At 44.8% G+C, this 53,971-nt stretch overlaps 1 protein-coding gene across 1 annotated transcript; it reads right to left on the bottom strand.

Moving 5' to 3' along the window:
* Window positions 1-2,750: 2,750 nt before the first annotated feature.
* Window positions 2,751-32,545, bottom strand: OVOL2 (ovo like zinc finger 2; the record flags this gene model as incomplete). Its single annotated transcript, XM_084247265.1, has 4 exons — window positions 2,751-3,064; window positions 19,476-19,665; window positions 31,549-31,769; window positions 32,446-32,545. The coding sequence occupies 4 exons, from the start codon at window positions 32,543-32,545 to the stop codon at window positions 2,751-2,753; spliced, it is 825 nt and encodes a 274-aa protein (XP_084103391.1).
* Window positions 32,546-53,971: the final 21,426 nt, after the last annotated feature.

Here is a 53,971-nt window from a genome sequence, read left to right on the forward strand (position 1 = left end):
GATCAAGGGAAAAAGAAAAGTAATTATAATAAAATGAAAATAAAAATCAACAAGCAACATAAACCAGAGACATTCCGTAGGGGGGGAGAAAGGAGTAGGATCAAAACAGGGGTGGGAAGAGCACAAGGGACTATGGTGATGGTTCACAGGTGAATGGGTGGTGGGAATTTCACGGGGACTGTAACTGAGAAGAGAAAGCATACATTGTACAAAAACGAAGAATGATATTAAAATATATATATATATATATATATATATATATATATATATATATATATATATAAAGAAGGACTTTGTTGGCTAGTTCACAGTTCCCTGGACAGGGCACAGTCAAAGTCATTTAGATATTCCCTTTATAGGAATGCTCTTATTTATTGTCTAAATTTCCCAGGTAACTGAGGAAAGCAAATCAACTATCATCTAGCCTCTCTCCCCTCTGTATCAAGAGCTTGGAGAGACAACCTGTCAGTAACTTGCCCACAGGAGTCAGAGCTGAGTCCCAGCACCTGGCGGCTGCACCCAGCTGCCACAGCCTCCCACCATGTCGCTGTGGGTCCCAAGTCCAGCTTGCCACTGCTGTTGCCCGTGGCACCAAGGCTTGCCATTCAGATAAGCCGAAGGACCCCCTCCTTCCTCCCCCGCCCAAAGCCTGCCTCATAGTGAAACCTAAAGTTTCTTTCCTTTTTCTATGCATGCCTTCTATTTTCCTGAAGAGGTCTTTCTTATGCCTTATTTTTGGAGTGATTTTAACATGAAAAGTACTGGATGCTGTCAAACGCTTTTTCTGTATCAATTTAAAAGATCCTGTGTTTTTGTCCCACTACATTTATTGTGGCAGTTGCCATTACTTTTTGCATATAAACCACCCTTGCATTCCTGGGATAAATACTACACATTCACACTGTATCAGGCCTTAATAGGCCACTGGATTCAGTTTGCTGGTCTTCTGTGTTCATAAGGGACATTGGTCTACAGATGTTTTTCCTCTGGTATCTTTGACTTCAGTATCAGATGAATTGAAGATGCATAATGACCCATGACTTAAAATGACCTCTTGGCTCTTAGTTTTTCCTAAAATATTTGCTCTCCTTTCCTTTTCAAAGGAAGAGGGAGCAGAGGGAAAAGGGGTTGCAGCCAGATTTAGGATTTCTGGCCCTGTTCTCTGGCCACCAGCCCCCAGTTGCTTGTCTCATCTGCTCCCTGGGGAGTACTCCGAGGAGTGCTCTGAGAAAGGTGTGCAGTGAGGTTGCCTAGCTCGGAGGCCTGCATGTCCCAGATGCTCACAATAAGGGTTTGTTCCTTCCTTTTCAGATAATAGTGCTGATTTCAAAGAGAAGTATGCACTCAAGTTATGGAATATGCTGTTTAAAATGTCCAGATCTTGGCATATTGCCTGTGTGGGAGAGAGGTAGGGAGAGAAGGTGGAAGGAAAGAAAGGGGAGGAAAGGGAAGGAAGTGGGACAGAGGAAGAAGGAAGTAAGAAAAGGCCTCAGCATCCAAGGAGTGGCTTGGTGCCAAGGCAAGATTTTCTGGAAATGAACCTGAGGAACTCAGTCCAGGCACAAGGGACAAGAGCAGCAGGACAACCTGGTCAAATTCACAGCAGGGCCTCCTCTGATGGCGCAGGTGGTTGAGCGCCGTGCTGTGAAGCTGTCCGCAGCCTCTGCGGCGCCGGTTTGATCCCAGCTGGCCGGCAAGGGTCCCACAAGGCGCAGCAGACCTCTCCTGTCTCGGCCGCTGCTCCCCTCAGCAGTATATTTCGTCAGTCTGCCTGTTCTACTCCCTGCTCTTGTCTCTGGTGAATCCTCTCACCCTCCCGCTCATCTGGCCTGTACCCCAGCAATTGTATAAATATATAAATCTTTGAAAAAAAACACCAAACAAACAAAAATGAATTCACAGCAGCAATCTCTGACAGCACCTCACAGGACCAGGGGCCTCTCTCCCCCAGCCACTGTGGTTTTGGGAGGGTTCTGGGCCCTTCTGGCTGTCCCTCCACTCACAGGAGGACTCTGGATACTGCTGCCCCACTCCCTCTCCCTTGTGTGCTCTCTTGGTCTCAGAGTAGACTTGGTTGTCAGCTCCCAGGTGAGGAGGTCCAGGTGACCAAAGGTCGCCGTGCTCAGCCATCACCTGTCCTGAACGAGCCGCTAGGACTGCTGTCCCTCCCACAGTGCAGTGCAGGCAGTGGCCATTCCTTAGCCCAGTGCTGGCCACCCATCTTCCCAACCCCAACCAGCACACCCCAGACCCTAAAGTCACCTCGGCAGTAACTCCACAGCCACAACAAACAACCTCAGGGAGCTGTGGCTCAACGTTCTCCTGCTTGACTTTTATAAGAAAAGTTACACAAGAACATTTCATTTATTAAAATAATTCCCGCAAACTCTTTCAGAATAACAAAATTCATTTTCCTCGCTAGAGTAGCACTTCAAGTAGGAGTCCTTTTTTCAAGGCACCATAAAATAATGATCCCTCTAGGAATCCCTCTGTCTCCATGTGTGGAAATTCTAAAAAGAAAAAAAATCCCTCACAGCCATCCACAAGCTTTTCAATGCAACTGTTCAGTAGGACACAGGTTCAGGGGCCTGATGCCACTATCAACAATTGACATGCTAGGAACACATCCCCTGCTGAGGCCCCAAAGGGACAGAGAGACAAAATGAACACTTGTAACTAGGAAGAGTCATTGAGGTGGTGGATCCACAAAACCAAATTCCACGTAAATGCAGCCACACTGTCCTCCCTCCTCACTTCTCCTCCTCTTCACTCAGGTTGGCGCTCCCCTGGAGTGTAGCCGTCAGCTTGCTTTGCAAAAGTGCCGCCAGTTTTTTGGATGTCTTTTTGAGAAACGCGCTGCCCGGGTGGGCACTGTTCACGTGTAGGTACAGGTCCTCCTGGGTGGGGCCTGTGTAGCCACAATCCTCACAGACATAGAGCTTATCCCGGCGCTGCTTGTAGGCGTACTGCTGCTGTACCCCGTGGATCTTCTTCAGGTGGGACTCCAAGGAGCAGCGCTGCGTGAAGGCTTTGTTGCACACATCACATTTGTAGGGGCGGATGCCTGCAATGAGGAGGGAGAGACATCACTGTTGGTCAAGGCCAAGTCAGTCTCCCACGAGGAAGCCATGACAATGGCCACGTGCATCCCAAGGGCACAAAAACCTAACAACCTGATTCAAAAATGGGTAGAGTAACTGAGTAGATGTTTTCCCAAAAAAAGATGGCCAACAGATCCACGAAAATGTGCTCAACATCACTAGTCATCAGAGAAAGGCAAATCAAAGCTACAGTGTGGTATTGTCTCATACCCATTAGGATGGGTGTCCTTGAAAGAACGAGAAATAACCAATGTCAGTGAGGAGAAAGGGAAGCCATGAATGCTGTTGATAGGATTATAAATTGGTGGGGGTATTATAGATGAAGTGTAGAGTTTCATTAAGACAACTAAAAATAGTGAACAATGATGTAAAATATATATATGTAAATTATATATATATATATATATAATTAAAAATAGCACCTCATTCAGCAATCCTACTACCAGGGCATATATCTGAAGGAAATGGAATGAGTATCTTGAAGGGATATCTGCACTCCCAATTCACTGCAGTATTTTATTTACAGTAACCAAGACATGCAGACAAGCTAAGTGTCCAGGGACTGATGAATAGATGAAAAAGATGGTATTCCAGCCACACATGTAAAAATGTTTCAATGATTCGCACAGACAATGGTGGTTCCAATGGGGTATATGTACAGCCCATGTGTGTGGTGCATTGTACCATCTAGGTTTGTTTAATTATACTCTGACATCTGCACAAGGATGAAATTGTCTAATGATGTATTTTTCAGAACATGTCACTATTATTAAGTGACATGTGACTGTACATACAAAGTAGAATATTATTTATTCATGAAAAAGAAATCCTACCTTTTGCCACAATATGGATGGACTTTGAGGGAATTATGCTAAATAAGTTACACAAAGATAAATAATGGGGCCTCCCTGGTGGCCCAGCGGTTGAGCGCTGGGTTGCGAAGCTGCCCGCGGCCTCTGCAGCAGCGGCTCGATCCCCGGCTGCTCCCCGGCCACCAGAGGTCTGGCGCGCAGACCTCTCCTGCCGCCCGCTGCTCCCCTCAGCAGTGTACTTCGGTCCTTCTGCCTGCTCTGCTCCCCGCTCTGGCTCTGGTGAATTCTCTCACCCTCCCGTGCTTCTGACTGTACCCAGTGCTTGTATAAACAAAACAAACAAACAAACAAATAAATAGATAAAACATGCCTCTATTAAAAAAAAAAGATAAATAATGTATGATCTTACATGTGAAAAAAATCAAAAGTCAAACTCATAGAAAAGAGCTAGAAAAGTGGCTTCCAGGGACTGAGGTAGTCGGAACATGGGTAGGGGTAGGGGGGAAATCTTCATAATCAAGAATTCGAGTAGAAGAAAATGATTAAGGCAGGAGACAAAATTGTCTACAAATGTTGATGATATCTACATGAGCAAGCATAACAAACGTGGATGCAAACATGTCCCCCAAACACCACCTGACTTGAGGAGTAGGACTTTTCTCCTCCCCAGATGTTTCTGCTTTGATTTTGGAGTGGGCAAAGTAAATTTCATTTTTAGTTTGTTTTCCCAGAAATCGACCTCAACACAAAGATTCCAGTACTAGGAGTTATTTGGGAGGTGACCCCAGGAAGGTCTTGTAGCGGAGTGAAGTGAGACAGGAACTAAAAGGAGCCCTTATGAGGTAGGATCATCAAGCAGGTCACCGCTGTGGGTAACCAGAATATTACTGGCCGGACAAAGGGGGTGTGAAGCATATACCCTGAGTGTCCCTGCCCTAGAAGTCAGGATCTGTATCCATGTGCTACATCAGCACAGTGGCGGGATACCCCAGGGTGGCACTGATTCTCACTCTGGCACTTCTGGCCCTGCCTCATGTAGGTAGAGTGGGCTCCGGAGAGAATTCCCTCTGTTGTAGATGTGGGCAGTTGCAACGCAGGTGTGCCCAGAAATGGCAGGGGCTGGGGAGTAGGCAGGATACCCATGGTATCCGCTACAGTTATGAAAGCATTTCCAAAGTAGACCTTGGGCTGGCTTTAGCATTAGGCTAATGTTAGTGGAGCTTTCTGGATGGAGAGTTTGCACGTACCACATACCAGGTTGTTCAGCCTTACCAAAGCATAATCATTCCTAATTCCACCATCAGTATTCACCCTGGCTATGTGAGGTCTGATGTCAGATAGCGATAAGAAGAATCTAAAGAAGGGGATAGGTCTGATGTCAGATAGAGATAAGAAGAGTCTAAAGAAGGGGATACTGGCAGTAAAAGAAAGTGCAATGTCACACCAGCAAGCAAGCTAGAAAAAGGTGGGTAACATGCTGGAGAGATAGATGTGAGCAGAGAGGGGGCAGCCACCAGCCAGACCATCTCAGCGCTCAGAGGCTAGGAAGATGCATTTTTATTTTCACGTTAAAAAATAAATTGAGGGGCCTCCCAGGTGACGCAAGGGGTTAAGCACAGCACTATGGAGCTAACAGCCACTACAGCACAAGTTCAATCCCTGGCTAGGGAGGTGACCCACATGGCATGGCAGACCTCTCCTGTCTCACCCGCTGCTCCCCTCAGGAGTATGTTTCAGTAGATCTGCCTGTACTATTCCCCACTCTGTCTCTGGTGATTCTTCTCACACACACATCCCACCCTGGCATCGCTGGCCTGCACCCCAGCTCTTGTATGCAAAAATAAATAAATCGTTAAAAAACAACAACAAAAAATTGATGGTTTACATCTAAAAGTAATACCCAAGTTTAAGGTGAGAAATAAAAATAATGAAAGATCCTCTTTCGGGGCCTCCCTGGTGGCGCAGCAGTTGATCGCTGGGTTGCGAAGCTGCCCGCGGCCTCTGTGGCGCCGGTTCAATCCCCGGCTGCTCCCCGGCCATCGGAGGAGGGTCCCGCATGGCGCGCAGACCTCTCCTGCCGCCCGCTGCTCCCCTCAGCTGTGTCCTTCGGTCCTTCTGCCTGCTCTGCTCCCCGCTCTGGCTCTGGTGAATTCTCTCACCCTCCCGCGCTTCTGACTGTACCCAGTGCATGTATAAACAAAAAACAAACAAATAAATAAATTTAAAAAAATGCCTCTATAAAAAAAAAAAAAAAAGATTCTCTTTCACTGCATGCATCTCTCACTTCCCAAATGCCACTGTCAACAGTTTCTTGTGAATTCTTTAAAATTTCCACAAATTATATACATATATATGTAAGATTAGATCTATAATACTACATCTACAGGCACATAGTTTTATTGCATTTTGCTTTACTTTTAATGAATATTATATACAGTCATACAGTTTTATTGTGTTTTACTTTATTGCACCTTGCAGATATTGTAGGGCTTTGTTTTGTTTTTTAAAGAGATTGGAGGTTTGTGGCCACCCTACTTCCAGCAAGTCTTTTGGTGCCATTTTCCCAACATGATGTACTTACTTTGTGTCTCTGCATCACTTTAATTAAGGTACGTACACTGTTCTGTTAGGTATAATGCTATTGCACACTGTTAGACTATTAGTCTACCCGACTACAGTATTATGTAAATATAACTTTTATATGCACTGGAAACCAAAAATGATGTGTAACTTGTTTTATGGCTATATTAGCTTGATTGCAGTGGTCTGGAACTGAGCTGGCACTATCTCCAATGTGTGCTTATACATAAGTTCTCTTCTTTGGGGCGAAGGTCCAGAGCGGGGAAGGCTCTTGCTCACCATTGTGCCCCTTTCTTCACTCTGTGCAATCTCAAACCACCTGCCACAATTAATAACTTTTATATTAACTATGGCTGATTAGGCAGTGGGATTACAAACCTCCCTGTCCCGCTTTTCTAAGACTGGGATTAAAGTACAGCAGGCAATAGCCTCAGGAACAAAACTAAAGGTCATGGCAAAAACACATTTATCAGGAAAATATTTAAAAAGTCAAAATAACTGTGAAAACATCCAGGATGAATAAGTGTCCAAAATTTTAAGTCAGGACAGCATCAGATAGTACCTTCTCAAGCCATATGGAGCCTGAGGTGAAAGGAAAAGGTAAGGTACAATGCAGGTGTTCTTCGGTATTTTTTAATGTTTTTTTTTTTTCCCCTCAGAGTGTTCACGTTATTGGGAAGATATTAAAAAATTGAAAAATGTAGGGGGCCTCTTTGGTGGCACAGGGGTTAAAGTCTCAGAGCTAATCAAACTATCACCAGCCACTGAGGCCTGAATTCAATCCCCATCCCCGGCCAGGGACCTACCCATATGGTGCAGCAGTAGACCTCTCCTGTCTTGCCCGCTGCTCTCCTCAGCAGTGTATTTCAGTCAATCTGCCTGTTCTGTTCCCCACTCTGTCTCTGGTGAGTCCTCACACACCCCCTCCGCCCAGCACATCTGGCCTATACCCCCATTCTTGTATGCATAATTAAATAAAAAAATGAGCTCTTAATACTTTTAAAAAATTGAAAAATGTATTAAAAGTCACATTTAGAAATGCTTAAACATTTCATTTATACAAGAATTGAATTTGCTATGATTTTACTATCCTGACTTTAATGGAAACAATCTTACCAAAAGATATTTTTAAATCTATTTTTTTTAAAGATTTATTTATTTATGCATATAAGAACTGGGGTACAGGCCAGATGTGTGGGGGTGTGAGAGGATTCACCAGAGACAGAATAGGGAGCAGAACAGGCAGACTGACTGAAATACACTGCTGCCCTAGGGGAGCAGTGGGTAACACAGGAGAGGTCTGCTGCACCATGTGGGTCACCTCCCTGGCCAGGGACTGAACTCATGCTGCAGTGGCTGCGGATAGTTTCATAGTGCTGCATCTTAACCCCTTGTGCCACCAGGGAGGCCCTTTAAATCTATTTTTTTTACTTAACAGTATTCTTGGAGATTCTTCCATCTTGGTGCTTAGAGTTCCACTTCATTCCTTTTTAATAGCACCATGGTCTTTCGTTGGACAGTTGTATCCAAATACTATATGTTAAAAACCAGAGGGTGAGGCAGCACCACACCCATCCTTCACACTCCTCCCATCATGTCATCCTGCCTTATACAACCTGTGGCCAAAGTCCATCTGTGGACCAACAGTCAAACCTCCCCACCTTGGAGCTTGTTGGAAATGAAGTCTTAGGCCCATCCCAGACCTTCTGTACTGATTAGTTCTCATCCCCAGCAGGCTAGTCAAAACACAGATTCCAGGCACCACCCCTGGCAATTCTGGTTTTGGGGTGGGGCTGGTAATTTGCATTTCTCTCACGTTCCCAGGTCGATGTGAAGCTGCTATCCTCTGAGAGTCACAGGTCTAAAGCAATGAAAACTCAGCCTAGGACAGCAGCTTCCAGGTGCCATAAGGCAGCCATGTCTCTCCCCACCCTGTTCTTTAATGGTAGTTGTGGAGGGGGGCTTAAAAAAACACTCTTTTCATGAAGTTTTTTTTTTTTTTAATATACAGATGATAAAAGAAGTGGAAATGGAAAAAAAAAAATTCTTCCCACCCACAGCCAACCATCCAAACAAATCAAATCACTTTCATTTTTCTTTCAGTCCACACCCAGAAGTGAACTTCATTTCCTGCAGCCCTCATGAAAAAACTCTTGGATCAGACTAACAGTGAGACGTTACTCCAGCCAACAAGCCATATACCGGCCTAGATTATATTTCACACATTCTAGAAAAACTGTCCAAAGTTAAATTCATTTACAATCTTCAGCACTTGGCACATAATAGGTGCTCAGTAAATAACTTTAAAATGAATGAAAGAGTGAATGCTGCTGGAGGGAGAGATCACATCTTTGGACCTAGTTTTCTACAAATGGAAGAGCTACAAGACCCCTTCAAATGACGATGCCCACTTGAGTTTCATGTTGGTGCCACAGAGGGCTGTATATTTTACTAGGCCCATCGGCTGGGTCCCACACCTCTGGCAGATCAAGCCACAAACCTGATTCAGACTCATAGTTCATCAAAACAGAAATTCTCCAGAAACCAGTTGTTCCTTTAAATAGTTACTGGAAATAACCTACCGCTACTTAAAAACATTCATGATGAAACCAGCACATTTACACCAGGCTTTAACCTGCATGCAGCAAACTCCTGGATTGTTGCAAAAAGATATTTCCAGTCCTCCTTGTGGAGGTCCCAGTGCCATAAGATGACCTAAAAAGGAGACCTGCAGAGGGCTGACTGCTCTGCCTGCCCCACCTCCTCAGAGGGGACACTTCAGGCCAAACACAGTACAACAGGCGCAGGTGCCAGGGTTGCATCTCCTTGGTCTCTTCACTCAGCAGGTCAGCCAGGCATCTAGAGGCAGAGGACCCTGTAAGGCCTGGACAGCAAAGGCTGGGGTATTTCAGAGCCCTGTTTGGTGCAGACAATGGAGAGAACGGGGATGATTGCTGCATGGGATTCCTTTCAGGGAGGGTGGGATTTGAGCATGTTAAGGAAGATGAAGGACTCTAGGACAGAGATGAAAGGGAGACAGGGGCCTAAGAGCTCCAGTTATGACTATTCTGACTTTTGCAAACCTGTCTTCCTCCCTTCCCTCTTTATTTATTTTTAAAATTTTATCTTTTTTTTTTAAAAGATTTATTTATTTATTTATTTATACAAGCACTGGGTACAGTCAGAAGCGCAGGAGGGTGAGAGAACTCACCAGAGCCAGAGCGGGGAGCAGAGCAGGCAGAAGGACCGAAGTACACTGCTGAGGGGAGCAGCGGGCGGCAGGAGAGGTCTGCATGCCATGCGGGACCCTCCTCCGGTGGCCAGGGAGCAGCTGGGGATCAAACCGGAGGCGCAGAGGCTGCGGGCAGCTTCGCAACCCAGCGCCCAACCACTGCGCCACCGGGGAGGCCCCCTTCCCTCTTTAAAGCCCACATTCATCCCTCACTCACTGATGAGGGCAGACACTGTCATGCACAGGCCCTTGGTGACCCTTTCTGGGCTTGAGAACAAGTCCCTCTCTCCTGGTCACGCCCCCCCCATGCCTTGAAGGGGATGAAGGTGGCCAGAGAGGAGTCCTGGATTTGGGGACCGATGCCAAGGCCTTCCTGGCATTGGGGCCTTACCCACCTTAGCGCTCTCCAACAAGGATAATCTTATCTGTGTCTGAAGTGGGACACCAGAAGGAAAAATCATGATCCCTGTGCCAGATTCCATCCACCTACTGACACCTACACAAGTAACAGAAGCCAAGGCCACTGCAAAATGAGGCAGCACACACCTGCCACAATCAAGTCCATGGTCAGATTCCTGAACCTCTCCAAGTTGTAGTTTCCTCACCTGTAAAATGGGGCTAATATTCATATGAAGCTGCTGAGGATCAATCTGATGTCATATACAAAGGGCCTGAGCATCCCACCTACTCTGGGATACAGCTTCAAGCGCTCACCATGCGCTCAACATAACACAAATATGTTCTATTCATAAGTGCCCTGGTGGGTATATGAGTATTTATTTATTTTTAAAGACTTGTTTATATATTGCATAGAAGAACTGGGGTATAGGTCAGATGTGCGGGGGTGAAAGGATTCACCAGAGACAGAGTGGGAAACAGAACAGACAGATTGAAATACACTGCTAAGGGGAACAGCAGGCGAGACAGGAGAGGTCTGCTGAGCTATATATGGGTTAGCTCCCTGGTCGGGGGTCGAACTCAGGCTGTAATGGTGATAGTGCTGAGATTTAACCCCTAGGCTAACAGAGAGGCCCATGAACTGGTGGGTATATGAGTACTTAGTGGGTTTTTTTTATAAATGGACCTATATGTACACTTTTTGTATTCACTTTTGGACCTATTTTTTATTTCATAACAAAAAAAATAAAAGGGGAAATTTTTTTTTAAAATGTGGTCACTGAATGGCAGAAGGGTAGTCCTCTACTGCCTAGTCCAAGAAATATTGTGTGTTGGGTTATCGAGAAGGGACTTTTCACAAGCGGCCATGATAATGGTTCACAGGCGATATGGTGGTGGGAGATTTATGGGGACTACATCTGAGGGGGGAAATCATATGTTGTAGAAAAATGAACAACGATGTAAGAAAATTTTAAAAGTTTAATAAAAAAATAAAGAAAGAAGGAAGAAAATAAATAATGGATGGATTAAAAAAAAGGGGGGGTTCTTTTAAAAAATTCTATTCCTCTTACAAAATCAAATTTCCTTTCCCATGTACCCAAAGGAAATTCAGTTATTAGAACTTCCTGCTTGCTTTCCTTGCTGAACCTAAGTGCCTCTCTACTGAATTTCAATCAAACATGAACTTCAGCAAGCTTTTTGCAGGCCTCCTATGGGAGAGGACATTAGGGAAACCTCCTCAGAAGGCAATGTGGAAACTTCCATAATGTCTACTGTTTGGCCCGCCTCAGGGAAATTATTTACACAAAGACTTATCCTGGTAGTTAAAGGATCTACCAGAATATTCAAGGTGGTACAGGAAGGAAGGGAGGGAGGGAGGGAAGGAGGGACAAAAACAGGGGAGGGAGAAAAAAAAAATCTCTGAAAATGGAATCAAGTATCATCAATTAGGCAAAGGGAAAATGATGGTAGTCCCATATTTGAAACTATGAAATAAATTTCACCTTAAGAAATTCTGACAACTGGGGCCTCCCTGGAGGTGCAGGGGTTAAAGAGAGCACTATCAAGCTATCAAGCTATTGCCAGCCACTACAGCTAGGGAGCTACCCACATGGCACAGCAGACCTCTCCTGTCTTGCCCACTGCTCCCCTCAGCAGTGTATTTCAGTAGATCTCTCTGTTCTGCTCCTCACTCTATCTCTGGTGAATCCTCTCACACCCCACACCTCTGGCCTGTACCCCAGTTCTTGTATGCATAATAAATAAATCTTTTTTTAAAAAAGAAACTGTGACTACTATTAAAAAAGAAAGAAGTAGACACTTGTGTAGATATGAAACAGTATCCAAGATATATATCACATTAAAAAAAAAAGTGTGCTAAAAACCAGGAAAAATTAAATATTGGTTTTTTTTTCAGGAACAAAATGTGCTTGGTGTGGGAGAGGTGCTTACTTTTTTTTCTTTCATTTTTTTCCCTTTCATATTGCTTTTACACTAAAACGCAAGTTAAAATTAAGTGACAGATAAAACAGAAGAGAGGCAGTTTGATGAGTGAATTAGGCAATTCCACAAGACAGCGTTAGATTTGCTAGGGGTGGGGTGACGTTATTCTCTTTCCTTCCATCTCCCCCACTCTAAACTTCTACTATCTGCATTTTTTCCCAATCCACTCAATCCTTTCCTTCAGCTCCAAACAAAGACACCATTGTTCTCTTCCTCAATCAAGATGGGATTTGTTTGCCTTCTCTTCCCTCTCAAAGTAGCCTGATGGAAGATAAGGCCAGAGGGCACCCCAGGGGGTGGGGCAGAAACTGCACCTCTACCAGAACCCCCTCCTCTCTTCCCTGACCTGGCTGAATTCCTCACTGCTCTCTCCACTGCACTCAGAAGCACCCCAGGAATGGCAGTAGCCTAGAATCCACTGGCTCCAGTCACAGTGCAGTGTAACCAACAGGGGTTATGCCCTCCTGGAGCCCCCTCGACAGGGGGTGGAGGCGGTCACGCCACAGAGGTGTGTGCTCTTTTCAACTGTCACTAGTGGCTGACACTCTTTCTTCTCTAGAGCTTTTTATATTGGCAGAAGTGTTTTACAGAAAAAGTCGTTATTTCACAAACGGGAAAAATGAAATCCCTTTCCATGAATGCTGTACTTGTCTGATGAACCTGGAATGTCTGGTCAAGCCAGTAAACAATGCCCTAACCACACCTAATGCATTTCAGGCCCATCAAGGGGAGTCTGCATTTCCAACACGCTCTCAGGTGCTGCTGGCTCATGGTCCACACTTTGAGTAGAGAGGGTGTAGACACTCGGAATCTGGTTACTTTTCACCCTAAAATACAGATCCCACGCCCCTCCCCCCCCCACTGTTAGGGGAAAAGGATGTCCTAAAGCTAATTCCATACAGGCTTCGTGGACTCCACCCCCACCCCAGGCCAAAGCCAAAGACACTGGGAACTCCAAATCCCATCACCACCAAAGGGAAGGTGGCTGGGACCTGAGGGTGGGGTTAAGCAGCCAGGTTGATATAAAAGGCAGACACGTGGGCTTTGAGGTTCCCCATTTTGGCTCTCCGCCAGCTCGCAGCTTCCGGCCAGCTCCGAGAGTGACTTTGGGTTTCCTGGTCATTGGATCGGGTAGGACGCATTAAAGACTTTATTTCCCTATTTTCTCCCTGAGTTGTACATTTTCCTTATTTCCTTTCCTCTTGTAAATAAACCTTTTATTAACCTTTTGTGTGTGCCTGTAGTGGAGTATTCGTAAGTCCCTTTTAAGCGCGCGGGTGAGGACCCACAGCCAGGAACCCGTTCAATATCGGGGTTGCTCTATAACACCATCACAAGCAAGTCACTGCTTCAATGGATGGCCATTTTCAGAATGCATCCCAACAGGTTCAACTTTAAATGTTTAAACAAATCCAAAAGATTGTTTTCTCTAAAAACAGGCCCATGATGTTATTTGTGGGCAGTCAACATGTTTCTTTAAAGCTCATGGCTCCCTCTCTCTATTCTGACCTGAAATGGGTCAAGGGCCATCATTTCCCACTTGGGCCTCAGTGGTCCTGTCAACTTCACTGAAATAGTCATTTCCTCTATTATGTGTGTAGTGGATGCTGGTGGTCTCCCATCCAGACCCGCTTTTCTGGGCCAGCGTCTCACCAGCTGTCATACGTGTTGGCTGATCACAGCTCCTGACTGTCCCCCTCTCTAAGGAGTGGGCACCAGCCAACTGACCTCCCTGCCCAGGGAGAGGCAAGCCCTGCCCAATCTCCAAATGACATGGTATAGAAATGTCCCCACTTGTTTCTAGACATAACAAACCTGTAGTGCCACTCACACTCCAAAGCCCCCATGGGATCAGGCTGGGACCAAGACTTCACCGGAGGCCACTTTCCTTGTCAGCTCCTTCCTCTACCTTTGTCCTGCTTCCCACACTTCCTTACTGGTTGCTCCTGAGCGTCCTCCTTTCCTCAGTCATTTTATAAGAATCACCATCTCAGGGCCTCGCTGGTGGTGCAAGGGGTTAAGACACAACCTATGAAGATATCCACAGCACAAGTTTGATCCCTGGCCAGCCAGGGAGCAACACACATGGCACAGCAGACTTCACCTGCTGCTCCCGTCAGCAGTGTATTTCAGTCAGTATGTCTGTTCTGTTCCCCACTCTGTCTCTGGTGAGTCCTCTAACCCCCCCGCACCTCTGGCCTGTACCCCAATTCTTGTATGCATAAATAAATGAATCTTAAAAAAATTCACCATCTCAGAATCTGCTTCTACAGATGCTGAACGATGAAAAGTTGAATTGAAAACAGTCACTTACTTGCTGATAAATTTTCAAGAGCCTCATGGAGTTTTTTTCTGCCAGTTTTTCCCCCTTTTCCAATCTTGGATAAGGTGTCATTTAATTAACATTTTCTCTCTCTGTCTCTCTCTCTCTCTCTCTCACACACACACACCCCCCTCTCATTTACTCTTTTCTTGGTGAAGTCATATCCAGAAAAGAAGTCTTAATCTTTTCTTTCATCTTCTTGGATATTAATGTGAGACATTTTCAGGTTCTAGTTTCCCTGGGTCTGTTCCAAGATGTATCCTTGTGTTTGGAGTCTTTCCTTAGATTCCTTGTTCTGTAAGTCACCCTAGGGGACAGGAGTAGTTATGGGTGAAAGAGGTGGGGTGGGGGTGGGGAGAGTTAATCCTGATTCTGATCTTACTCACTTTGCCCTCTCGTCAATATTGTAGCTACAGTTCTCAATAGAAAGTTTCTGGGATGCCAGATAAGTCTTTAAAATAGTCATGGCCTGGTCTACTCAGACACCCTTCTCTCAACTGTCTACTGTATTGTATTACAGTGTATCTTTGCTTCTGGCCTAAATATAACATTTATTTATGATCATCAAGAGCAAAAATCCAACATTCACATCTCAATCAAAGGCAAGACCAAATACCTAGAATTCCGGTGAGATCCTTTGACTCAAGTAAGGTTATTAGCATGAACTAAAAAAATGTCTTACAACGCCCAATTTTTGCTCATTTTATTGATTATCCCTTTCATACAGCCAGAGAAGGCAGGGGGCCTCCCTGGTGGAGCAGGGGTTAAAGTCTAGCATTATCAAGCTATCACTAGCCACTGCCACCTGAGAGAGATCCCCGGCTAGGGAGCTGACCCAGGTGGCACAGCAAACCTCTCCTGTCTCGCCCACTGCTCCCGTCAGCAGTGTATTTCAGTCAGTCTGCCTGTTCTGCTTCCCACTCTGTCTCTGGTGAATCCTCTCACCAAGGTACCTCTGGCCTATACCCCAGTTGTTGTATGCATAAATAAATAAAAATAAATCTTTAACAAAACATTTCAAATGGTTAGCATAGATTTCAGCAATCTTAGTGCTATCCAACAGAAATTAAAATGTAAGCCACTTTTAATTTATACATGCCAAGTATCTCATTAAAAAATAATTTTAATGATATATTTTTTGAACTAATGTGTTTAAAAATTACCATTTCAATGCAAAATTCAACACTTAAAAATTAAGATATTTTACATTCTTTTTCACATTCTTTAAAATCTAATGTCTTTATACAAATAATACATCTCAACTGGACTCACTAAATATCAGGGGCTCAGCAGCCAAGTGTGGCCAATAGCTGCTTTACAGGCCAGTGCAGCTGCAGGTTTTCGCATTCCTAGATCTCCCCTAAACATTAGCTTATCCCCTCATGGAGAAAGCATGTGAAACCCTTGGGGAAAACACAGGGGAAGATGTTTTTACTCACCAATTTCAGTGACGTTCAGCCCCCTCCTATAAGAGTCACCTCAAGTACCACCCATGAGGAAGAGGCAGACCACGCCCTTTCTTGCCTACCCTGTGGGCAGAGGACATCTTGGCATCACTGAACACACGTTCACAAGCTCCACTGCAACCCGCTAAATTCCAGGCTGGAGTGTGCAGCTTGTGCAGGTCAGAGTTCCCCTTTATCTCCTTGCAGAGCAAGCAGGCTTCTAGAAACTGAAATGGGGCAAGCTGATGAGGCCCTGCCTTAGGGACAATGGGCAGCGAAAGGGACGCTATAAAGGGCAGAAGACCATTAGCTTCAGGATCAGTGAGTTGTGGTTCTGATCCACCACTTTTAGGGTTTCATCTCCCTGAGCCTGGTATTCCCTAAATCTAGAAAATAGGGTAACAATAGCATCTGCTCCTTGGGGTTGCTAGAAATAATGATCAATTCTGAGGGCCTGGCAGGAAGGGAAGCAACCATGTGTAGCCTGCTGCCATCTGAGGAGCCTGTAGCCCGCTGCAGGGTATCCCAATCTCAGCAGAGTCACCGCCTTCATTTGCTAGCCTTTCTTCCTCCCTGGGAAAGGAGACATTGTCTCCTTGGCAAACACTGTCAACTGCTCATCCGAATGCCCTCAGCCTGCCACTAGGCCCTGTAAGTCAAGTGGCTTCCTGCATGTCCTGCCAAAGAACATACCCCAGAAACATGACAGGCCTGCAAGAGTGTAAGGAGAAGGGGACTAACCAGGAGTTGGGGGTCTCAGGATGGACCCCCAAGTAAGGAGGGATGGGTATTGATACTTAATACCCCAGTTTCCTCAGCCCTGGAGCAATCCAGAGCTATATTTATGCACAGAGTACCCAATGGGACTTAGCCCCAGTTACTCTTATTGGCTATCTTCCTCTCTCTATTTCCTCTCCACAACCTCTCATCATACCTCCCAAATAAACTTATACTCATATCCTTTCTATCAGGGTCTGTTTTAGAAGCAAGAAAAACTAAGACACTGAATCTTCAATTCCTTTGTCCTTCTGTCCAGCTGTGGAAATCTTGCTCAGTTGAAAGGCCACTTCCTCCAAGAAGCCTCCCTGATGCTCACCAATGTACCTCTCCACTAGCATGCCACTTTTTCTTCTGTCTTACATGATATTTTTCTTATGTAGCAGTCAAATGTTTGAGCTCTTTCCCCTGATGTTAGCTGAGCTCTCCACAGTCCTAGGGCCTGTCACTGCCAGTTATTTCAAATTATACCACTAATAACAGAGAATATTTACTAAATGCATATAATACAGAAAGCTCTTTACCTGCAATTTAACCCTGAAATCTCACTCATCACTTTAGGTGATAGGTGCTAAAATTGTGCCCATTTTTGAGATAAACTAAGGCAAAAATGATTTTAAAAGTTCTCACAATTAACTTAGATGTGGAATCCTTAACTATAACACCATTGACTTAACTTGTAAACTCTTCCCTGAAAAGCCATCAGTCCCTAATATTTCTGGGTCAATTCTCCATCAATGGAGAACAAACTCAGTCACAGAATGAGGCAGCTCCTCCAATGCAAAGTTAATTCCCACTGAAAGTTGCCAATAGTTAAGAGTTGCTTCCTGTGCCTCCCTCCCTCACTTTGTCTTAAAGACCAGGATTGGGGGAGTGACCACAGAGCCACGAGCAAGGAGAAGAAACAGGTCACGCTCTCAAGGACATCCTCAGATAGAGACGACAAACTCAGAAACCCTCCAGGACACCAGTGACAAATGACTGAACAGTGGTTCCCAATTTCCTCCAACCCTCTAGGTCAACTGGATATAAGGCTGGCTTTGCAGATACTTGAAGGGTCCATTGACCCAACTCTGGGAGGTTCCCCCACTTAGTGGGCCCCTACCACCACCAGAGGACCTTCCATCACCCTATAGGACCCTTCCGTACTCTATAAGACCCTCCCTCCACCTACACTACACGAGCTCCTCCACTCCACCAAGCCCTACCATTTTCCCTACCTCAATCTAGGCTCAGTGGTCAAACTTCTACTGCTTTGAGGTCAGGCAGCCAGACCCCCAAGTGCACACACTATAGGGTTCCATTTTTATCACATTCAAAACCTGGCAACAGTAGGCAGTTTCAGGACTAGTGGTGCCTCTAGAGGGAAGCAGATAGTGACTGGGGGGAAGGGAGGGAGGATGCAAGAGGGAGGGGCTGTGACTTCAAAGGCTGTTGCTTGGTCTGTGTGCTAATTATAAGGGTGTGCCCATTTTGAAAGAATCCCCAAACTCGTTGAACTATGCACATATAACTTGCCCGCTTTTCTGGATGTATGTTACAGAAGTAACAAATTCCTTCGAAAAAGTGTTTAAAAGGAAAAGAGAAAAGAAACCCATTAGTATGCCAGACCCCCTCTAAGGTGGAGGACACTCTTCTCAGGCCCAGGAAGGAGCTCATGGCCAGCATTCTTAGAACAAAAATGCATGATAAGGGCAATTAAAAAAAATGTGAACACAGGTCCTGGGTGAGGATCCATCTGGATCCGGACAGAGGAGTGGGTACTTTCCATTCCTACCAAAATGCTAAGGGAAATGCTGACCACTCTGAAAGGGCTTGAGGGACCAGGGGAACTACATCTAATAAATTCTATGAGGCTGTAGGGATATTAGGTAGCCAGCAGGATGAGGCTGAAGAATTACCATGGGATGGGTTTAAATGAGATGAAATGGGGTAGACTGGGAAAGGAAGGGGATTTGAAAATGGGACCCATATTGTGGGGGAATTTACATGGAGCCTGTCAAGATGAGGAGTCTGCATTCCATCCTACCCGACTTAGAGATTTTTATAGGAGGGAAGTGGCATCCTTACAATTCTCCTCAAGGGATCACTCTGGCAGACCTGTGGATGGTGACCTCAAGGAGTCTGGAGACCAGATATTCCTAAGATAAAGCTATAGGCTGCAACCAAATCAAAGGCTGGGGGAGAGGCCACTGAGCATCCCAGGATACTCTGTGAACTAGAGCCAGTGAGGACCCATATACACACTTCATAGGTAGGGAAACTGAGGAAAACCAAGGGGAGGAAGATGCTTGGCTGGCAGGCTCAAGTGGAAGGCTTAGTCAGCTCTCAGTGAGTCAAGCGTTTTCCTCTTTTTGTGAACTCTCAGGTGGAACATGATGCTATTTTGATACAGGCTTACTTCCCAAGAAAGAAGCATAAAATACCACCAGCAGGACCCCAAGAACCACATTCTAGCAGTCAGTCCAGCTGAAAGCTAAACTATGATCACTGCCAGCACCATCTCAGACACCACAATCCAGCCCATGAATAGCTTGGTGCCTTTCCAGCCCATGAATAGCTTGGTGCCTTGTTAGAACTTATATAATAATATCCATTTTACAAAGGCAAAATCAGACTTGGTGGGGGGAGGGGAGGCATGCCAGGTGATAAACCCAGATGGGTTTGCCCAAGTGCCCTGTCCTGTGATCTTTCCAGAAACACCACACTGGCCTCTGCTCCCAACTTGGTTCTTTGTTGGGAAAGGAACACGAACTCTTGGCTAGAACAACAAAACTGAAAGTGAAGCACATGCCCCATCCTTACCTGTGTGTGTGCGGACGTGCCTCTTCAGGTCAAAGGTATCATTGAAGCCTTTACCGCAGAAGGTGCACAAGTGCCTTTTTACCTGGTTGTGACACTTGAGGTGCCGGTTGAGCATGCGCTGCAGGCGGAAACCTTTACCACACAGGTCACAGTTGTAAACCGCTGGGTCGCTGCATGTGCCTGTGGTGAACTAGGACAGAGAGAAGGGCTGTGAGGACCCCAGTGCAGGCAGCACATCCCAGTGAGTTCAGTCTGGAGCCCACGTCCCCAAGGCTCTGGGCTTGGCCTGATTAGAGCTTCTGATCCCTAAAAATTCCAAGCAACTTTTGGTTTTAGGGAAGGTTGGCAGTTCCTCCCAACATGCATTCTCCCCTTCTTCCCTTCTTCCCTTCTTTCCTTCTTTCTTTCTTTCTTTTTTAGAGGCATGTTTTATTTATTTATTTATTTATTTTATTTGTTTGTTTGTTTTGTTTATACAAGCACTGGGTACAATCAGAAGCGCGGGAGGGTGAGAGAATTCACCAGAGCCAGAGCGGGGAGCAGAGCAGGCAGAGTGACAAAGTACACTGCTGAGGGGAGCAGCGGGCGGCAGGAGAGGTCTGCGCGCCATGTGGGACCCTCCTCTGGTGGCTGGGGAGCAGCCGGGGATCAAACCGGCACCGCAGAGGCTGCGGGCAGCTTCGCAACCCAGAGCTCAACCACTGCGCCACCAGGGAGGCCCACCCCCTTCTTTTTTTAAAACAGAACTCTGGGACCTCCCTGGTGGTGCAAGGGGTTAAGCATAGCACTATGAAGCTATCCACAGTCACTGCAGCACAAGTTCGATCCCCGGCCGGCCAGGGAGTAACCCACATGGTGCAGCAGACCTTTCCTGACTTGCCCACTGCTCCCCTCAGCAGTATATTTTGGTCAACCTGCCTGTTCCATTTCCCACTCTGTGTCTGGTGAATCCTCTCACCTCCCACACCTCTGGCCTGTACCCCAGCTCTTGTATGCATAAATAAATAAAACTCTTTTAAAAAATTAAAATAAAAAAAAAAAACGAACTCTGATTTCTATCTGGAGAGGTCACTTTCAGCTACGCATTTACATTTCCTGGCTTTCGACAAGCCATGGACATGACTAATGAATATACTTTTCAGGACCGGTACCCTTATCCCTGCCTGCTGGCTGAAGTTCCCACCGATTCATAAAGGGGAAGTCAGTGCTGAGGAGGGAAGAGCAGAAAGAAAGGAGGATTTAGTTCCTGATGATGTGTGGAGCATGCTAGAGTCCTCAAAGACAGCTATCATCAGTTCGTCCTCCCTATGCCCCCATGCTGCTGTGTCCATCAAGAGGTGGCAATCACATCCTCTCCCTTTGGATCTGGGCTGACCTGGTGTCATCTTCAGGTCTTAAGTGTCCTTGCAGCTTCTACCACATCCCTCTTAGAAGATACCTGATTTTTAAAAGCCCAAGGCCACCAGGCTATAAGGAAACACCTGGAGAGTGGAAGCCACATGCAGGAGCACTGAGGAGCCAGTATGAATAAACCCCAGGTGGATTTTGCAGCCCAACCTACAGCAGCCACCAGCTAGTGACCCTACCAGTGCATCCTGGAGCAGCACTCTTAAGCCAGCTGTCTCCCAGTTCCTGACCTACAATATTGTAAACAAGTAAAATGATCATTTTGGGAAGTGAATTGGTCAGTATCCCACAGGTTCATTATCAGCAAAACCATAATCAAATGAAATCCTGGGCTCTGGACTCCCAAATCAGGTGCACTCTCAAGTGCCACCTCTAAGGAAGAAAACAGGATCTATAACTATGTGATGAAAAACACCTGATCTGATATAGTCAAAGTTTTCATAGTTACCAAATCAGATCCTTTAGAAAATTGATCTGATTGCTCTGCCAAAATTCTATTCATAAAAAGACCTAAAAACTTATTTTCAGATAAACATCATGAGAAAAAGTTGGTCCTTTCCTGGTTCAACGCCTCGCTAGGCTCCTCCTTTCATCCACCCAGGGTATTGCCTTCCTCTGAGAACCAGCTCAACAGTCCCTTCCCTGACACAGTTTCTCCAACTACAGCATTCCCTGACCAAACATACTTTACAGGTGCCCTGTTTTGAATGTGCTAGAAATGGAATCCTATAGTGTGTGCCCTTTGGGGTCTGACTGTAAGGCATCTTTTTCAGTTCTATAGATGCAGGAATCAGTAAAAGTTTGACCTCGGTGCAGCCAGGGTGAGGTAGGGAAAATGCATAGGGAATGGCAGGGTGAGAAAAGAAAATGCTATCAAGACGATCATAAGAGTGAAAATACATTTACAACACTGTACTCTATTTACTGATCGCACAGGTTTATGTTGTCTGTTTACAAGAAAATCTGAGTATAAGGAGATCCACACAGTTTAGCCCAAGTTAAAGTCTGTGTTAATTAGAACATAGAAAACTGATCCTGGGGATCCCAATGAAAATCTTACAGGAAGCTGGAACAGTCTTTTAAAGTCTTAGAGAAAATATGCTTAAGGACTTGCCAACCTCAGTTCAAACCTGAATTTTTGTTTACTTTAATCCGTTTGGTAAATTCTTATTTTTCAAACGCTCTGCCTGTAATATGGATACCTTCTATTACAGTCCAGGATGAAAATCTCAAATCACTGGTATTATTCTCTTTGAAAAGAATAGACTCCAGAAGGCCAATGGGCAGAGAGATTAGTGACAATTTAATGAAGTACAGAGCCAATGAATCATCTGACCAAGATACAGAAAGCATTTTAAAACAGGGAGAAAATGAAAATGGAGGAGGAGATTGGAGACTGAGGGTACCATTTGCAAGACAAGGTTTTCTCAGAGAAAAACTACGAGTTTCCCAAGCATGTCTCAACAAAGGGAAATTTTTGATTTCTTCCCTTTCTTATACATCTCCACCTCACAACAAGGAAACTGAGTCACTACAAGTGCCGTCATTTAAGGGGTTCCTCTAAGATGGTATACCCTCCAATCCAAGAAGTGCTGTTTGCCATAACACACACACACTCGGCCAATGCAGTCACCCAACATTAACAAATTATGTTCGAACCCCGAAGAGAGCTTTGTAGAAAGAATTAAGGTTAATTAAATGGCAAAAGAACATGGCTGATGAAGCCAGCTGCTGTCAGACTATTTCATTTCTCAGAAAGAACAGATATTTGTAGGATAAATTCCTAAATGTGAAATTTCCCATGGAGCACATTTCACATGTCATGTGCCTTGAAACATGGTCCGTAATAGCAAAAGATTGGAAACGACCTATATTTATCAACAGAACTTGTTTTAAAAATGATGATAGACCTATATAATCAAAGCAACTGGAAAAAAGGAAAGAGACAATTCAACAGCAGTGTGAGTGAGACCCTTCAACGCCTAGTCCAGCCAAGTCCGCAGAAGACTCTAGCCCTAGCTGATAGCAACTGTGAGAGAATCCCTGGGCAAGAACCACTCAGCTGAGCCCAGTCATTCCCCAAAACCAAAAAATGCAACAATGATTTTATATTCCAAAATGTGAAACAGCTGGAATAGTATCAGACGTGGCACAGTCTCTCCAAAATACCAGATCTGCCATTTTTTCTTACTCTTCTCTCCCAAGATGGGATGATGCAGAGCACATGGGTTTTCTGGAATACCATCCCAGAGGGTCAGCTCTCCTTCCTTAGGTCATCTTTATTATGTTTAAGAGGGTTTGTACTTGGTGGGCATCCCTGATGACACAAGGGGTTAAGACACAAACTATGAAGCTATCCGCAGCCTCTGCAGCACGAATTCGATCCCCAGATGGCCAGGGAGCTACCCACATGGCGCAGCAGACTTCTCTTGTCTCGTCCGCTGCTCCCCTCAGCAGTGCATTTCAGTCAATCTGCCTGTTCTGTTCCCCACTCTGTCTCTGGTGAATCCTTTCACCCTCCACACCTCTGGCCTGTCCCCCAGTTCTTGTATGTATAAATACATAAATCTTTTTTTTTTTTTTGTGGGACCCTCACCGGGGCTGGGGATCAAACTGGTGCTGCAGAGGCTGCGGGCAGGCTCGCAACCCAGCGCTCAACCACTGTGGCACCAGGGGAGGCCCATAAATACATAAATCTTAAAAAAAAAAAGAGGGTTTATATTTGATACTGGAGCTATTAAAACTTCAAAATAGGGTTAACCAATCTTATCTTCATCCCTACTCTGCAAAAGAAAAGTAGTTACATATTAGTCACGGTAGTTATAAAAGGATAGTGGAATGGAGAGACAAGGAATGCTGAGAATAAATAAACCTTAGACCTGACTAGTTGTATGTCATTTAATATCCCTGGGCCATAATTTCCCACAAGTAAAAATAATAAAGTGGTATTAGATGATTTCTTTTTCCCAAGTTCAAGTCCATCTCCACCACCTAAAACTTGCAGTACATAAGCAAGTCACTTAACCTCACTAAGCCATAATTGTCTCACTTGTAAAAAGCGGGTAATAATTATCTTTGCCTCTTGGATTTTTAGCAATTTAAATAAGAAAAACTATGTAAAAAGGTCTGATGTCCCAAAAGCACTATTATAGTTAGACCAGTTCCAAAATTCTGTGATCCCCTATAAAAGTTAACTGGTTAAATCTCTTGTTTCTCCATTGGACTTTTGAGTTTTTTTTCTCTGATGAATGCAAAAGAGAATCAACTCTGAAATCCAAAAAACTTTGCAAAGCAACATTCTTTCTTATCTTCTTTAGCAGCAAAACCTGGCCGAAGTAGATGTGAAGCTACACATTGACTTCATCCCATTTGGTGTCAATATCTATGTGTTTTGATATGGAAATTATTAATGTACTTAATTACAGAGTACTGCTCCCAGACCTGTGGGGGTAGTATTCATGCCAGGTTACTTTCTGAAAAAGCTTAATAGTCTTAGCCTTCATCCAAAATTAACACTATGCAAAAAAGTCCTATTAAGTAGGGAGGTTACCATGAAGGGTAGAAGGTAACATCCGTCTTTTTTTTTTTTTATAAGATTTATTTATTTATGCATACAAGAACTGGATTACAGGCCAGAGGTGTGGGGGGTGAGAGGATTTCCCAGAGACAGAGTGGAGAACAGAACAGGTGGATTGACTGAAATACACTGCTGAGCAGAGCAGTGGGCGAGACAGGAGAGGTCTGCCTCGCCATGTGAGTAGCTCCCTGGCTGGGGATCGAACTCGTGCTGCTGTGGCTGAGGACTTAGATTGCATCTTAACCCCTTGCGCCACCAGGGAGGCCCAGTAACATCAGTCTTAAAATTAGTTCGGGCAAGAAAGATGAAGAGAATATTTCTCCAACCTTACTACTTAGCACTCTCTTGCTGGCTGTCCTGTTTTCTGCAGGATCTCAGCTTTCATTTTAAAAAACACACCACTCTAGTTCTAAAAAATAGGACTCTGCAGCAAAACAAACTGATCATTGTATCAGGGCTGCTGAAAACTTCAAGAGTGTCCAGGGAGGCAGGGACTTTGACTGACTAAGATCACTTACCTGTCAAACTTCTAAAGGAAAAGCAACAATGACAAGAAATTCCTTTTATTTTCTCTTGATGCTTCCACTAAACAACTTCATTAAACAAGTTCATTAAACGAATGGGTCTACTTCCTGTGAGAGGGAGCTGGGAGTCCAGGCTTCCTCCTGGTGGCTATTGAACAAGATTTCCACTGACACCTTTGCTAGACAAGTGTTGAAAACATGCTAAGCATGTTGCCCCAATTCCAATGGGGTAAAAATACTCCTCCTGAACTCAAGAATCATTCATTTCCTTAGACTTCCACATTGCTATAAGGCAGAATGGAGTACTTTCTCAATGCAGAGATAAAGGGTATATATCCTTTAAATCTGGAAGAAACTGAACCTCAAAAAGCTATAATCTTTGTGTGGTCAAATGACTTTTAAGTACACACACTGATTTTTATTGGGGCTTGTTGTCTAAAACAATTGTGTGTGTATATATATCCCCTTGAAAGGCCCATGGGTCTAGGTATAGTGTGGGGGAGAGGGAGAATGAAACCTGTTGTTTGTCTCATATCATGGTGAGAAACAGCTTCAGATCCCTTCGAGTCAAATGTCTATATTAATGAGCGAATTGTCAAAGATACTTCCCACCGTGTAATGCAGCAAGGCTCAAAGAATAAGGATTCTTACAGTGGGCTTTGCCACTAATGAATTTGAGAGATTCAATGAAACCTATTTCATCTTTACCTTTCTCTCCCTGAAAATGAAGAAATTGGACCACAGAAAAGTGCCAGTAGTAGATCCTCTACATGGACACTCAGCACACTTCTGCTGGGCCTTCTGGTGCTGTAGATGCTAAAAACCCAGAAACCACATTTTCCAGACACCCTTGCTGCTAGTTTTAGATATGACTTGGGTTCTACCAATTACAAGCAATCTCAGGAAAATTGAGTTCAGGCCTGAATTAAATAGACAGGGGCAGGTACAGGTTGAACGATATATACTCTGCACTAGTATAGATGCCAGGAGCTAGAGGCATAGAGGCAGCAGCTGCAGTGCTCTAGATGGCCTAGTTCTGGGGGTCTTGGGGGTATAAGCCCAGTAGGAATGTTCCCTACCTTTGGTGGGTCCAAATTCACGAGTCTGGTAAGCCAAATGAAGGGATGGCCAGTGAGTAACAAAGGGGATAAGATAAAGGACATTCAATTCTTTCTTGGGAGACACAATAGGCAAGGAGTTAGGGTCAGCGGTTAAGCTCCCTTCCAAATATCTAGTGGATTATCTTGCTTCTTTTCACCAAAACAAATCAAGTAAGTCGTTGGTCTTTTAGCAAATATCAAGTGGGTAGGTTTTTAAGAACTACTTAAAGCCATGATTCACAAGAATACTTTAAAAGAAAAACTAATAGGAAGGGATCATGCTCAGCGAAATAAGCCAAAAAGAAAAAGAAAAATACCGGATGGTCTCACTCATAGTAAGAATCTAGAAAACTTAAATAAGGGACCAGGAAAATGAGTAACTATAAGAAAGTGAAAATCAAAATCAACAAAAAACTATGAACCAGAGACACTTTTGGGGGGGTGGGGAGCGGGAGGGGAGGGATTGGGGTCAGAATGGGGGGGTTGCAATTGTATGGGGGAATATAAAAATAAAATTTATTATTAAAAAAAAAAAAGAAAAACTAATAGGCCATCATTATAGACTTCTGGCAAACCAACTATCTTAAAAACTGGTATATAAGGGGAATCTTATTCTGTCTTTCCTAAATGAACTATCTCACTGGCAAACCAAATAGCAGGTAGGGGAGTTGTCTCTCTATAGCAGAATATCAACTAATCTAGGTGAAGGACATACTTAGAATAGCACTGTTTTACAAACCTCTAATAAGCTGAAATATTTAGACCTTGGGCACCAACAACTGTAAGCTTCACAGAAACAACCAAACATTACTTGGCCCTGATGGAAATAGATGTCTGCCACCATGACATGTGTTTAGCAAAATAAATGAATCTGATCAAGTATCTAGAGCAGTGGTGCCCAATAGAACATTGTGGTGGCAGAAATGTTCTATTATGTACTGTCCAGTACAGTGGCCACTAGTCACATGTGGCTATTGAGCACTTGAAATATGACTTGTGCAGATAAGGAACTTAATTTCTAATTTTACTTAAGTTGAGTAATTAATTCCATGTAACTATGACTACCATGTTGGACAGGACAGCTGTAGATTCAGCCACCCAATTGGAAAGAAGATAGGAGACTAAGGTACATTAGACACTACAATGACACATTCTGCAAAATCCAGATTGCTGGAAATTCTCCAAAACAAACCACCCATCTCTTTGACAATTATAAGGACATGAAAAAGAGTTGGAGGGTAAACGTATTAAACTTGGAAGAGATTTGAAAAGATACATCAATCAAGTACAATGTTGGACAATATGTGGATCTGGTTGAGAAAGCTGGAAAAAAAAGTGTGAATTCAGAGACAATCAGGAATGTGAACACTGATGTTAATGTGGTATGAGCATGTATTTTGGTCTTTATATATTAGGTGCGCATTCTGAGACACTAATGGTTGAAATAGAATGATATCTGACATTTGCTTCAAAATCACATCAGGGCCAGAACGGGCCATGGATTAACGGTTGCTGGGACCAGGAGACAGCTATGTTTGAAACTGGCCACAGTAAAAAATGATGGAAAAAGGACTGTTCCATATTTACACATCTGTCACTAGTGTAAGACTTGGACTACAGGACCAGATAAAAGATGGAAATAGGTCAATTTTAAAGAAATTCTATACTCAATTTCTTTTTTCTTTTTTTTAATTTACTTCTTTATGCTTACAAGAACCTGGGATGGGGCCTCCTTGGTGGCGCAGGCGGTTGGGCGCTGCGCTGTGGAGCTGTCTGCAGCTTCTGCAGCGCAGATGGGATCCCGGCCTGCCAGCAAGAATCCCACATGGCGAAGCAAACCTCTCCTGTCTCGCCCGCTGCTCCCCCTCAGCAGCTTATTTCGTCAGTCTGCCTGTTCTGTTCCCTGCTCTGTCTCTGGTGAATCCTCTCACCCTCCCGCACATCTGGCCTGACCCCCGGTTCTTGTGTAAATAAATAAATCTTTAAAAAAAAAAAAAAAAAACCTGGGATGCAGGCCAGAGGTGTGGGAGGGTGAGAGGATTCACAAGAGACAGAGCATTGAACAGAACAGGCAGACTGACTGAAATACACTGCCAAGGAGAGCAGTGGGTGAGTCAGGAGAGGTCTGCTGCACCATGTGGGTAGCTCCCTGGCTGGGGATCAAACCCATGCTGCAGTGGCTGTGGGCAGCCTCATATGCTGTGTCCTAACCCCTTTTGCCACCAGGGAGGCACCATATACTCAATTTCTTTCCAAGAGTCCTTAGGAAAGGCCAAAGGAAGAGAGCAGAATGGGATGAGGTGAGAAGAAAAAGCCATTTGCTTCCCTGAGTCAAGAATGAGTAACAGTCAACTGCATGGTTGAACTTCAGTTATTTTGTTTCTGATGGGCTTTCCAAGAACAGTGGTGATTGGGGGTTTCTAAGCCACAGCTGGAGGTCTGCAAATGGATCCAGCACAAAGGGTCTTTAAAGCTAGGGGTGCTTGGCATGAACATTTTCTTGGTATACACCATCTCTCCACCCCATCTATTTATTTTATGAATTACAGAATCCTCTGTAGTGAAAAGACAATTTCATAACCTGCCCCAAGGCACAGAGTCAACTCACAGATAGTCTGGGAAAGGCCATATTTCCTAATTGGCACCATCTTTCTAGAAGCACTTATCGGAACAATCAGGACGGTAAATCTCTTGTGTCTACTGTAGGAAATAAAATATTGGACGTTCACAAAACTTGTTATGTGTCACTGTCAGCTAACTTCCTATCATACATACGCACAGAAGTGGCAAACATTTGCACCCATTATCTCAATCCACACAACACTATGAGTGGCTGATTCTATTATTTCTCTATGTTACTGATCAGAGAACTAACAATCAGAGTGTTAGGGGGAAATGAGCAGATAATGTATCCCCAACCACAAGGGGTAAGATGGACCCAATCAAGATTTTCCTTCTCAGAGCCCCTCTTTCCTTTCCAGAGCCCCTCTTCTGCCCACACATAGCCACACTTGGGTTCACCACCTTGCCCTGGCAGAGCTACATTTCTAGTTCCTCACCTACCACTCCCTCCCTGGCCTCACCAGACTTGTTTCACATTCCCTCCAGCCACCGTGGTTTCCAGTCTTTCCCTTACTCAGCCCACACACCCTAAAGCCTGAATTGCTCCCTTCACCCCAGCTCTCAAATCTATACCCTTCCCAGCTTAGGATTTAGCATGTGTTTAACTGTGCTTCTGGCTTTCATTTTTGCACAATAAAATTAGCAATATTTGTGTCTCCCACCAACCCAAATAACTCCAGCCAACATAATGGGGCACCCACCAAGTCACATTCTTAACTCACGTATCCTCACAACTCAATGAGGCAGGTATCATTTTTATTTCCATTTTTGACAATTAAGAAGTGGCGAAGTCAGAGCCCAGAGGCTAAACTGTTATCGTTAGATTCTAAACTGTTATTGTTATCTTCTGGCTGCCTTACACACAACAGGCACTCCTTACAGGTAAGGGTAATGTTGATGTTGCTTCTCCACAGGGTACCAGCTCAAACCTGCCCTGCCCCTGGTCCTAGGAGCCAAGTGCCCTGTGAATGTCAAGTGATTAAAACAATGCCCCATGGTCTGGGCTTCACCCTCGAGTGGCTCTCCTATTCTTCTGGTTAAGAAACTAATTCTTAGAGAGTTGGGCAAGCTTTAACTGTAGAATCACACTAAGGTTAATCTGGCCAGTCATTTGAAAACGGTCAATACCACAGCTGATAATTTTGGAGTATTGGTGCATCTTTACACCAAGATGTCCCCTATTTGTGGAAGGAAACTGAGAGGGACTAGGAATCTGAAGGTCCTCAGTAAACAAAAACTTGTCCTGAAACTATGTTAATGATTGAAGAGCAAACTCTATACCCCACCCCCACCCCTGGGGGCAGCACAGAGGCAAGGATCATGGAAATCAAATTGGTTTATTCATTCCCTTAATCCAAGGTCCCCATGGTGCTGTTTGCTTGGGGCAGGAAAGAGAAATCTTCTAAAATGTTGGTTAAGGGCCTGGACCCTTCTCATTCTCTGCCACTTTTTTTCCAGGAGAATCTGAGCAATTGGGGATCTAGGGGGGCAAACTGACTACAGTTTATCCCAAAACAACGTTCCAATTGTCTTTCCAGCCAGATGATAAATATGCAAGTGGGACACTTTATAGAATTTCCTGGAGGGCAATGCTACCAGCCCCAGGCAGACCATTCCCTCCCACTTAACCCCATCTGTCCCAGAAACGCCTCTGGCCAGCTGATTTGAACCTCTAGATCACATCTACTACTAAACAGCAAACCCAAGTCTACCTCAGAGGCTTTAAAGACGTCTTTTCTAAGGATTCTGGCTCTCGGCTCTATTCATAATCAAATGATCGCCAGCCAGCCTGGAGCCCAGTCACATGGAGTGGGTAGCCTCTTCCAGGAAATCGGCGGTGGAGTTTTAAATTCTTCCTCCTCCATCCCCACCTCCCCTGAACAAAGCTTCAGGACCACCCCCAGCACCTGAGAACTATAGTCTATAGCTAGGCCTGGAGCCCACAAAGAGCCCAGACGAGTCCCAATGAGCTAGGAAATAGGTTGTGTGATTTCTGAAACACCACCACCGCTCGCGGTTGCAGTTGGCTGAGTCCGTGGATGGGATTCCTTAATCTTGGTGGTAGTGGATATCTTTGAGCTGGCTATCATGGAAATTCTACCTAGTAAAGTTTAAATAGGTGTCCGGATAAGATGTCGCCTTCAATTCTTTAATAGAAGACTGGGGTGGAATAGGGGGACTGAAGCGCCAAAATAGAGACAACCACTCCACCCGTTGGGCGCGGCACTCAGGCGATCTGTAGCTGAGTCTTTTTATCTACCAATTTAATTCAAGAAAATCTGAGCGACACGACAAATTCAATGTGGCCATCACAGACCTCGTGTCTGCCGGGCATGCTGTAATTAGCACTGGGGACAGCTGTTATATTAAGAGGACCACTCTGTGCCAAACTGGGGCCACTGTCTCCAGGACACAAAGAAGGGTGTGAAGCTCTAGGAATTGCAGTGCTTTAGGAATGGCTCCCGGAACTCCGGAGAGCTAGGGTCCCTCCTTTCCGAGCCCGCGACCCCAGACGGCGGGCTTATTATTTACATAGAATGGGTTACTGGAGGAAGCTGGGCCTGTTCTTTTAGGCGGTTCCAGAGGCCACCCTAGCCGACTGCGCCCACTCTGGGAGCCGGCCCCTGGCGCACAGCGGCGCGGGCAGCTGGCTACCCAGCAGCAGCGAGGACGCGCGGAGGCGCCCTGGCCGTGACCCAGGGGCAGGTGCAGGAGCTGCGCTGCGCGCTAGGAGCACTGGTGCCCCCGTGTGCGGGCGGGCGCGGCAGGGAGGGGCGCCAGCTCCGGGAGTCCGACGCCAGGGCGTGGTGCAGGTGGTGGCAGGGGCAGAGTCGACACCGTACCTTGATTTTCGACCTGGCGACCGGGCGCTGCTTCGCCGCCGGTAGTCCATCGGGGCCCTCGGCGTCGCCAAGCTCCGGGGTTTCGCACTCCGGGGCGCGCGGGGACGAGTTGCTTTCGGCGCCTCCAGGCTCCCCCGCGCTGCTACCGCAGCCGCCGCTGCTGCTCCCACCGTCGCTGCGGCAGTCTTCTGGGGGGTCGTGTAGCAGACAGCCCAGTCCCACTGCAGAGGGAGGGGCCGCGCCCCGACACCCAGACACGCGGCGTCAGGCCCGCGCGCCAGCGGCAGTTTGACCTGCGGGCGGTGCCGCCGCCGCGCCGCCCCGCCCCGGACCTGGGCACCCTGCCAAAGGGGCCACGCCATGAGGGGTGGGCGCGCGAGCCCCCGGCTTCATCTCCCTAGGAGCTCGGGGATCTAAAGACCGCTCCTCGGCCCCAGTCCCCGCGCTCACGAAGAACTGAGGGGCATGCATGGCTGGGGACCCCACACGCCAAGTTTCCTTTCCTTGGGGTGGGGGTTGGGGGTGGGTTGACCTCCACCCACCTAGTCCGAGCGGGATCGACGGATCCCAGCGCGAACCCTGAGGACAAGGGCCTGGGGGTGGTCCCTACTGGCCTTCAATCCCCGCTGCTGGCCCACCTCGTCCGCGCTGCAGCCAACGGTCCCGCCGCAGGGAAATTAGAGGCGCCTACTAGGGAGAAGGGGGCGCAGGGAATCCCAGGTATCCTAGCCTCTCAGTCTAGGTCCTCCTGCGCTTCAGTAACCTCCTCCTTACCCGCCCTCTTCGGGAAGAGGGGCATGGGGTGGGGAGTAACGCGGATGGGCAGTGAGGGGACCCGCCGCCCCCGCCTCCACCCGGGAGCCCCGCGCCCAGGCCAGACCCCCGCGCGGTGCTCACCTGGGATGTAGGTGTCTGCCCTTTCCTCATCCGGGAGCTCGTCCCAGCTGCGGACGGCGACCCCCAAGTTCCTCCTCTTCACCAGGAAGGCTTTGGGCATGGTGGGGCCCCCTCCCAGGACAGCTGCCCCTTCCTCTTGTTTGATCCCCGCTAGGGCCGGTGGCTCGATCCCCCGCTCCCGGCGGCCAGAGCCCACCTTCCCGCCTAGCCTGCCCTCTCCCTCCGCCCCCTCGTCGCTGCACAGCCCAAGCTTCTCCCCCGCACACCCGGCGACTCCCAGCCTCCCGGCTCGGCGACACCTATGCCTTAAATCGCGGGTGAGACCACGCCGAGGAAAAAGTTTCATAAGGTGGAATAGAAAAGGCACCAGGAAACTTGGGAGTGAGCATGCGCCCTGCAACATAACGGTGTCAACAAGCTCGCTACCTGTCCGACCGGTTCCGGCGGCCGGGGCTGCCTGTTCCAGCCCTTCCTTAGGCATGAATGTTTGCAAAAGAATTTAACGTCTGATTCTTCCCCCCTCCCCTTAAAAAAAGGAACAACGTTTTTTAATCAATCCCCTAGCCCACTTCCCAATCCAGGCACCCCAGGGCGCGCTCTTTGAGATAAACCTCAGGCCCGCTTCCCACGGCATTCTTCCCCAAAGTTGAAGCCTCCTGCGAGGTGTCCCCCCACCCCCGCTCCAAGTGGATTTGTCTCCAACAAGCACGCCAGAAAATGGCTCAGTTCCTCTGGACTTCGTGGAGCGTTCCCTGGGCTTGCTGAAATCTCGGTCGGCAGAAGTGGGAGGAGGCAGGGAGACTCCCCAGGACAAAGATCTGGTAAAAAAAAAAAAAAAAGGGGGGGTACTTCGAAGCTTCAACTCCCCATCACCTACGAAAATTCTCCAAATAACCAAAGAAACAAATTTTAAAATTCAGCACCTTTAGAACATGTTATTTTACTGATTCGTGCCTTACAACAGAAGAAAAACAAGTCGGCTGGCTCCTCCAAAGCAGCTTACGCCGCACGAACCCCTTCACCCCCAAATAAACACACACAGGAAAAAAAAGTGAAGCGCATATTTTGCAAAAGCGGCTTCGAAACACAGTTTAATCTTCGCCCACTCCCATTAATACCTCCCATAACCGTCTGCTCCCCAAATCCTGAGACTGGGAAACACCTTGCCAGGAAGCCAATACAGTGAAGAGGGGCTGTGTCCCCTTACAGCTCCTACTGGGGAGGTGGTTGGAGAGCTTTGTATTTATTTTTGGTTTTGGTTTTTCGATCTACCTTTATACCTTGGGGCGGGGGGAGGAGGAAGAGGAGTTGGTAAGAGAAAGATGCCAAGTTTCTAAGAGCTTCTGTGCCGGCGTTGGGGTACTCGCGGTCCCTCCCACGGCCCCCGCTCGGGTTCACCCTGGAACGCACCGCAGTGTCCCCACGTCTGCTGTGGGCGCCCCCTCCAGTGGATGGTGTGCGAGCTCCAGGGGTTGCGGGGAAGCGTCTGGCCAGCGGTTCCCCAGTGCTCGCCGCTCTCCTCCGCGCCAGACTCACCTGTCTGTAACCTGACCAGCTGCACGCTCAGCCCATAGGGTCGGGAAATCTACACAGCGGTTTTCCCCCATCTTCTTCCGCCCCGGAATGGCCCTTGGGGACACAGCAGCCTGGTAACGGATTTCCCGCGCACGTAGAGGGGGCGCAGCTCTCCCGGGTTAGCGGAGGGAACAGACGCGCGAAACCTCGGGTGTGCCCTCAAGGGGTCACCTTCTCTGGGCTCAACTCTGTTAGGACTTCAGATTTTTTTTTTTTTTTGTGAGAACAACCGACTAAGACTGAAAAAGACTTCGATTCGGGTAAGCCGAGACGGGGGTGGAGAAGGAAGACATTTCTATAGCGGCACAAGAAAGGCTTCTTTCTAGTCAATGAGACTGATGGCGCAGCTTCTGGGAGACTCTGCGAAGGTATTTTTATCTGCCAACAAACTGGAGATTTGCTAGAAAGAAGGAGCTTGATGAAATCAAAGTAAAAATAAAGCCACGGACTGTAAAGTAAAGCACAGAATTATCCTCCTCATAAAAATCTTTAAAACTTCACTTGTTTCCAAATTCCTTATTTTACAAAAAAGGCAGCAACCTTCATTAATATTAACAGATTTTTTTTTTCTTCTGTTGGATTTCACATCAGTCAGTTCCTGAACCACTTTGTCCATTATGTGAAAAGATTATAGAATGTTGGGATAGAACATTAGAACCCTCAAAACACAACTCAATGTCAGGAGATTTGGGGTGAAAAGTAACAAGGAGAATTACACTTTTATTCATGATTGTTGGATGCACACCTATTGCTCTGTATTTCTTTGGAAGAAAGGAATGATAATGTGTTATGTTTCTTAATCAAATTTGAATGTCATTTATCAATATTATTGTCACATAACCAATTGTGCCTTTATTGACTTTAAGGTTAGTTTTCTTTTAGGAGAGGAGTTGATTGACCATTCACTAAAAGGATGAACACAATTCTTTAAAAAAAAAACAAAAAACTAAAACTCAGGGGCCTCCCCGGTGGCGCAGTGGTTGAGCGCTGGGTTGCGAAGCTGCCCGCAGCCTTTGTAGCGCGGTTCGATCCCCGGCCACCAGGCGAGGGTCCCACATGGCGCGCAGACCCCTCCTGCCGCCCACTGCTCCCCTCAGCAGTGTACTTCGGTCCTTCTGCCTGATCTGCTCCCTGCTCTGGCTCTGGTGAATTCTCTCACCCTCCCGCACTTCTGACTGTACCCAGTGCTTGTATAAATAAATAAATAAATACTCTTAAAAAAAAAAAAAAAAAACTATGTTTAAAAAAAAAAATCTCAGAACCTGGAGTTGGAAGAGACAGAGACATAATATGGTTCACACCCTTTGCCTAGTGTGCTTGGTAGTTGTGTGTGTCCAGTCCTGTTTGAATGGTTCCAGAACCCGCGAGCTCATTTTTTCAAGATGCCTATCCTACAATTAGACAGCAATGGTGATGGAAAGCTTTTCTTCCTTTTTATGGAAATCTCTTTTCCTTCCTTTCAATCTCTCCTCTCCCTTTTACCCTCCTGGGCTGCTAAGTCTACATGCCTGGTCCCCTCCACTTGGTAGTTTTTCAAATACTAGAAAGCAGCCATGGATGGATGTTCTTTCTCACTTAAGACTTCTTTTCTCCAGTAATATATAGTCAGGTTGAAAATAGACAGGTCCAAACCTGCTCAGTGGCATCCTTAGAACATACAATTATAAAGAGACATTATAATGTTGGGGAAATACTCCTAATCTTTTTTGGCTTTTTATTGAAGTATAACATAGTGCTAGAAGAAATGCACAAATCATAACTACACATCGTGATACATTTTCACAAACTGAATTCACCCATAGAATTACAGCGAGATAAAGCTGTTTGCTCTTACTTAACATTAGACTACACACACAATAAGACAAAGGATAAGGAAAGTATAAGGATTATAGAGGAAGAAGTAAAACGGCCATTATTTGTTATCAATATGATTTTCTTTTTTTTTAATTAATTATTTATTTATTTAAAAAGATTTATTTATTTTTATACAAGAACCAGGGTACAGGCCAGATGCTCGGGAGGGTGAGAGGATTCACTGGAGACAGAGCAGGAAAGGAACAGGCGGGCTGATGAAATACACTGCTGAGGGGAGCAGCGGGCAAGACAGGAGAGGTCTGCCAGGCCATGTGGGACCCTCGCTGGCCGGCCAGGATCGAACCCGCGCTGCAGAGGCTGCGGACAGCTTCACAGCGCTGCGCTCAACTGCCGGTGCCACCAGGGAGGCCCATATCAGTATGATTTTCTATGTGAAAAACTCAAAATAATGTACAATTAAAATTTGTACCTTAGAGGGTCTCCCTGGTGGCGCAGGGATTAAATCTCAGCTCTATCAAGCTATGGCCAACCACTGCAGCATGAGTTCAATCCTGGCCAGTGAAACAAACCCACATGGCACAGCAGACCTCTCCTGTCTGGCCTGCTATTCCCCTCAGCAATGTGTTTCAGATCTGCCTGTTCTGCTCCCCACTCTGTCTCTAGTGAACCCTCTCATCCCCTGCACCTCTGGCCTACACCCCAGTTCTGGTGCGCATAAATAAAAAGAAATCTTTTAAAAAAATATTTATTTATTTACGCATATAGGAACATGTTACAGGCCAGAGGTATGTGGGGGTTGGGGGGAGGGGGTGAGAGGATTCAGCAGAGACAGAGTGGGAACCAGAACAGGCAGAATGATTGAAATACACTGCTGAGGGGAGCAGTGGGTAAGACTGGAGAGGTCTGCTGCACCATGTGGGTTGCTCCCTGGCCAGGGATCGAACTCATGCTGCAGTGGCTGTGGTTAGCTTCATAGGTTGTGTCTTAACCCCTTGTGCCACCAGGGGGTCCAATAAAAATAAATCTTTAAAAAAAAATTGTACATTGGAGTTAATAAGAGAGCTTTATAGAAAATCTGTGTGAGTGGTTGCCTTTCACATGTCAGTAACAGCTAGAAAAGTTGAAAGTGTCATGAATAAAATGATTTCCAACTGAAATATGTAGTGCCATCAAATAAGATTTTAAAATATCATATAAGGTCTTTGCAGATAAAATTAGAAAAAAAATTTTCTTGGATGACATTAAAGAAGACATTAATCATTGGAAAGATTTACCATACCAATGAATTAGAAGGTTATGAATGAAAAGGAGGTTAAAAAAATCCCTAAATTCATTTGCAAATTTAATATAATTTTTTAAAGATTTATTTATATATGCACACAAAACCTGCGGTGCAAGCCAGAGATGTGGGGGAGTGAGAGGATTCACCAGAGACAGAGTGGGGAGCGGCACAGGCAGATCTACTGAAATACACTGCTGAGGGGAACAGTGGGCAAGACAGGAGAGGTCAGCTGTGCCATGTGGATCAGCTCCCTGGTGGGGGATTGAACTCATGCTGCAGTGGTTGTGGATAGCTTCACAGTACTGCATTTCAACCCCTGTCCCTGGTGGCACAGGCGGTTGAGCTCAGCACTGTGAAGTTGTCTGCAGCCTCTGCATTGCAGGTTCGATCCCGGCCAGCCGGCGAGGGTCCCGCATGGCGCTGCTGACCTCTCCTGTCATGCCTGCTGCTCCCCTCAGCAGTATACTTTGTCAATCTGCCTGTTCTGTTCCCTGCTCTGTCTCTGGTGAGTCCTCTCACCCTCCCGCATATCTGGCCTATACCCTGGTTCTGGTATAAATAAATCTTTAAAAAAAAAAAAAGAATATCTTTTTGAGCATAGGATAGAGCAGAATGTCTTCAAACACAAAACACACCATAAAATGAGAATACTTGATAAATCTGACTGCATAAGAATTAAGAATGACTTTATCAAAAGACACAGTAAGTAGAATGATATACCAACCAACACATTTGGAGAACTTTTTGCAAAACATTTATCTCATAAAGGATTACAATCCACATTACATAAGTAACTCTTATGCATGAAAAAGAAAAAGACAATCTCAATAGAAAATTGGCAGAAGATATGAGCATACATTTCCTGAAGAGAAAACGTGAATGGTTCATCACCATATAAAAAGATGCTCTGTCTCATTAGTTAACAAGAAAAATGCAATGGAAATTAAATGACAAAATACTATTTCACATTTAGCAGACTGGCAAAATGAAAAAGTTTGACAGTATTAAGTGTTGATAAAGAGATGGAACAATGAGACTGTTCACATATTGCTAATGGGTGTATAAATTGATTTGAACATTTTGGGAAAGAGTTTGACTTTATATAGTAAAATTGAACACACATATATTGAATGAGACAGAAAGTTCACTCTAAATGTTGTAATCTAGAAGATGTCTTACAGTTTTATAGCAAGAGCCACAGACAAGAGTACTCATAGCATCACTCATCATACTCAAAAAATTAAAACCTGAATACGACCCAAATGCCCATCAACAACTGACTGGATTAATATATTTTGATATGTTCATAAAATGAAAAATGAATGGCTCACAGTCACATACATTAATAATGGAAAAATCTCAAAAGCATACTGTTAGGTGAGAAAAGGCAAGCTACAAAAGAATTATGCAGAAAATTCAAATTATTTTTCAAAAACAGATCAAAATAAACAGTATCTTTCTTAAGAATACAAATTTATATGTTAGGCAAAATGCAACAACTTGGAAGACTCTTTAGAACTATACTGAATGAAAATAGCAATCCCAAAGGTTACATATATACACACATATATATGTATGTATATATGCTTCCATTTACATAACATTCTTGAAATAATAAAATCATAAAAATGGAGAAAAAAATTGTATGGAACTAAATACACACATACTCGCATTTACATAAAATACAAGTAAAACTGTGTAAATCTGAGTTAGATCTGGGGATTGTCTCAATGCCAACATGCTGCGGATGTTACTGTACTCTTGTAAGATCTACCATTGGGAGACACTGGATTGAAAGATACTCCACTGCTTGTGACTGTATGTGATCTCAAAATAAAAAGATTAATTTAAAAAATTTAAGTTGCTTAGAGAATAGATCTTACAGGTTTTCATCATGAGAAAAGAATTGTAACTGTATGCTGATGAATGTTAACTAAACTTACTGTGGTAATCACTTTGCAATATATCCATCCATTATATCTTTATGTTACAAAAGCTAATAAAATGTTATGTCAATTATATCTCAATTTAAAAAGCATCAGGCGGGCCACCTTGGTGGTGCAAAGGGTTAAGAAGCAACCTATGAAACTATCTGCAGCCTCTGCAGCACAAGTTCGATCCCCCGCCTGGCCAGGGAGCAACACACATGGCACAGCAGACCTCTCCTGACTCGCCTGCTGCTCCCCTCAGCAGTGTATTTCAGTCAATCTGCCTGTTCTGTTCCCCACTCTGTCTCTGGTCAATCCTCTCACACACACCCCCCACACCTCTGGCCTGTACCCCAGTTCTTGTATTCATAAATAAATCTTTTTTAAAAAACAAATTAGAAGCACTAGGCAAGGCAAGAAAATGATCGATTCAATTTGTTTTTTCAGGATAGTGATGATCACTTGGGGAGAAAGCAGGTATAAAATTAGGGAGAGACAAACAGGGTCAGGGATTTCAAAGTACTGGTAATGCTGTAATTTCTTAACCTGGAGGATAAGGATAATTGTATTAATTTTGCCATGCATACATATTATATACACTTTTGTCCGTGTGATATATTTCACAATAATTTTTTTTTTAAAGATGTATTTATTTATACAAGAGCCGGGATACAGGCCAGATATGCGGGAGGGTGAGAGGATTCACCAGAGACAGAGCGGGGAACAGAACAGGCAGACTGATGAAATACACTGCTGAGGGGAGCAGCGGGTGAGACAGGAGTGATCTGCTCACCGTGTGGGATTCTCGCTGGCAGGCCACGGCCGGGATCGAACCTGCGCTGCAGAGTCTGCGGACTGCTTCACAGCACAGTGCTCAACCACCTGCGGCGCCAGGGAAGCCCCACAATAATTTTTAAGAGAAGACCAAATCAGCTGGTACAGTGGTACCTTTACTTTTGAGCACTTTCCGTTATGCATTATGCTTCCTCACAAGGGAGCCTGAAAATTGCTTTCCCAGACTCCTTTGTTACTGGGTATAAGAATGTGATCCAGTTTCCTTCACTGGGATAAACCCACAGTGCCCATTTAGGAAGGACACCTGGACAGGTCCTGAAGGTTATGTCCTGTGCTGAACCAGGATGTAGGAGCTGAGCTGCCCTGGCCCAAAGATGGCAGTGATGGAGCCCCTACTGGAGACACCAGGAACTGGAATTTAAGCCTACTTTCAAAATTGTTTCCTACTAAGACTTACTGTCTGTCTACTTACTCTACTGCTCCTAGAGATTCTGTAAGCTACCTAACATCCTTTAATGAATTTCTTTTCTAATTAAATTAACTAGAATGGGTTTTTTAAAAAGATTTATTTATTTATTTATACAAGCACTGGGTACAGTCTTAGAAGTGCTGGAGGGTGAGAGAATTCACCAGAGCCAGAGCGGAGAGCAGAACAGGCAGACCGATGAAGTACACTGCTGAGGGGAGCAGCGGGCAGCAGGAGAGGTCTGTGCGTATGTGGGACCCTCGCCCGGCGGCCGGGGATCGAACCGGCGCTGCAGAGGCTGCGGGAAGCCTCTCAATCCAGTGCTCAACTGCTGCGCCACCAGGGAGGCCCCTAGAATGGGTTTTGATGCCACATCTTGGGTCACCTATTCTGTAATTAGTATTGTCCCTAGGACCACCTAAGGATTTCAGTTGTTTTCTAACCAAGGACAAAGCTCTGGTGTCTCACATCTCCACCCTACGTAATTTAAAGCAAAAAGAATACTAAGCCACTATAGATCCATATATATATTTTAAGTCTCTTTCTTGGAGGATGGTTTTCAATGTTCTGATTAAATTCATTGAAGCCAAATCTCTTCTCTTCCCCTAGCTTCTTTCTTTCATGTTCTTGCTCTTCTAAATTTATGCCTAATATGCCTCTAGTCCTACACTATCCAAAATGAGAACCACTGGTTGGTCATATGTGGCTACTGACCACGTGATCGGTGGCTCGTCTGAAATGAGATGTGCTACAAGTTTAAAACACACACAGGCCGCTAAATAGACAGTGCTGGACCAGTAGTGACTAGCAAGAAGAGTTTATGTTGTTTTGAAAGGTTGAAGCATCTGCCCGGATGGCTCTATATTGACAAGCTGTCAGGTCCTGTGGCAAAATCATTTAAATTCTCTGAGCTTCAGTGTTTCCATCCCTAAAATGAGACAATAATGTCTCTTACCTATCTCAAAGAGTTACTATGAGAATCAAATGGGATCACATTTGCGAAGGTGCTTGTCAGAAGCATTTTCCTATTGTTCGAATAACAATGACCACTGTTAATGGCACACCTTCTAGATGTAAACACTGGGTAATATGCCCTGGACACATTGTTTCACTAAGCCATCCTTTGTGGGAGAGGAATACTCTTTTTACAGCCATTTCACAAGTGAGAAAACAAAGGTTTAGACAGGTCAAGAACCCTGGCTCTGAGGCCTCTCATTAGAGATGCACTAGGATGCCAAGAATGTGCATCCTGAGCTCAGCAAAAATCAGCAGTATGCCCATCAGAGAGCCCGGGTGGCCTAGGATGTGCCATGGTGGAGCGGGTAGGGGACCACCTGGCCCACTTAGTCTGTAAACACACTCAGAATTATCCGAGAGGAAGATCTCCATGTCTGCTCCACTACTAACGGGCTCTCCCTGTCCTGGGGCACACCTGTGTCTGGAGAAGGGTGGGGAAGGGAAGAATCAACCTGCAGAGGACACCTGGCGTTCCCTCGGGCAACTGTTCCGCCATCTTCCAGTAATTGAACTTACAGTTCTGGGCAGGTTTTCTCCACCCCTCTTGAGGGAGGTGGGCATTTAGCTCAACTAATTAGAGCTTTTAACTTGGCCACAGTGATTGCTTCAAGGGCAGAGATGAGATCCAAACTGAACCAGCACCTGATAGGCACCATTGCTGAGACTTTCTCTTTTTCTGAGATTGAGAACAGATGAGAGACAACCTGGGGCAAGCAGCCACCTTCATGACCAGCAGCTGCCTGAGGATGATGCCAACACAGAGGAGAGCAAAGCCAAATGATGTAGAGAGCAAGACTGAGTCCTCATGACTGTACTGGATCTAGTGCTGGAGCCTCCTATCCCAGGAGTGGTCCAATAAATTCTCTCAAATCAGCTGGAGTTGTGCTTTTGGCTTGATACTAAGAGTTTCTTAAATACCTATTAAAATGACACTTGATCATATTTCTGTTCTCCACTGACTCATGGAAAAAACAGTTCTCAATGAACTGCAAGTTGGCTTTCTCTTTTTTCCTTAAAGATTTATTTTATTTATGCATATAAGAACTGAGGTGTAGGCCTGAGGTGCAGGGGGTGAGAGGATTTACCAGAGACAGAGTGGGAAGCAGAACAGGTGGATCTACTGAAATACAGTGCTGAGGGGAGGAGGAGCCAAGAAAGGAGAGGTCTGCTGTGCCATGTGGGTTAGCTCCCTGGCTGGGGACCCAATTCATGCTGCAATGGCTAGGGATAGATTGATAGCACTGAGACTTAACACCTCTGCCACCAGAGAGGCCTACAAGTTGGTTTTCTGAAGGCCACTAGACCATAAAAACTTTTAAGCTTACTCCTATGAAACAGAGGATATGGTTCTGTAAATAAGAACATACATGTGAAATGACAAACCTTCATCATTTGGGGTACTGTAAAATATAAATGTAAAGGAGTAGATGGTTTGGGATTGAGTTGATTATCATTTTAAGAGTCACTTATAATATTCCTAAGACGTTTATAGGTATATAAGAATCCAGATCACAAACTGGGGTGTGTAGATCACAAGAGTTTCTTTTCTTTTTTTTTTTTTAGGGATTTATTTATTTATGCATACAAGAACTGGGGTACAGGTCAGAAGTGTGGGAGAGTGAGAGGATTCACCAGAGACAGAGTGGGGAGCAGAACAGGCAGACTGACTGAAATACACTGCTGAGGGGAGCAGAGGGAGAGGCAGGAGAGGTCTGCTGTGCCATGTGGGTTACTCCCTGGCTGGTTGGGGATTGAACTCATGCTGCAGAGGCTGTGGACAGCTTCACAGTGCTGTGCTTAACCCCTTGTGTCATCAGGGGGGCCCAGATTTTTTTTTTTTAACCTGACTCCAAGGTCCCATCCAGTGTGATGGCTTTAACTCATAGTCAACTTCTTCCCTTTTCCCTCTGGATCCTGTCCCCCCACAAGATGCATAAGAGTCCTTACTGTTTCTTAATCCTGAGCCTTACCAGTTTGGGCACCCTCCCATCCCTTCACCCACACTCTTGTATCGCCATCTCTCTTCCTCACTCATGACTTCTGCTTTCTTTGAAGACTACAGGAGTTGTATCTTCAGAAGACTTTGCTTTTTCAACACAGACCTCTCCAAAGAGAGGAAAGCATGAATGAACACCTTCCTGATTGCTACACATTGAAGAAAAAAATTACTACTAGAACAAAATGAAATTGATATCTCAATAATTTTCCTACCGCAAGACTTGCGAGTAACGACCTCGTTACTGATGTCTGTCACTTGCAGTGATGTCTGTCACTGATGTTTGAGGGGTATTTACTGATCCATGGTAAACATTAACATGGAAGTCCCAATAAGAAAGTTATCTTTTTTGATTCTTCTGATTAGGTCCAGAGGAAAGTCTTAGCTTGGGGCTAATAAGTTTTTAACATCGTTGTAACACTGGCTAGCCTTCCTTTAACAAGAAAGCCAACTTTAGACTTTAGGCAAGCAAGCAACAGGTAACTGACCAAAATTTAATAACATCATTTTGTTGATCTAAATCTTTATGTTTTCAGCTTTCCTTCTATTTACGGCAATGCATTCTGGCTTTCAATTTTCAGTAGTGAATGTAAAGCTTCCTTTTTGAATACATTTATTTAATTATAACTTACTTACAGATGTATATTAAGTGGGTAATAAGTATTGGTTGAGATTGTCTAAGAAGCAGATACTGAGGAGGGATTAACTGCGCAAGAAATTGAGTAGGGGATATACCTGTGAGAGAAAATGCAGCAGGAACGGGGAGCAGTTTGTAGAGCTGTCTATTGGATGGGCATCTGCCCCAGTGAAGGCGAACAGGAAGGAAGGGAGGGTGGGTGGAAATGCCAGAACTACCTGCCCAGGTAGTTCTAAGGAAGATTCAGCAAAGCTTTCAGAAAGTCCCTGACCAGAGTCACCTGTCAGTGGAATTCCATATCTCCTAAGCTTGTCTCAGCTTTGTTTAATCACTGGCTGAAGCAACCCAACCAAGATCATTAACCTTCAGAACAATAGGAGATAATAGTTCTTCAAAGTCTTCAATTCAGGGGAAGTTCGTTACATAGCAATAAATACCCAGGCAAGACACCGATATATATTTTTTAATATTTCTTTTTTTAAAAGATTTATTTATATAAGAACTGGGGTACAGTCAGAGGCACGGCAGGGTGAGAGAATTCACCAGAGACAGAGTGGGGAGCAGAACAGGCAGACAGACTGAAGACACTGCTGAGGGGAGCAGCGGGCAAGGCAGGAGAGGTCTGCCGCACCATGTGGGTTTCTCCCTGGCTGGCCTGGAATCAAACCCACGCTGCAGAGGCTGCAGACAGCTTCACAACGTGGCGCTCAACCCGCTGCGCCACCAGGGAGGCCCTAGACACTAATATTATCGTTACTTTAGAGATGGGGAGATGGAGGATAAGAGAGGTTCTCCAGCAAGATCAAATCAAGACGTGGCCAGTGAAGATGTTAGCTCTTGGGGCCTCCATGGTGGTGCAAGGGGTTAACAGATGCAGCACTATGAAGCTATCTGCAACCACGACAGCATGGGTTCGATTCCCAGCCAGGGAGGTGACCCACATGGCACAGCAGACCTCTCCTGTCTCGCCTGCTGCTCCCCTCAGCAGTGTATTTCTGTCAGTCTGCCTGTTCTGTTCCCCACTCTGTCTCTGGTGAATCCTCTCACCCCCCCCATACCTCTGGCCTATTCCCCATTCTTATATACATAAATAAATAAATCTTAAAAAAAAAAGATGTTAGCTCTTATTCCCTGAATCCAGTCACCTTGTTTTGAGACAGTTTGAAAAAGGAGGTTGTACCCAACAGTGTCAAGAGACTTCACAGCAGTAGCGTTCCCTGACAGTGGAAGATCTCAGACTGAGCAGGTCTGGGGAAGGAACATGGACAGAAGCAAGATGGCAAGGTTGGAAGCAATAGCAGAAAGTAAAGATGCGAAGAAACAACAGAGATAATTCCTTCAAGATGCTTGGATATAAAATGAAGGAAAGAAGCAGATTCAATCTGAAAAGAGTTTTTTTGTTTTATGTTTTTTTTTTAATTTTTTTTTTAATAGAGGCATGTTTTTATTTATTTATTTATTTGTTTGTTTTGTTTGTTTGTTTATACATGCACTGGGTACAGTCAGAAGCGCGGGAGGGTGAGAGAATTCACCAGAGCCAGAGCAGGGAGCAGAGCAGGCAGAAGGACCAAAGTACACTGCTGAGGGGAGCAGCGGGTGGCAGGAGAGGTCTATGTGCCATGTGGGACCCTCCTCCGGTGGCCGGGGAGCAGCCGGGGATCAAACCGGTGCCGCAGAGGCCGCGGGCAGCTTCGCAACCCAGCGCTCAACCGCTGCGCCACCGGGGAGGCCCTGAAAAGAGTTTTACTTAGCCTTTTTTTTATTGTGGAAAATTTCAAATACACATAAAGTAGAAAGAATAATATAATGAAGCTCCAGATGCACATCATCAACTACCCTAATTATCACATGGCCAACTCTTCTACAATGTATGTTACGACTGGAATTATTTTGAAATACACCCCAAATCTATAATTTTCCTTGTTAATATTTGAGCAGGTATTCCTAAAATAATCATTCTTGACATGTGAGACATGTCAAGAATCTCCTTCAGGAACCCTCTCCATCTTTTTCTCCTTGTAATTAATTTGCTGAATAAGCCAGGTTGTTTATCTGGTAGAATTTCATACAGTCTAGAAGCTGTTGATTCTATCCGCCTGGTTTTGGGTCCAGAATTTTAATCCTATCAGGGTCGATATTTTTAGAAAGGACAGTTGAGGTGATATTGAGTCCTTCCATCAAGAGGTACAAAATAGCTTGTCCTTCCTTTTAGTGGTTTTAGCAGTCATTGATGAGCATTGTCTATCTCCATTATTTCACTAGCGCTTTGCAGAATGTTTATGTTCTGATTCTGTCATTCTTTCCATATTAACTGGAATGTTGTATAAGGAAGAAATTTCCTCTTGTCAACAATTTATCCCTGAGATACGATTTACAGTAAAGGTAGGGCTATTCTTTTTTTTTTTTTTTTTATTCCCCATACAATTGCAACCCCCTGATTTTGACCACAATCCTTCCTTTCCCCGCCCTCCCTCCCCAAAGTGTATCTCTATTTCATAGTTGTTTGTTGATTTTGATTTTTTTCTTTCTTATAGTTATCCTTTTTCCTGGTCCCTTATTTAGGTTTTCTAGATTCCTGTTATGAGTGAGACCATCTGGTATTTTTCTTTTTTTTTCTGGCTTATTTCGCTGCGCATGATCCCTTCCAGCTCCCTCCATGTTGCTGCAAATATTCTTACATTGAAAACACATTTGAGTGTCCTCTTGGCTTCATTGCTCTTTTCTGTATTCCACACTGGACTTTCCACAGTCTTTCATTAAAGTCACTTCATCCCCAATTCCTTTGATGCTTTGGTCCTCTCTCCTTTTGTCCAACTTAGATGGAAAAATCCTAACTGAAAGGTCTTAATCATTCTCTTCTCTGGACCTGTTGCTGAGCTGGTGAACATTGCAGGAGAAAAATTACAGATCTGGCTGTTTCACAGAACTCAAGCATGTCTTCAACTCAGCTCTATAGTCCAGCTCTGTTTCTCTAGAATATACCATTGATACTTTGGATGTGACTAGTGAGTTTAAGGACCTAAAATTCTTTTTTATTTCATTTTAACAAACTTAAGTATAAATTGTCTCACATGGCTAGTGGCTATTCTACTGGGCACTGCAGATAATAGAACATTCCCCTGATTATAAAATGTTCTATTATATTGAATAGGAAACTTGACTTGTTCCCTACGACGACCGATTCATACTTTCTTGCCTCAAACTTCCTCCATTATTTTCTTCATTCTCCTTCATTTTTCCTTAAGAATACAGAATATAGATATCAAAAATCAATTATGCTATTACCTTTCATCATTGCTCCTCTTATCCATACTCCCTTCCAGTTCTCTAATGCACATTCATAGCCAAGCTCATAAAACTATTCATTTTGAAAATGGTTCTCAAACTGTGGCCCCCAAACTAGCATTATCATCATCACCCAAGAATTTGTTGAAATGCAAATTCCCAGGTACCACATGAGACCTGCTGTGTCAGAAATTCTGGGCCCAGAAATCTGGGTTTTTCAAGCCCTCCAGGTGATGCTGATAAGCACTTGAGTTTGAGAACCACAACATGGGCTCTACAAATGTACCTACAAATTTCACTTTCTACAATATGAACCTGCACTTATTCTGCTGTCTGTTCACTCTTACTCTCATGAACCCCCCTCTTACCTGGCTTTTGTCCCCAATTCTTCCTCAGAACTTGGTCCTGGATCCTTTCATGTTCTTCTTCTGTATTCTTTCCCCAGGAGATCTCACCCATTCCTGAGTGCTAAATTCCATGATCTTCAAAGTCTTTTTTTTTAAAGATTTATTTATTTATGCATACAAGAACTGGGGTATAGGCCAGATGTGCGGGAGGGTGAGAGGGTTCACCAGAGACAGAGTGGGGAACAGAACATGCAGACTGACTGAAATACACTGCTGAGGGGAGCAGTGGGTGAGGCAGGAGAGGTCTGCTTGTGCCATGTGGGTATCACCCTGGCCAGGGATCTAACTCGTGCTACAGAGGCTGCGGATGGATAGCTTCACAGTGCTGTGCTTAATCCCTTGCACCACCAGGGAGGCCCACCTTCAAAGTCTTAAATGCAGATTTTGCATTTCCATCTGAATTTCTCCTGAATGTCCAGTAAGTCTCAAAAAATCCTGATATTCCCCTTAATTTCTCCTTCCCTTGTAGCCTTGACCCAGCCTTCCTGACCTCAACAAATGACATTCATTCAGCAGCCCCAGCAAGACACCTAATGGTCATCTTTGATTCATATTTTTTCCCTTAAATATCCTTCATTTCTTTTTCCTGGTAACATATTGACAGGTTCTGGGACTAGGATGTGGCCTAAAGAGGGTGAAACCTAACTCTCCACTTCTCAAGTGTGGGTTGCACAGTAACTTCTGAAGGGGATGGTACAGAAAGGGAAAATGAAAGAGTAGCTTTACAGGAGAAACCTGACAAACACTCCCCCAAACAGGTGATCAAGGTCAACATCCACAGCAAAGTTATGTGGACAGTATGTACTCTTGCTAATGAGAAATGCACTTGACCTCTGTGGTCTTCCTCTCAGAAACCATAACCACAATCTAAACATGAGAAAAAACCTCAGATAATTCCAATTGAGGAACATTCTACAAAATACCCACCAATAGGCCTCAAAATTGACAGTATCATCCAAAACAAGAAAATTCTGAGAAACTGTCAAAGTGAAGAGGAACTAAAGGAGACATGATGGCTCAATGTAATGTGGCATCTTGGAAGGAATTCAGAAACAGAAAGAGGACAATAGGTAAAAACTAAGAAAATCTGCATAAGGCATGAACTTTAGTTAATAATAATGTATCAGGGCCTCCCTAGTGGCGCAAGGGATTAAGTCTCGGCACTATCAAGCTATCCCCAGTCACTGCAGCATGAGTTTGATCCCTGGCCAGGGAGCTACCCACATGGCTCAGAAGACTTTGCCTGTCTTGCCCGCTGCTCCCCTCAGCAGTGTGTTTCAGTAGATCTACCTATTCTGCTCCCCACTCTGTCTCTGGTGAATCTTCTCATCCCCCTTACCTCTGGTCTACACCCCACTCTTGCATGTATAAATAAATAAAATAAATATAAATAAATAAAATAAATTTTATAAATAAATAAATAAAATTAAAAATGATGTATCAATATTGATTGATTAATTGTACAAATGTACCACACATGTAAAGAAACTTGACTGCAGGGTTATATTATAAAGAAAATTGGCTGCAGGGTTATATGAAAGTCATTGTACTCAAAGAGTTCTGTAATTTTTCTGTGACTCTAAAACTACTCTAAAATAATATTCTTTTTAAAAAGAATTAAAATTCATGTCTCCATTTTAAAGAAAATTCCCTTTGTTTCCAACTCAATTATAAACTTCTTACAAAAAGGACACAGCTAAAATTTTTTTTTAATGTTTAAAATACCTTTTGAAAATGACCTAGGGCTATACCATTTACCAATGAGATCCTTCAAGTGTCCAGGTTATGAAGGTTAGCTTATTCCCTATTATACAAATTATCCAACTAAATAACAAAGAAAGAAAAGTCTTTAAAAATTTTTTTTGAAGCCAAATCAGAAGGTTCAGACCCATGAAAAAAGTGAATAGACCATAGTAAAAAAATTTTTTAAGTTTTTTAAAATTTATTTATGCATACAAGAACTGGGGTGTAGGCCAGAGGTGAGGGGAGGAGATGAGAAGATTCACCAGAGACAGAGTGGGGAGCAGAACAGGTGAAACACACTGCTGAGGGGGGCAGTGGGTGAAACAGGAGAGGCCTGCTGCACCACGTGGGTTAACTCCCTGGCTGGGGATCCAACTTATGCCGCAGTGGCTGGTGACAGATTGATGGCACTGAAACTTTTAACCCCTGTGCCACCAGGGAGGCCCCATAGTAAAATATTTTTTTAAAAAAGCAAACAAATTGAAAATCTCTTCATAGAACCTAACAAAAGGAGTATGACTTTTTTTTTTCAAGATTTATTTTTATTTATACAATAGCTGGGGTATAGGCAAGAGGTGCAGGAGGGTGAGAGGATTCACCAGAGACAGAGTGGGGAGCAGAACAGGCAGACGGACCAAAAGCACTGCTGAGGGGAGCAGTGGGCCTGAGAGCAGAGGTCTGCCACACCATGTGGGAATCTCCCCAGCTGGCCAGGAATCAAACCTGCACTTCAGAGGCTGCAGACAGCTTCACAGTGCTGTGCTCAAGCTGCTGTGCCACTGGGGAGGCCCGAGTATGTCTTTTTTTAAAGTTACAGAAGTAAATAATAGAAGGATTTAAAAATAAGTTAATGGGAGGAGAGGAAGATGTAGGGAATGTAAAGATGCTAAATTGTCATATTAGTCCTGAGGAGCTGGGAATGTTGCCCATTTTGATGAATCAGCAGTAGAAGAGTTAACACTGTGGTCAGCATTTGTGGGGACTTGGGGGTCCAGTATCTATCCATGTCATGTCTAATAACAGCGCTGAGCTCTGTTTGGATGTCCACACTCCCCAATCCTAGTTCTCATTGTTTGGATGATATCCCTAACTCAGCTCCTTTGTTCCTGTCACCTGAAGCAACCATGTCTTTTTGAGAGCTATTTGCCTGCGGCCTAGGACACTGTGCCTGCAAACATTTTCTTATCTTTGCATGGCAGCATCCATGAAATAAGGTCTCTTGAATGTCAGAGGGAGCTCTGAGCACTTTTTTATTTCTTTTATGAGCTTGCTGGTCTCTTCATTTATCAGGAGGAGGATGGTGTCCTAACTGGCAGGTCCAGAGAAGGCCTCGGCTTCTGCTATTGGTAAAGGTCCCTGGCTGATAGGATGGGGGAAGGGTAGAGGGTATTTGTTATCCTGACATCCCGCGGCAGACATGGTCCCTTGGCATTCACCTTTACACATTGTAGTCTGCTTGCTGCCAACACCTCCAAATCCTTTCCAGAACAGGTGAATCAGACCTAATCAACCAGTACAGATCTTTCACTAGACACTGGAATTGGTTCAAGGGTAGTATGTGGCCCATTCAGAGCCACTGAGACGCATTGAAACTTTTCGGGTATGCATGTTGGAGATCAGTATTTGCTCAGTGTTTGATTCAATAGCCTATGAGATCCACCCTAATCACTGTGGGTCACATCATCCAATCTAGTAGGGGCCTGAGTAGAACATGAAGTCAGAGGAGGGTGAATTCACTCTCTCCTTGACTGAAATGTGCAACTTCATCTGCTCTTAGATATTGAAGATGCTGATTGTCAGGCCTTCAGATTCAGGCTGAATGAAGCTACTGGCTTTCCAAATCCTCCAGCTTGCAGGTGCCAGATTGTGGAACTTTTTTGGCCTCTGTAACCACACGAGCCAATTCCTATAATAAACCTCTCTCTTGCTCTCTAAACAGATATATATTTACCCACAAAGAGTGTATGGCCTGCAGAGCCTAAAATATTTATCATCTGGCCCTTTACAGGAAAAGTTTGCTGAGTTCTTTAAGCCAGTGGTATTCAAACTTGAGTGTGCAATAGGGTCTCCAGGGGGGATTGCCAACATACGCATTGCTAACTCCCTTCTCAGAATCTCCAATTCACTCCATCCAGGTGGGACCCAAGATTCGCATTTGATGTTGCTGCTACTATCCTGGGGCCATCCTTTAAGAGCTGCTGCTCTAATCTCTAATACAATAACGTGAAGCCATTTCCTTCCAATGCTCCATTCTGCAGTTACAGCTGCAGTGCCCCAAACTCCATGGCAATTCAGAGTGACTTCAGTCCATTAGGTAATTCCACAGCTGCAGTCCAAGAGCCCCCAGTCCCCGCTGCATGGATGCATGGTTGGGGAAAGGGCAGAGGCTTAGTTGGACTGGACTATGAAATGTCTGGGAAAGGGCAGAGGCTTAGTTGTTGACCACCAAGCTTCTCTTGGGTCAATATTGCAGCTGATCCAGGATGAAAGGAGGATTCTGAGTTGCATGGTCATTCAAATACCTGCTTTCTTTCCACTTGGTGACTCTGCCATTCCCTAGCATATTATTATTCTCTGCGTGGTCAAAGATGGCCATCTTCACATTCAGGCATCTGAGAAAGGCCCATTGCTAGTGGCTTATTGTACATTAGAGCTAACCAGAAAGTTGCTCAGACTTGTCACTTCTGCCTACTCCCACTGACCCAGTGTGAGAGGCTGGAATATGCTTTCTTTAGGCAGCCCTGTATTCAGCAAGATGGAGAAGAGGATGACCCACAGGCTGCCCCAGAGCAGTGCGCTATATTCTATTGACTTCAGAAAACAAAGGCTTAGTTCTCCCTCATGACATATGTGTATGCCAAGTAGCTAGAGGCTTGTTCCAGGTTGGTGTTGTCCTCACCATAGGACGTTGGTGGAAGGAGAAGTGGTACATTTTTAACATTTGGTTTTTATTTATTTATTTATTTTTTAAACCTCTTTAAATTTTTTTTTTATTTATACAAGAGCTGGGGTACAGGCCAGAGGCACGGGAGAGTGAGAGGATTCACCAGAGACAGCGGAGAGCAGAACAGGCAGATGGACCAAAAGCACTGCTGAGGGGAGCAGTGGGAGAGGCAGGAGAGGTCTGCTGTGCCATGTGGGTAGCTCCCTGGCCGGCTGGGAATCGAACCCGTGCTGTAGAGCCTGCGGACAGTGTCACAGTGCCATGCTCAACCCACTGTGCCACCGGGGAGGACAACATTTGGTTTTTAAAACTTGAAGTATGACATGCATACACAAAAGTACACAAACAAGAAGTGTATAGCTCAGAGGGTTTCACAAAATGAATATACACATGTAACCAGCTCATCAGACAAGAAACAAAGCATGAGCAGTGCACCAGAAACCCCCTCACACCCCATATGCTCCTTTCAAGAGTGAAAACTATCATAACATGGTGTTGTTAAAACTACCAGATTAGTAAAACTAGTAGATTAGTTTTGCCTATTTTTGAACTATATACCAAGTAGGGCTGTAAAGCAACTGGAACTCTCATACACTGGATATTATATTGCACAGAGTCTTCCATGTCTAACTCTTTCATTGAACATTTTTTGGAGGGTGAGATTTATCCATGGTGTTGCTGGTAGCAAGTGAACAATAAATTTTTCTTCTGTGGTTTTCTTTCTTCTTCTTCTTCTTCTTCTTCTTTTTTTTTTTTTTTTTGCATTGCAGTCTAATTACTCTACTGATGGATGCTTTGTCTATCCATTCTACCACTGATGGACACTCTATTAGTATTACCAATAGTGTTTCTATGGGGGCCTTCCTGGTGGTACAGGGGTTAAAGACACAGTGCTATCTAGCTATCATCAGCCACAGCAGCATGAGTTTGGTCCCTGGCCTAACCCACATGACGCAGCAGGTCTTTCCTGTCTCACCTCCTGCTCCCCTCAGCAGTATATTTCAGTAGATCTGCCCATTCTGCTCCCCACTCTGTCTCTGATGAATCTTCTCTCACACACCCCTACACCGCACCTTTGGCCTACGCCCCAGTTCTTGAATGCATAAATAATCTTTAAAAAAAACAGTGCTTCTATTCACATTATAGTGCATGCCTCTTGGTGAACATGTATTGCATTTATATTGTCTTTACCGTGAGTGGCATTGCTGGGTCATAGGGAAAGTGTAGGTGTATGCTGAGTTTTAGAATTTACTGCCAAACAGTTGAACTATTCCAAAATAGTTGAACCAGTTCACACACCCATTAGCAATGTGTGGGAGTATTGGTTGCTCCATATCTCCAACTTCAAACTTCAAGCGCTGAGTCTGATCCAGATGGACTTTGTTAGAAAGCAGATAGACAGACCAACTTCCATTTTCAAAAGCCATGGATGTGGGCCTCCCTCGTGGCGTAAGGGGTTAGGCACCAATTATGAAGCAATCCGCAGCCTCTGCGGCACAAATTCGATCCCTAGCCAGCTAGGGATGTCCCAGTCATGATGTTCATTATAAAAACATAGACCAGTCCTTGATCTCAAGGACTAGTCCTACAATCTAAAGACAAGATTTACCAGCAAATCACCAACTACAGTGGAGTG

This window comes from Talpa europaea (assembly GCF_964194135.1).
Source record: "Talpa europaea genome assembly, chromosome: 11".
Taxonomy (NCBI): domain Eukaryota; kingdom Metazoa; phylum Chordata; class Mammalia; order Eulipotyphla; family Talpidae; genus Talpa; species Talpa europaea.